Raw genomic sequence first — 72,089 nt, 5'->3', positions numbered from 1 at the left:
AGTTAGGATTTCAGAGACAAAGGGTGGTTACCTCAGCTTCCACTCTATTTTGGAGTGAGCCAGTGGGATTTTTTGGCCCATTCATCCAAAAGAACAGTCATGAGATCAGGAACTGAAGTGGGCGAAACCATAGCTCTCAATCTCTGTCACTTAATCAGAAAGGAGTTAGATGGGTTTGAGGATTCTTTGTGGTCCAGAAAAGTTCCACAGCAAACTCAACTCCCATAGCAAACTTAACCAACCATGTCTTTATGGAATTATTTGTTTTTCTGGAATGTTTCTGAATGCAAACTGGATGTGACAAGCAGTGTTGGGGAAGTTACTTTTAAAAAGTAGTGTTTGCTTGTTACTCGTTACTTCTCAAAAAAGTAACCCGTTACTTTACTTAGTTACCCTCTATAGAAAGTAGGGCTGTAACGATACACCAACCTCACGATTCGGTTTGTATCACGATTTTTGACCCACGGTTCGATAAGAATCTCGATTTTTCTTTTTTTTTCTTTTCTTTTTTTTTTAGGGGGGGGCTAGACATTTTATTAAATAACATTTTAATAGCCTCCCTTAGATCACCAAAGGATTACAATATAATACTATATCTATTATTTTATATCCTGATATAAAAATATTTTTCTGAATGACTGATATTTATGACGGCACACTTTATGCAGATTAGCCTAGGCCTACTATTTTTTATTACAACTCTACCTCTTTAATTCAGCTGTCTGGTTGAAGCCTGGAAATATTGTAAACAAAGTAGCATATAGCTTAGCCTATCATAGTCTACTGATTGGACTGTTCAGTTTTCCCATGTGTGTTTAAGTTTCAAGGTAATACTTATTCTCCTTGGAACAGGCCCTATTGGGAAACGTTGGTATTGAGATGATCAGTCAACTTCAATGCAAGAGTTTTAAACAAATATGTGCAGCATGCTAATGATGCTAAGCGGATTTAATAGTAATTTAGCTAGTCGTCTATGCGTCCTTGCTTTCACGATTGTGAATGTTTTATTTAAGTCGCAGGAGAGGGAGGGAGAGTGAGAGGGAGGGAGCGCGAGAGAGAGCGGGGCAAGGAGAGGGGGTTTCTATACTGTTTGGTAAAGTTCCACATATAGTCTACAATAAAAGCAAGGAGAGGTATGAAATTATTATTTATTTATTTATTTGTTTTTGGACAACGTAGGCTACCGATAAGTAAAGCGGGAGTTGTGGGTTGCTTTTGCTTTTATGGCTCGACTTTGGGCAGACCGTAATAATGCTGCATAAAGTTCACTATGGAGGACATAACAGGTATTTCTTTTGTGCTCTTTATTATAAAAATGAAACACTAGAAAGGGTGTTTTCGATACATCTTGGGTATATAGGTGAACAGTGGCGTCGTTAGACCTGGGATAGCCCCGGATCTATGGGCCAACAACAACAAAAACTCTAATCGTGAATGAAATAAATAGCTTCCTACTAACAAGAAAAGCCTTCAAGCGAAATAAGTGTACAGAAGGACAAATGGATATTAGAAGTTTCTTTAGAGAAAAAAAAGGGCAGAGCAGGGACAAGTGGAAACTCACAGTGTGTCATCATCTCCCGCAACCCAGGAGGACATTTCGATCAGCTCAGTTTCAATATATCGTGATTTACTATTGACTCACATGCGCAGTAAATATGGTAAACCTGACCTCGTTTGAGGGGGCTTCCAAGCAATGCATGTTGGGCTTGATTTTGACAGAATGGAACTTTTTCTTTGGGCAAAAGTTTGTGATGGCCTACACAACCCAAATGCATTGCTTTCAAGGCACCCATAGCCCATTAATTGAAAGGGATGACGTCCAAATGTTTATCCCGAGACCAACGCTCACACCTGTGCACTTGACAGAGGTGCATGACGATGTTTATTCTACAGGCTATTTTAATGTCATATTTTGGGTGTTGTATGTGGTGCACTTTGGCAGAAGAGACGTTCTCCTTACACGGTCTTTAAACATCAAAATATTCAGAATGCCGTGACGTGAGTCATTACAATTGGCCTTCATTTTCATTCTCAAAGTAGGTTAAAATTGCATGTTCATCAGCCCGACTTTCAAAATCTCTCGGGGGAGAAACCCCCGAACAAAAAGGTCTCTAAGTTCTGGGCTCTAGCCCCGAATGTTTTAAATAGCTAGCGACGCCCCTGTAGGTGAACACAAAATATATGAGGGCTTATTTTATAGCCTTATACTCTTAAACAGGCGCTCCTCTGAAATTTGGTGCAAAGCTAGTGCAAATCGTATCAATAAGCTGGCAGTTGAGTTAACGGCAAAATCAGGGCACAGTGTAGGCTACAACTAACACTCACATTCCTCCCCTTAGTTTAGAAAGATGAATAAAGGGGCATTGAATAAACAAGGTTGGGATACTCAAGGAAGCAGTAAAGCAAATTACCAGATATGCACCAGTTCTGCGTGGAAATATTTGTATTAATGTATTTTGGCCAGAGGTGGAAAAAGTACGAAAATATTGTACTCAAGTAAAAGTACCAATACCTTGATGAAATATTACTCAAGTACAAGTTAAAATACCGATCTGAAAATGTACTCAAGTAAATGTAAAAAGTAGTTCATTTAAAATGTACTTTAAGTAAAAGTTACTTAGTTACTTTTTTTTTGGGGGGGGGTACCAGAACAACCAGTTTTACCAAAGAGTTTCTAATGAGGAGATACAGCACTCAAAAAATCCTCCATAGTAATGCATGGGGTTACTTTGTAACGCCAATATGGCAGTTGTCTACACATCATATGTCTCACAGATCTCGCTGCTGGAGCAAGATTGGTGTCATGAAGCCTTACGCACGCGCATTTCTGCTGAAATAGATGCACGATAAGTGCCCAAAAAGTGTTGCAATATGGCCGCCGAGTGGAGGTACTTGCCTGAAAAGGACGTTGAGAAATGGAGATCTATGTGAAAAATCATCGGAGTTCTCCTTTAAGTTTGAGCAGTAGTTGATTTTCAAAGTTAGTTGCACTCATCCTTGGGTCGCTTTGCAGTGAACAGTAATCCAGCACAACTGAAAAGCCCCTCACAGGCAGCTGAGGCAGGCAGGCCAATATTGAGTTGCAGAGAGTTTTTTTTATATTTGGAAACGAGCAGAAGGTTCAGCAGATTAAAGGGCGTCGTACTGTGGAGAAAGTGGGAGACTGGAGAAAGTGGGAAGTATAGGGCCCCAATGGAGGAGAGGGCCCGTGAAAAGTGGAATACAGGGGGCACAACATTTTCACCAGGCATTAGTAATAACTCAGGTAATCCACACAAAAAATCCAAACAACTCCATAAGGAGAGTCATGTAATGAAGTGGAATAACACAGGGGAAAAGTATTAAACACGCTAAAAAAAGCACTAAGGCAAGGAAAGGGAAGGAACGAGCTGGAATCTGTATAGAGAGTAGTTATCCTTTCTATCTGTGCAAATTAATATAAGCTTGGTTAGTAGCCTACATATTGATGGGCTATAAAAAGGTTTTTCATTACCAAGGTGTCACACAAGAAACATTTCATGATGGATAAAAGCAAAAAGCTCTCCCAAGACCTTTGCAACCTTATTGTTGCAAAACATATCAATGAAACTGGTTACAGATGCATTTCAAAACATCCGAATCTTCCAGTAAGCAGCATGGCAGCCATTATCTGCAAGTGGAAGAAACATCACTGCATCATCAACCGGCCATGCACAGGATCTCCTCGTAATATTTCTGACCAGGGAGTCAGAAGGATAGTCAATTCCAAGAGCCAAAGACCACTCGGAGAAAGCTCCAGAAAGACTTGAAGGCAGCCAATTCAATTAAATAGTTCTGGAAGTAACTAAAGATCAGGATTCACAAGAGGGACCCCTGGAATCTGTTTAGAACAATGGGCCAAAATCAGACCTGATACTGCGACCAATAAGTTTTGTCATACAGGAAATGTCTTGAAGCTGTCTTTACAAACAAAGGCTTTTCCACAAAGTATTGAAGAAATTTCAGTAGGCACGTTCAATATTTTTTTCCTGTGTCATTCCACTTTAATACACAAAACTCTTATGTGTGTTAATATAATGTGTGGTGAAAATTTCGAATAGACTCACTGGAAGTTTAGGCTAATTACTGAAGAAAAAAAATAAGCGTTCAATACTTATTTCCACCATATATTTATTTTACCTGAATATTTTAACTTCCAAATTAAATGTCAAAATGAATGTTGAACGAAATTTAAAGTCTGACTGGATTTTGTATACAAAACATAGTGAAAACTGTGTAAGGTCACACTCACTCTCCCTTGCTAAAGAGCTAAATGGTTTAGTCCGCCTGCACGATTCATAAGGTAGTCTATCTTTTGTTTATTTAGTTGAGCATCGCTAGTAGTGGACCGCTAATTGTTTTGCTGCTGGTGCAATGTCTTTCTCCAAGAAAGCCAGGTTACTAAAAACAAAGGCCAAAACAGGAAAAAGAGAGACATCAAAATGAGGGGAAACAACTGCTAATAAACTTCTTTCTAAAGAAAGGTGAGCACAAACGTCAAAACCACGAAATCCCATGGTGTTTGCTTAAATATCTCTCCAATCATTAGTGCTAAAAGCGAACTGAGACAACCGATTGGAATAGCGGAAAATACACTTTCATAAGTTAGGCTAATCTGATGCATTTTCGTGATCCAGTCTCCATCACTTTCAGAAAGACTGCATGGCCGCCAGCTTGATTCATGTCCTGTTATAGGCTGCTGATCATTATCACTAGGCTAGTGGTTTAGGGGAGATTTTTTTCTCCCTTTCGTTTTCGTTAGTCTTTTTTTTTTTTCACTCAAGTAACGGATGGGATTTTTGATGTAGAAGTACAATACTTCACTCAAAATGTAATCAAGTAAAATTTAAAATACCGATTTTATAAACTACTTAAAAAATACAAAATACACAGAAAAACTACTCAATACAGTAACGTGAGTAAATGTATTTCGTTACTTTCCACCAACAAAATTCCCTGATATTCTATGACTTTGCCCCAAAAATGATACAATTCCCTGACTTTCCATTTCTGGAATAGACTTTCCAAAATTCCATGATATTCCAGAAATTTCATGACCAGTGGGAACCCTGGAATTTAGAGCTATTTTTTTATTGAGGGGTAGTTTTTACACACAGACTTTAAAATCTTTGTGTTTCAGCTATACTCAATACATTGATAGAACATCATCTGTGTTGTGGTATCATCACCCTACTCCAATTATAATAATCAATGTGTTGATAATGTCACCATAGTCATTCTGCTATACTCGTCATACTAGTTGTTAGTGATTCCCACCCCTAATACTCACACGGCCGAAGCGGACAGTTCGTTGATCAATCATTCTTAACAGTGCTTGGCAGGACAGTCCTGGTGCTGCCATCTTCAACTCTTCATATGAACAAAAGATATCTGTAGCCTACACCGTGGAGAAGTGAAGGGTTGCAGGCCAGTAGTCATTACGGACCAAGTCATCCACTCCAGCGCTCCAGGTGGCTTAGCATGCCTTGCATTTCATCTCAGGCATACTGTATATGCACAACTCTTCAAGGAAAGACTCTGTTTTTAAATATTATGTAGCTCTGTTTTAACAATTTTCTACACTATCAAAGTGTGCAATATGAATGTTGTCTGTTATTCTGTCACAAACACATGGCATATACATTCTAATTATTAGAATCTATAAACATAATGAACAAATAGAGACAAAATAAAGAACATGCCAACAGTGTCGGGAGGTCAGTAATTGGTTATCTCAACGCTGCTGTCCAACATCCTAGTATGAGCCCCAGTCTTACGACTGTAGCTGTGACTAGCTGTAGCAGAAAATAAAACCCAAATCAACCTTGACAGCATTACAAATCCATACAAAACAAGTTCGTTTTATTCCACACAATGATACAAACTTTTATAAGCCCAATTTCGTTGTCACTTTGGATGAGTACAGTGTTTCCCATACATTGACTAATCTGTGGCGGGGCACCATGAAATAAAAACCGGCCGCCACAGATGAATATTCTATGTTAAATTTAATTTAAATTAAATATAAGGTCAAATCCTTGCATTGAGCTGCGCTTTTTACGCACGCAGCCTTTCCTTGCCCCGCCCCACTCTCTCTCGTAGCCCGCTGCCACTCCTCTGCATGTGCATTTAACAAAATATTCACGATTGTTGAAGGATTGTTGTTGCCACATAGAAGCATTGCATAGAAGGCGTCTGGCTAAATTGCTATTAAATTCGGCTTTTAGCATCATTGACCATGCTATGCAAATTTGTTCAAAACTGCTGCATTGAAGTGAACTCTGCTAAGGTCTTATCACAACATACTGTAGTAGGCTACATTGAAGAGACTAAACTAAGTTAAGTTATGAAATCATACAGTATCTCAAAGCTAACGTTAGAATACTGTTTGGATGTCGAATTTAGCATGCTTAGTCTACTTACAGCTGCTTGTCAATTTTGTTGAAGGGCTCATTTTATTGACTCTGACACTGAATGTTTGCAAAATCCCGATGTAAATGGAAAAGTGTTTTCCAAAATTCAAAAGTGCTTGCTTGTCCCAAGGAGAAGTACGAACCTTTATTTTAACCCCCCCCCCCCCCCGCTGTCAAAGTCAGCTACCGCCACAAATTGAATCCAGTTCTGTGGGAAACACTGGAATATGTAATAAAAACCTCATATCTTATACAGACCGCTGACTGATTCATGTATTCATCTGGTTAAAGATGACAGATAAGCTCACCTTATTGTGTTGATGGCTTTCGATGGGTTTGGGTGATTCCCACGTATCGTCTTCTTCTCTCAGCAGACAGCTTTCCAGAACGAAGGTAACAGATAACAGGAAGTACGTGTGTTCCGGAATAAACATGACGGGCGTGGTAAATAACAGTGTTGGAGCCTGATTTTACACATTTGTCTTATCAATGACTGGAAAGTCCTGTTTTTTAAAGCAAACCGGTAAATAATGTTGGAATCTGGGTGTAAATTTACAGAAACTTTTTACAGTGTAACTAGACAAACGTGGCTCTTAAAAGTGCCTTTGTTTTTGTTTTGTAATGAAGCTGAAGTATTAAAGTAAATTATGAATGGACTAGGGGACCTGTTTAGACTGGGTAAACCCAGCCTGATCTGCCGGCGATTTCTTTTTCGCCCTGCAGCTCAAGCTGCAAACCTGTGCATCTTTCTCTGCTGCTTCTGTTACAATTATGGGGTGGGGGCAAAATTGTATCTAAATTACCTATGTACCAAAAACAACATTTTACCGGGAATCGAAGAGCTGTAAACAGTGTTGTAAGGGTGCGTAGGCCTACACGCTTGGAGCTTCAGTGGAATTCTCACTTGTCACTTTCTCATTGTATCTCATCCTTCCATGAAATATATTAGCGGGAGATTCACATGCTCAAGGAGCATTCCGGAGAAGTTGGATGTCTGCTTGTTTTGCGTAGTTTTAAGTAAAACATCGTAGCGCCGTATTTTGATGTGAAAAAATGCGTGGTTGCTAAATGCGGACAGGTTGGCAGGTCTGCAATATCTCACTAGGTGTGGACTGATCTTGACATTCATGGCTGAAATTGATACCACGTAGGTAGAGGTGGCGTCTGCGCCTTTTGTCTAATCCTTAAGATATGCCCTGTGCGTAACTCCAAGATGAAGTTCAGTCAGGTAGGAAAGTAGAGTCCACACTCAGGTACTGAGTCATATACAAAAACTGTATTCAAAGTGCCTGAAGGATGGAGATGTTAAAATGACTATAGGATTAACCCCTCTATTAGTGCTGTAGACAGGACTGAAGGCTGACCACACTGGCAGATAATTAATAATCTATTACGGCTCCCACACACAGCTGCGTTCCGTCAACGCATTCCAGTGGGTGTTCCCGACGGTAGCTATGCAAATTACTTGAAGTAAAACCGTAATGTGATTGGTTGGTGCCGTCCGTGATTGGCTTGATTGGCGGTGCCGTCTGTCGGTGCAGCAACAGCTGAACTTCGAGCAGTGGGAGAAACGGCAAACGACGCCGACGGACCCACAATTCAGTTCGGCAACGGATCACGTGAGCCCATTTAAAGTGAATGGGATGCGTCTCCAGCAACGCGATGCACGCAGCTGTGTGTGGGAGCCGTTAGTGCTGTAGACAGGACTGAAGGCTGACCACACTGGCAGATAACTAACTATATGTTAGCTAGGAACAGTGCTCTATCACACAACAATAGGCGAGTGTCAGCAAAGATGAGCTTACCTTCAACAAGCACAGGACCCACGCTCGCCCCGTAGAAGTATGACCCACCAAGACAGGAGAAAGAATAACGAGATCTACTGCACTACACTGACATCGCGCTTTGCGCCGTTAAAGGGAATGACAGATGTCATTCTCATTGGTTTAAATTATGTTACGCCCCAAACACACCCATATCACTGATTAAAAAAACCTAGGAACACCTTGTTGCGCCATGCATTCAGCGTTTGATAACGAAACCCCTCCCAATGTGGACTGGACATCCTACTAAATTTGAATAAGCTTTTGACGAGTGACGATGAGCTTTTGACGAGTGACGATGTGCTTTTGACTGTCATGATGGGGCCTCTTTCACTGTTCTTTTCTTTGTAATCCATCAAGAACACCTGTTTTAGTCCTATAAAAAACGGTAAGGGACTGTTTAGGGACTATTTATTTAAGGGGCCACCGAGGAGCGTTAGTCAAAAAAGACGTGACCCTCCCTCACCAGCAAGACATTTTTCTATGACCCTCCAAAGTGATTGAGAAAAAACGCATGACCCTCCCCAACAATTTATTGATGCCTTCCGTACTGGGTCAATTAGGGAGCTTGCATGCTACCACTCCTTCCTTGAAATGCCTTAAAAAAGGCTGTCGTTTGCACAATTTCACAAATAATCACTTCACCGGGACCGAAACATACCTGTCAACTTTTTCCGGGGTCCGTGTAACGCTTTGCAGCGCTATGTTCTATTCGCTGAATTCACATGAAAAAATATAAAAATAAGCTTAAAAATCCATTATCCATTCTTTAGGACGGCACAGTAAATGGGTTATTGTTGCTTATTTTGATTCAATTGAGCACAGTTATGGTTTTCTGTTCAGAAGTTAAAAATTGAAATGATGCGTCAATTTTCTAATTTTCCTTTTTTGCGCTTGTGGCTGGACTGAACCACGAGCACCGGGGGGAGAACACCATCTAGCTGGGCCAGGCTAGATGGTGGAAGAGAGCACTGCCTGAAGTTGTTAGTGATTTTGACTCATTACTTTAGAGATTAATAACTAAAACACATAGGCCTACTCATAAGTGTCAGGACGCAGCAATGTCTCCCTCTGCATCTGAAGTTCTGATCTCGAGCTGACATTATCAATCGCTTGGGACCTTGATGCAAGCTGAACTGTGTTTGATAGCCATCTCTACATCCGCTGATAAAATGTAATCACCAACACCGCGCGCCAATATGTATCAGCCCCCCCCTGCTTGTGGTTCAGCCCACAGCACCTATTGTTTATCACGTATTTGATTTTTTTTCCCGCTATCTTAGGAGGAGCTGCAGGGCCATCGCGAACTTGACAGGTGCGAGGCCCTTTTCACTTGCATGAAATCATGTGATAGCCTATACTACACGTAGCCTACCTGTCGGTGTATTTTATAGGCTACACCAGCTTGTCTAAGAGGGGGAATTGTATAGCATATAACATTAGCTGAGTCACATAGGCTATTTGGCCATAAGCCATTTATCATAGGCTACATCACGAAACCAAACTAGTGTAACAAAGCACTTTAACTGGGGGAATTAATTGGGCAGATCTGGCCCACAGTCAGATACCGTATGTCCGCTACAGGCGGATCTAAAGGCTTTTATGCGGATCCGGCCCAAAGGAAATTGCTATCTGGGTTCTCAGTCGTAACTGAGAGTGGGTCTGGGGAAGGTTCGTTCACAGCCCAAGGGCGTTCCCAAACGGACGCCGATCAAAATGCCTCGGACGCAATAGGAGAGGCCAAAAACCAATCAGAGCAACAAAAGAGACAGAGTGACGGAAACATACAATTTGCAACACTGTCTGGTTGTAGGGAGAAGCAGGAAGAATTAACCACTATTTAATTAAACATAGGCTAATTTACAAAGACATCGTGCCACACTGAAAGCTAATATTTTGTCACTAGCAATTTACATCTGCCCTCTGTCAAACACAATTGCATTTTCAGCTCTGAACAAAACCGTACAAACGAGCATTTTGTTTCATTCGTCCTTTCTGGCTGACCAGGACATATGAAGTAGGAATGGGGGACGAGAGACTGAAACGTTCAAAGCAATTATGCCGGAATTGTTTTAAGGCAAACACTGAAGTGTAGCATTCGAGTTATGCTCGCATAGCAAACCAATTCGAAAGTAGCCTATGTGTTTTCTGTCGGCTACCTACTATAGTCCTATAAATGAACAGAATATCAAACCGTTTTCAGTAGCCTGCCACTGTTGCAGATATCACATATCCCTTACATACATGTTTGTACAATGTTGCATATTCCAACATAAGGAAGCAGTTAAGAAACTTCTAACTCCCTGTCTTAAACCAACGTGATATCAGCTTCAAACAAGCGGCAGCAGCCATGGTTGATGTTTTTTTTGAAAACCCCGGCTTCTTCAACAGGGTGCGCTATCGTCATCGTGTAAAGCCCACCTCAAGGGTTCTGATTGGTGCCTCGATCTAGGAAAATTGGAAACAGGCTAGAATGGGTTCTTGGCCAGACGGACTTTCAGAGCGAATCTCGGATTTGCCGGAAGTACGTCTGGGTTTTTCCCAGGCTACGCCATATCCTGACTAAGAATAAAAAACCTTTTCTTGCTTACTTTGCCGCCGTATTTGTTAAATTGCAGAATTTCAGCACTTGAACAGCTACACACATCCCATAATGCATTTTGCATTGGATGTTTCAACACATTCTGAAACTGCACCCTCTCCTCTTTCCAATGACACCCCACTTGTGAAATTCTATAGTGGAAATTTGACCTTTCCACCCCTTAGAACATATAATATGTATTTGTTAAATTGCAGAATTTCAGCACTTGAACAGCTACACACATCCCATAATGCATTTTGCATCGGATGTTTCAACACATTCTGAAACTACACCCTCTCCTCTTTCCAATGACAAAAGAACAGCGACACACATCCCATAATGAATTTTGACAGACTGCATGCAAAATTTCGTAGTGGAAAAAGGCCATTATTCTTACATTTAAATTATATGAGCTCTATTTCATATTTTACAATTTATGCACTAGATTTGATACCTATTGCCTACACATGATTTGCCGTGAGATATTACACCACATCCTGATATTACAGTCTCTGAGCGTTCATATGACACCCTGCATGCCAAATTTTGTCATGGAAAATGGCCATTTTTCTTGCATTTAAATTACATGAGTTATATTTCATATTTAACAATATGTATGCACTAGAATTGATACCTATGGCCCATACATCATTTGCCGCAAAATATTACACCACATCCCGATAGTACAGTCTCTGTGTTTTCTTATGACACCCTGCATGTCAATTCCAATGGTGGAAAATGTCCATTTTTCATACATTTAATTTACATGAGCTATATTTCATATTCCACAATTTATGCACTACATTTGATACCTATTGTCTACACATCATTTCCTGTTAAGTAATTACACCATATCCTGATACTATAGTCTTCCAGCGTTCATATGACACCCTGCATGTCAAACTTCGTCATGGAAAATGGCCTTTTGTTCTTTGAATGAAATCACATGAGCTATATTCCTATTCCATAATTTATGCGCTAAATTTTATACCTATTGTCTACACATCATGTGCCGTCCGATATTACACCACTTTCCGATTATACAGTCTCTCCTCTTTTATATGACACCACCATTAAAAAAAATCATCATAAAAATTGGCAAAACAGTTGAAAGAAAAAAAACAAGTATTTATTTAAAACTAATAACAAAACACAACAAAGAACCTTCTTGCATTACTTAAACACTTTTGGCAGCACAGATGCTAGCCTACTTGTCGCTAGTCGTCGAACTACTCAAGGTAATCATTGTACTCAAACATGGCGCACACCCTGGCCGTCGTCTCCTCTTTAATTTTGTCCAAAAACAAAAAGTAGTCGGTGGCCAGCACAAACCTGAATGAGAATTTCAGGTCTTCCATGCTGTTTTGGGTATGGAGGATGACCTGTCTCTCCATCTCAGAACAGATTAGCATCGGAGGGAGCCAGTATTGGTTCCTGAACCTCCAGCCATTTGTCTCCAGCCACCCTGCAGCTATTTTTGCGTTCTCAAGTGCCTGTTTAGGAATGTAATTTTAGGGTTACTGTGTTTTCTTACATTGTTGATTTTATATATATATATATATATATATATATATATATATATATATATATATACTGTATATATAAAACCTATACATATACAAAGGTTCTACGCCATATGTTTTCACGGACATTGGGGCAATTTTCCTAAAAAATGACAAATCATGTAGCCTAGCCTACTGAGGTAATTCTAAAATTATTTCATGTGATAGCTTTTGCGCTTCAGCCAAGATATCTGAAAAATATTCAAAGGTCACACCATTAATATCAGCATTTCGTTACACCTTGTTACAGACATAGTATTCATGTGCCAAAAGTGTCTGACCAATCTAGCCAACAATATTATAGCTGTCATGGTATGTACAGTTGCAAAATGCCAAAGGCCAAATGCCATCAGTGATCCTCACTATTTTTTCACAACAGCCACATTGGCAGTAGAAAATCAAAAGGAAAGCCACTTTTACGACAACATACTAAGTCACCTTTGCAAATGTGCACTTCTACATATAAATTGGACATCCCACAAAAAAGAAATAACACAGCCTTTACATTTTCATTTAAGACCAGATTTACTTTAATACTGGGATGAGCGGAAGCTGGCATGCATGTCCTTGACTTTCTTCATTCTGTATTTTTATTAGTAGTAGTAGCAGGTTTGACAAAACCCACTTTAGGAAGCACCATTAAGGCTTAATAATTCTTTTCACCTTCAATACTGTATTTGGGTGAAGGGGGAAGTATAATTCAGATGTGTTTTTGTGGTGCAGTATTGTATGTTTATGAGGCACATTTGAAAAAATGTATTGACTGTAATCCACATACAGTGGGTCCCATTTAGAAGTGGCCACTTCATTTGCGCTTTCCGACAACAGAGAATCGGGTTCAAGGGGTTTATTTCACAAACTGGCAGGGTTTCAATGGAAGGCAGGCAAAGAAGAAAACACTCAGGGGGAAAAACACTACTGAAGCACTGGAGTTACAAGGTACAGGAGGTGACCAACAGCGAAGAGTCCAAACAATACTCACAAAAGGCCCACAGGAATCAACAAGCTCTCGACAAAGTTCGCACATAACACTCAGGAGGGCTTAGAGGTAGGAGTCTGAGTCTCTGGGGGAAACTTCTTCACGCCGAACAGGAATGAGGGGTTGCCAAAGACGAGGGGAGACTGGGCTGATTGGGAACAGGTGCAGGTCATTAAATAGAACGTTCAAGCATTGTTTTTGTTTTTATTGTTGAAAGGGTCTATATCAAGAATCTCATGGAAATAGGCTACCTATTCTGACATTCCCTTAACACACACTCAATATTAAATTAATGTGTCATCAGTTTTAAATGTTGATGGACATGCACAAAATCTACCCAAACTAAAGCTGTTGACTGCTGTACACACCTTAATTTTTACCTGTTAGTCATTATCGTAACACTGGCAAATTAACACGGTGAAGACCTTATTATTACAGAAATAATGCTTTACAATGAAAATGTATGACAAAACACACCCCAGACTACCCTACATTTACACGTCATTTACAGGCTATTATATACTGCCTGTTATCCATAGCTTACCCACAGATTTCTCTCCAAAAAATCTTCAGACATCTTGTCGTTGATAACAATGCTATGAATGAAGGAAAAAGGGTTACTGTCCGCTGTCAACGGAACATGTGATAATTCTTCATAAATGTAATGACAGATCTCAACTTCACGTGTCTATTGGTCCTGAAAAGCCTTTTTGAACTGGACAGTACAATATGCATGATTCTGTTTAAAACGACACTTATAATGGAGATCTTGTGTTTGAGATATTTCTTCGCGTTTTTGGACGCATGTCCATCAAATTGTTATGTGGCCTATAGGCTATTCAATGTAAGCTATGTTGCATGGTAAAATCCGATTAATTACAATTAAATACAGTAAGAACTTGCAATTTAACTTCAGTAATGATATTCCAGGTCTTGGTATAAAGATTACGCAATAACCTCCACCATCATCACACAAATGCCTTCATACAGACAATTTCATACCGCATGGCGTAGGTCTACACCTTACCATGTTCACAGAAAAGGCCTACATATTTCTTACGTTTTCCCACACCTTAAATCTCCACTACACCACTCACTCCCAACAACTTATCAAACATAAACATTTTAAAAATAGATACATATGCAAATTTTCACGATATTTCTCTGGAAGCTACATATCTCTGGAGTATAAAATGGTATGATAGCAAGTTGGATCTTGTTGCTTTGTGGCTGTACAGGCCTTCAAAGTTGACCTCTGGTTTGAAAAAAGGAAATTCCTCCTATTGGCTTTTTTTTTGTTAAACCACTCATAAGAGCCCAGAAAATAATCCAAACCTCATTATTACTGATGCATAAGTGGTGTTTGATGTTGGCATACATCATTTGAATCATTATGTGATTTTGCCCTTCATTTTTGTTGAACATTCAAGATTTATGTGTAATTATGAGCAAATCTACGAATTTCACGTAGGCCTAGATAAAAAAAAAATCGCAAAGCCTCATTCTCTTCCATTCGGGCACAGAAAGTCAAAGTCAGTAGGGGAAGGGCAAGCTCTGTTTTCGTGGCTGCAGTGCTGTATGCGAGCGCAGAAATTGCAGAAATTTCATCTATATAGGCCTAGTGGATGGAATTCAACTTGGTTGCCTAAAGTTGCAATTTCAGACATTTGCATAATTAGCATAAATAGGCAATTAAGGCAAGACAGTACAGGTGAATAGGGTAAAAAAAAATTGACCATGAAACTTTCTCAGTTGGTTACTTATGTTAAGATATATTTTAATGTTTAAATAAAAAATGCCCGAATTTGCATACACACAAAATCAGATTCTTAAACAAATAACAGTGTTTCCCACAGAATTGGATTCAATTTGTGGCGGTAGCAGACTTGGACAACGGAGGGGGGCTGAAAGTAGGCTAAGCATGCTAAATTCGACATCCAAACAGTAGTCTAACGTTAGCTTTGTGATGCTGCTTGATTTCAGAACTTAACTTAGTTTAGTCTCTTCAATGTAGCCTACTATGTTGTGATAAGACCTTAGCAGAGTTCACTTCAATGCAGCAGTTTTGAACAAATTTGCACAGCATGGTCATGATGCTAAGCGGATTTAATAGCAATTTAGCCAGACGTCTTCTATGCAATGCTTCTACGTGGCAACAGTCCTTCAACAATCGTGAATATTTTGTTAAATGCACATGCAGAGGAGTGGCAGCCGGCTACGAGAGAGAGCGGGGCGGGGCAAGGAAAGGCTGCGTGCGTAAAAAGCGCAGCTCAATGGCAATGCAAGGATTTGACCTTATATTTAATTTAAATTAGAATATTAATCTGTGGTGGCAGATTTTTATTTTGTGGCACCCCTCCACAGATTAGTCGATGTATGGGAAACACTGAATAAACTGAAGGGCACATATAACATTCAACACATATCTCAATAAGGCGAATCCGTTGATGGCTGACGGTTAAAACTTGGTTTAGGCTGTAGACAAGGTCTGCATTAAAATAGGCAATATGTGCACTCTGATGGTGCAGTGGGCAGTCCTACGACTTGGCCAGCTTCCCTCGCGGTCCGCGCGCGGGATCACGCAGTATCACGCGACTTTAATTTGTATTTTTCCAGTGACACTGCAACGACGCTGCAACAACCCAAACAACCGGCAGATGTCTCAAGTGAGCAGGGTGTCTCGTAAAAAGAAATGGAGCCTGGAAAACCCTACACAGACTTCACTACAGACTTTAGCAGACTGGTTTAGAAATAATTTAATAGCTAGAAATATGCCTGCTCTGCCCTAATAAAGAAATATTTGGTTAACTGCGAGTGAATCCCGTTTGCAGCCGTAGAAGAAAGGCAGGACAAATTAAACATTCTGCTTTTCTCCGAGTGCAACGATGATAGACAGACATCATTTGGACAAAATATAGAGCATATTAACCTCCATTGCTCAGCCAAATGCCTTCCTGTTACGTCCTGTTATCACAGAGTTACAGGCGATAAACAATTTTTGATGGTCACAAGTTTACTTCATTAGCATTTATTTTTGTGAGTGTTTTTCATTTATAGGGCAACCACTTGTTTCAGATAGCCTGGACAACATGTTACCTGGGTGTTGCCTACGTTATTAATTGATGGTAGCCTATAATAGTTAATTGTATCGCGTAACATATTAGTTGGCTCAAAGAGAAGGGAATCAGGCTGGAGAGAGTCACGCGTGTGTTGCTTTTGCGGGATCGAATCCAGTTTAATGCTAGTTTTCAAAACATATATTTTTTTACATGTCTTTTGTCCAAGTGGCTGTAATGTAGGGTTAGAGCGCTCATGGCGTATGAAAAGCGACTTCAAACCGCCTAAAACAACTTGTTTGTAAATGTCTGACAACTGCTGCAGCGCATGTACGTGCAAGGAAACCAGTAGGTGGAGAAACCAGAAGGCACACAACACCGGAATGATTTTAAGGCTATTTAAACAACTTGTTTGTGAATGTCTGACAACTGCTGCAGCGCATGTACGTGCAAGGAAACCAGTAGGTGGAGAAACCAGAAGGCACACAACACCGGAATGATTTTAAGGCTATTTCGCATAGGCTACTCAATGGTGCTATTTCACAGGCATTATAGCGACCCCCACTCACCGGGGTTAGGTGGAAGGTGTTAATAGACGATTGGCGTAGCCTACAGTGGCCTAGGGCTGTCAAAATTGCTCAAAAATGACATTTGAAAATATCCCCCATAAACACATGTATTCGAATATATTGGAATATCTAGGCTATATTATTTGCGCATTATGTCATCTGTTTTTAACTTTTTTGTATGGTTATTGCTTGACAGGGGGGATCCCAAGCAGCTTTCAACCACAAGGCTACTTTGAGAAAATTTCTTAATTCACCCGACATTGATATTAAAAATGCTGAAACTATTTCGGCATACCCTATAAGCAGTTTAATTAAATGTAATGTTAGTTGTAAACAAACGGGCTACTTGGTGAGGCTTGGCCTCACAGATGCGCTCGTGCCTTAAATGGCAATAAAAATCTTCACGATATAGGCCTATTAACTGACCGCCCAATTCACGTTGGCTGGGGGGCAACAGACATTTGTTCCCAAGGGTCTATGAATTGTTAATCCGGCCCTGCCCCCAACGAACGCAACTTTCCACCTCTGAGACAGCTTAAAAGAAGTCGAGAGGACTCCTGACTCACTAAGACCTTCTTACAGTAGGCTGCGCAAACCACAGGCCTTTTTTTGGGCAAGCCTGCATTCGAGGCAGGCCTTCTGTTGAAGAAATTTTATATAAATCCTGCGCCAGCAGTAATCCTCCTACCCCAGCTACCACAGCTGTGGATAGTGTGGCATGCTCACGCTTTATGTCTCCTTCTTGCAAACTAGGCCTATAGCCCAACCATTTACGTCTTCAAAAAATAACAACTTGCCAGATATGTCTTCATATCTTTGGGCTTCATTCAGCATTTTGTTCTTCCACTGGAAATTACTCTTCTACATTTGCCGCCTGCTGCATCCTTTCTGTTTGAATTGTTTAGAAAACGTTTGACGTCTTGAGTTAATGCATTAAACATTGTTTGCTGGTAACCAGCCACAAATAGCCTACAGATTCTTGCGTGCATACATTCTCTATTCTCGCCAAAATATGCCCGTTCTATAGGCTGGCCAAGTGCGTAATTCTGCGGCATAAAGCAGATGTATTTGTTTATTGTAACCTGTCAAGCAGTCAATTGACTACATTGCAGTCAATAAGTAGGGCAGATTACGAAACCAAAATGTGGGTCATAGTTGTCTAAGCCTCTGCTGTAAGGCCAAACCCATGAACAAAGACGCATTGATATCTGCAATAGAGTTTTTTTTGGCGAAACAAACTCACAGCCGAACGTTGCAATAAATACATAGACCATCTGGACAAAGTCATCAACAGAGTCATAGCACTGAAGGGAGAGGCAACTGGTATGTGATCTCCCCACGGGCCAATGGATGTACAAGTTTTCTCCTGTGCCTACGATATTTAATCCAGTGTTTTGTCAAGTTGCAAAATGCTATTCGTTTTAACAAATTTTTATGATAGTATGAAGTACTTTTTGTATAGGCTACTATCTTAATTGCTTCATACTCAATACTTGACCACTGGCTATTGCATCTGTCTATTGAAAGTGAGAATGTGGCAAGTGATCTACTGTATAGGCTTCATAAATAAAATAAACAGATTGCTAATGGCCTACAAGCTGATCTGGGGTGCGTTTCCCGTACAACTACGGAGGTTAGCTTTTTACTAACAGGATGCATCGTTCAACTAACCAACATGTAAGTTACGACTGTTTCCCAAAACTGTCGTACTTACATAGTACTTTGTAAGTTTGGACCATGATAGTTTCCAAACTTCAGTAGTCTGGACTAAGGTGGTTAATGACGTTTAGTAGCACATGAACGGGCACCTGCACATAATTCTGTGGCGCATTGCATTAAGGCCGGCAGATGACAGCCGCCGTTGCGCAGCAGTTATCAGTCCCCTGTCCAAGAGTTTGAATCTGGGTTAAGATTTTGACAACAATATTCACATCGTTGTTTCACATCAGAATCAGCCTTCTTGGCCTGGTTTGCGTAAACTAACAAGGAAACCCCCCTCCATGAAAATTAAAAGCTACATATTCTCAACTGACTCATCAAAAAGTGCGCACCACCTTATTATTATCTGCAGGTGTGTGACTTTTACTTACGTGCACATGGCTGCAAATTGACTTTTAATTTATGTATTTTCTGCCTTGGGCATTTTAAAATATGGATGTATGGTGGTTAGAAGTGTAAATATCAATTAGAAACCTAAATATATTTATAATTATTAATTTGCAAACAAATAACTGACGTCAGTGACGTCTTTGACATGAAGATCCCCGGAACTATGCTTCTACTAGCATTCTACCACAGGTCGAGAGGTGTAGTTGTAACTACACAACTTTACGATAGTGGTTGCGAACGTTCGTTGCTACTATGGTTTTGGGAAACACTAACGTAGTGTAACGATGCATTGGACTATGTAAGTTCCAAATATGAATGTAATTCTACGGCATAAAGCAGATGTATTTGTTTATTGTACAGAAAAATAAAAATGTAGTCAAGAAGTAGGGCAAATTAATTTCTGAAACCAAAACGTGGGTAATAGTTGTCTAAGCCTCTATAGCGTAGCCTGTTAAAAACGTCGCTAGATAGTATTAAATCGCCAACATTATTTTCTGCAGAAGCCTACCCAAGGCTACAGATTAATTCTGAACAGTTATTTTTCTACTGGCTCAATTATCACACCACTGTTTTGATTTGCGTAGTTGCATTACCCCCAACACTGACAGTAATGTAGGCAAATTTCGATTTTCGTTACGTATAGTCAAGCCTTAAGCCATACCCAAGTAGCCTAAATCAAGGTAATGTTTCATTATGCATGATTTATTTTGTTATTGAATTCGTAGGCTGGGATTCCTCTCGGCAACAATTATGTTTAATGGTAGCCTCCTGCTTTTTCAGAAGGGGCGGCAGGCAGAGCGATGTACAGTGGCAGAGCGACACACAGTGGCTGAAAGTGGTACTAAAGCTTCACGCAGCTTCACGCCGCGTAATGCGTGACTGAAGTGGCCATTTGAAAGCGATGCCCACTGTATATTACAATTTACAAGTTTTGTTTTTATTTATCTAATTTGATTGTTTTTTTGTTTTCCTTTGCCTGAAATTAACCTCCAATTGGCACATACGGCACAGTATTACAGCATGCAATAGTTAACAAAATTATTAAAGTTAATTGTAACGTATTTACTTTATGCTATGATAACTCCATACCCTAATCTGTGTATCTCTATCTATCTATCTATCTATCTACCTATCTATCTATCTAGTTGACAGTGTTTGGGTTTTCACTCAAAAAAAGTAATGCGTTACATGTAGTCGTTACTTCTTTAAATTGTAACAAAATTACTTTACTCTTACGTCTTACTTGTTACTTTCCTTCAGTTGGTCTCTAACTTAACCAGGGTGCAACATTGAAAGAGTTACGCAACATTGTTAAAATCACTGACATTGTTAAAAATGACTTTTCTAAATTTGATTAGCGTATGGGGAGGTGTGGCCTGAAGCCAACCTGCGCAGGGAGGGAGTTTTTTTTAAATAAGCAATCACTGCATGCCAAAATAACTCAATATATTAGACATATTGTGAGGAACGCAGGAATACACGTAACAGGTATTCAGTATGTTAACTGTAATGAATTAAAAGGCCATTTTCCACGATAGAATTTCACAGGTGGGGTGTCGCTGTTCTAGTGCTGAAATACATACCATATATTCAAAGGGCAAAAAAGGCCATTTTCCACGATAGAATTTCACAAGTGGGGTGTCATTGGAAAGAGGAGAGAATGTAGTTTCAGAATGTGGTGAAACATTCGATGCAAAATGCTTTCTGAGATGTTTGTCGCTGTTCTAGTGCTGAAATTCTGCAATTTCACAAATACATACTATATATTCAAAGGGCAAAAAAGGCCATTTTCCACAATAGAATTTCACAAGTGGGGTGTCATTGGAAAGAGGAGAGGGTGTAGTTTCAGAATGTGTTGAAACATCCGATGCAAAATGCATTATGGGATGTGTGTAGCTGTTCAAGTGCTGAAATTCTGCAATTTCACAAATACATATTATATGTTCTAAGGGGTGGAAAGGTCAAATTTCCACGATAGAATTTCACAAGTGGGGTGTCATTGGAAAGAGGAGAGAGTGTAGTTTCAGAATGTGTTGAAACATCCGATGCAAAATGCTTTCTGAGATGTGTGTCGCTGTTCTGGTGTTGAAATTCTGCAATTTCACAAATACATTTTGCATGCAAATTCCACAATATAATTTCACATGGGGGGTGTCATTGGAAAGAGGAGAGAGTGTAGTTTCAGAATGTGTTGAAAAATCCAATGCAAAATGACATATAGGCCGTAGGGAATACATTTACTGTAGAAAAACGTCAAAATCTGCCACCAACTACATAACCCCAGCCCCCCTCCCCCCAGTGCAAAATGAACAAACTTATTGAATAGAAAACATAACACAACATGTAGCAAAAGATTCAGCACAGAAAATAAAGAAAACACTACATAATCTGCCACCCACTACATAACCCCCTCTAAATTACCAAATTATTTAATAGAACACAAAAGACAACATTTATCAAAACATTAGGCAATGGAGTCAACAGAAAAACAATATACAGGCTTTTAAACGTCTGTGAACAATGCCTGTTCATCTGCAACAGGCACATGGCTGTGTTATCGCGGATTTGCGATCATCCCTGCCCCCTTGTGGTAGAAAATTGCAATATTTAAGGTGGAATTGAAAATTAACTCCCCCGCGATCTGAATCTAGTGCTAACTTCAGTGCCGTGATTCGGACGTGCTCCAAAAGACAAAAAAAGCTTCGGGATAGATTTTTATAGATGGTTATGAGGAGAAATATGAGAAAGACATTTGATGATCATTGATCATGTCACGAATAAAGCTTTGTACTCTGATACTGATACTTTTTGCCTCTTTGTGGATTAATACTTAATTTTTACCACACAGTATTCTCTTTAACACTTGTTTACTAATATCTGAAAATTATAGCACTTACCATGTTACTTCAAAGACAAGACTTTGCTGGTGTAAGCTTCTCCATGGAGATTTGTATATCAGAGGGGTATTTCACAAAACCTAGGTAAGATGAGATTTTTGGTTATCCTGGATGAATAAAGCCTTGACTTGGTTTCACGAAAGACATAGTGCATAAGTTACCATGGGGATTTAATTCTGCTCCCTTATTGGCTCAGTGAGCTGTCACTCCAAGCGGTCAGTGAGCTGTCATTCCGTGCAAGGAGATGAGCGCTTTCATAAGTAGTAGGCTTGTTGAGATTTACTTGTAACAGCCTGCATTAAAACATGTTTATACTGTACATCGAAAGTACACAGGAGTTCACTCAGCCTTTGTTTGTTGTGCATGTTTTTCAAGACTTTGTCTCAACTAGGCAGAGCATGTACTTTGTGAAGCTCTCTCCTGCTCTTCTATGTCTCTCATGGTCCTTGGCAGAGACCTGCAAATATATGTCAAAGATGACAAATGTTTGAGTGTTGTAACAGTCCCATGCTAGCTGCCAGATCCTAGACAATGGCCAAACAACGTCATAAATGAGCTGGGATGCATCCACAATGACACCATACTTATCACAACTACAACAGCTAGCTGCAACAGCTTATTTGCATAAAAACATGATCGGACCTCAAGACATGTAGACAACTTTAGGTTATCAACATTCACATCAAAGAGCAAGAACTCTTGTGATTCTAAAGATTGTGTTTACCATGAAAAATGTCCAAATGTAACCCAGTGGGTTTTACCCATTGTAATAATTTGTAAAAATATTTAAATATAGTATGTAATATATTGTAGAATATTCATTTTCCTTAAATATTAACAGATTGTAATTACAATCAGAACAGCAGAAGCAGATAGATACGGAAACAAGTAAATACACATTCAACAACAAAGAAGAAACTTGAAAGAAGTTAATTGTTCAGTCCAAAATTACTACAAAAATATATCTTGAGGGGGCCAAGCAGAAAGGCTGGAGTTGCCATGACAACTTAATGCTGTTACATCAGACATATGGCCGTAAACCAGGGGTGGGCAAACTCCGCCAAGCACTTTCATCCGGCCCGCTGAGCATTTCATTTGGTTATCAGGCTGCTCGCTATTTTTTTCCTGCGATAGAGACGACGTTGGTTAGCTTTACTGCAAACTGCTTTTCACTCTCCTTAGAGAACGTTTACAATGTCAATGTCAAAACATCATGTTAAATAGAGATAACATCATGTTAAACTAAGTTAACTCTTAGTTATCTCCTTTGCAGCAGATCTAACATGAACATGCGATCCATTTAATTGGGAACGTGTCTGCACTCACGAGAGGGAGAGAGAGCCGCAGGTTCCAGCTGGCTTGTCATTGTTGATAATTGATATCTCCTTATAAGAAACTTTTAAAAGGAAATGAAGGCAGCAGTAGTTCCCACTACTGACCATTTAAAAAGTGTAAGAGGGCCATACCGTAGCAGGCAGAACATTATTGAGAAATAAACGTGAATTAAAGCGACAGTGCACAATTTATACATTTGTTAAACAGCATAAAATTAGCAGTATTTTAAGTAATTACTATTTTAAAAGAAATATTTTGTCATACTAAATTATAGGCTATAAAAAATGTATTTTTTTTATGTGAGTGTCGTGGGGGGTGGGGGGTGGTTGTTGTGCGGCCCGCCGGCCAATTTTCAAAACCCAGTGTGGCCCTTGAGCCAAAAAGTTTGCTCACGCCTGCCGTAAACAGTCAAAGCAAGTTTTATGTCTAACAAACCAAGACTGCCTAAGATACACGGTCACTTCCAGTTAAGCGGCTTCACCACCAATTTCAATTGGCTGTGTTGATGATGGACTCTGACGAAGACAGAAGTGTCGATTGCTGTGCACCAGAGTAAAAGAAATTTAAGCCGTCTCTGTGGGCTCCGGTGAACCTTCTCCTTCTCTACGTGATCAGTCCTCTCCCGTGAAGCACCAGACGAAGGGTGGAACAACCCTTTTTTGACAAACGCTGTCTCCCTTATTATTTTCAGATTGTATCCCTTTTCTTGGCAAACACTGCGCTCTCCCGATTGTTCTCTTGTTTCTTGTGGGTGCGTGATCCAGGGAACTCATAGAAAATAACAAATGGTCGCACCTGATGCCTGATGGCCTTCGTCAGTGTGTTACCAGATTGTATCCCTAAAATTTCCAGCTATCGTTTCTATTTAACTTAACAATTGTGTACAGAGTTTTGGGTTTTACTGTTCCTCCAAGCTGCTCATTTAGGTCAGCCCACACTGTGTCTGAGGGACCAGCAATTGACTTTCCCTTCACAACTCTGTCTCGGGCAGTATTGATGGCATGTAGGATTTCATCCTTTTTATATGCAGTTGACCTTTAACCTGACTCTCGCCAGATGAATTTCGTTCTGCCTAGCTCCACTCACATCCATCTGGGATCGCTTCGTTGAGAGTGATTTCGGCACCAGATTTCATGGTAGAGCCAATCAGGACGCAGGGCGGGAGTTTTATAGATGTGACGTAGCGTAGAAGCGACTGTGAGACTGTTCTCAGCGTCACGGGTTGACTTCGATGTGAAGTGGTTGAAGTAGCACGTCAATAGATGACGGACAAGTGGCTTATCCAATCATATGCAAGGATTTTTGATAAGGCCCAGCCTTCTGAAACACCACTCCAATGGATCGATCGATCGAGTTGAGCTAGGCGGAACGAAATTCATCTGGCGAGTCAGGTTAGTTGACCTTGGCATCTGTTGTAAAACAATTGTCTGAGTTTAGTTGCTATTTCACTTTGAATCAGACTTTGAACTCTTTTGGCAAGCTTTTCCCAAGTTCAACTATTTTTTGTGATATCAATGTTATTGTTTGGTTGCCAACTCTTGTGGGTAGCAGGCCTCACATCCACAACCAAATGAACTTTCTCACTAATCCCAAACACACCAAGTGCATGTAATCGAGCACAAATTGGGAGACCATACCTATGTTGATGTCTGTGAGAGCACTTTCACCATCCTTTTGGTGATCACTTTGGCCGTAAAGCTGTCGTCTGCACGTGGTGCTGCCATTGTCTCAGTGAAGTCTGTTATTGCACCAAACACCATCCTGAACACACCGCATACGGTGTTCATTTTAGGACATCCTCAGACTCAGGTGTCAGACTCAGAAAAACATCAGTCATCTTCAGACAAAACAGCCTCAGCGTCAGAAAAACCTCTGTCATCTTCAGACAAAACTGTATCAGCGTCAGAAAAACTTCTGTCATCTTCAGACAAAACTGCCTCAGCGTCAGAAAAACCAGACTCCAGTGTCAGACTCAGAAAAACATCTGTCATTTTCAGACAAAACTGCCTCAGCTTCAGAAAAACTTCTGTCATCTTCAGACAAAACTGCCTCAAGCGCAAAGAAAAACCTCTGTCATCCTCAGATAAAACTGCTTCAAACCAAACTGCCTCAGAAAAAGTGGAGTCAGGTCTCAGAAAAAACGCTGTCAGAAAAAGTGGAGTCAGGTCTCAGAAAATCATGTCTCGGAAAAAACGCTGTCAGAAAAAACAGTCAGACGAAAAAGTCTCAAATGAAAAGTTATTGTGGGGACAGAAGAAGACGGCGGATACAGAACGGTGAGTTTAATATTATGCTTAATACGTTATTCTGTCACTGGCAGGGTAGGAATTTCACGGCGGCGACGACGGCGTGGTAGCCCCCCTTGGCGCTGGCCGTGAAGCCCTTTGAAAATCATAGGTTTACAGGCCACGGTGGCCTTGGTGCCCCCTTCTTTCAATATTCTGCTTTGTGTCCTACTAATAGCGATTTTTATTTAGCCTGCGGCCTGTCAAAATAATCTTAGCATTCACAGCGCAAATTAATTTAGTCTTTACGAGTGGAGAAAGTGACATAGCAAGAAAAAGGTCAAAATTCACCCATTCTTCTCAGTTGAACTACTCTCGCGAAGTAGCCTATTCATCACAGACATCACAAGTGATGTCACATGAAAGAGTTTTTTCTCAGCTTTTAAACGATGTTAGCCGATAATTGCTGTGTTGAACGGTTCTTGAGAAAAGTAAATAATATATTTCAATTTAATCATACATTCTACTGAAGGTTTTGCGTCCATGATCTCCCTACCCATTCATCTCGGTGGAATACTTTACGAACCTTTCTTTTAACACATGACAAACCACATATCAGAATAAACAGCAGACCTTACCGAACATAAAGGTGTAAAGCAGTCCCCTGTACAGTTAGCCGTTGCAGAGTAATCCAGTTTTGAATTTGCAGTAAATTTCGACATGCATTGATGTCTCCAAATTTGGGCTTTAAGTTTTACAATGTGTTTAAATTGTTCCACATGATTTCATAACGGGCCAAATACAAAATAAATGTTACAAATATCGCCTAGATATTGGTAAATCAGAGGACGGCTGACTAAGAGTTTATGAAAGTAGCCTCACAAAATGCTAAGCATGCATCTAGGCTATTTGAGTTTCTTAAAGATGAGCTGTGCTTAAATTTAAATGGTTCAATACATGATTTCATAGCAGGCCAAATATAAAATAAATGTTATATATAGCCTAGATATCTGTTTTTATTAGATGATCAGATGATTTACAGTTATATGTAATATGTCATGTTTCATGTTTTTGTAATGTTTCATACAATGATGCAGGTCTACTGCAGTGAATAGGCTAAATACAACTTTGATCATTTTTATAGCCTACTACTGTATAGATAACTTTGGCCTTGGTGCCCATGTGGCCTTTGTGCCCCCCCACCAAATATGCCCAACTGAAGGCCAAGTGGCCTTGCCCCCAGAATGGTGAAATTCCAAGCCTGGTCACTGGCATGTTATATTTGGTGCTTGGTTAGATGTAGAAATGATAAGTAAAGGTAGAAAGTGATCCAATGGTATACACATTGTAGGAAATCCATGGATGTAACTTAGCTAACCTCACTTCGCTAGTAACATTAGCAGCTGCTGTAAGGCACATACCGGAGTAAGCTACATTACTACATACAGCAAAATAATTTGTTTTTCGTAGGATTACGGTACATTCAATGAGCTAGGGAAAAGTGGGTTAAACATTTTTCCACCACGAAAGTCCAGAACGACACCTGGACCATTATTTCTTACTTTTGCTAACCAGTTCCCAGTTGTACACTACCTACCAGTAAGAAACCTGCATCATTATCATCACATCATTATTCCCAAACCCCCATAAAGACAAATGTGCTATGTCATGATGTACAGTAATACCATATAATACCATTATGATAATACATGAAACAGCAGGTACCAACAACAAGGCACATTTCTCTAAATAATCTCATCTCATATCAAATGAATTCAACAACGCTGCAGTTATTGTCCCCTGGGGATTACATTTCAAGTACCTGTCTATCTTTATGTCTGTCTATTATTGTTGTGCAATGACAATGACAACTGCTAACGTTTTATAATGGTATTATATGGTATTACATCATGGCATAGCACATTTGTCTTTATTTAATACTTAATACTTTTCTGAGACCTGATTTTCTGAGACCTGACTCCACTTTTTTTTTCTGACAGCGTTTTTTTCTGAGACCTGACTCCTTAGAGATGTTTTTCTGAGGCAGTTTGGTTTGAAGCAGTTTTATCTGAGGATGACAGAGGTTTTTCTTACGCTGAGGCAGTTTTGTCTGAAGATGACAGAAGTTTTTCTGAAGCTGAGGCAGTTTTGTCTGAAAATGACAGATGTTTTTCTGAGTCTGACACCTGAGTCTGTTTTTTCTGACGCTGAGGCAGTTTTGTCTGAAGATGACAGAGGTTTTTCTGACGCTGATGCAGTTTTGTCTGAAGATGACAGAGGTTTTTCTGACGCTGAGGCTGTTTTGTCTGAAGATGACCGAAGTTTGTCTGAGTCTGACACCTGAGTCTGAGGATGTCCTAAAATGAACACCGTACTCGCAGCCGTAATAAGAATTGTGATATTTTATATTTTTGAGGAACGCTTTTGCTGGTGCATCGCATACAAAGGCCGAAATGACTATTTTGTGTAATTTTGTTTGGTATGTAACACGACCTGAGGAGATGACTGACATCTCCACAAAATTGGAGAAAAACTCACATTTGATGTCTTTTTTAAACCCAGAGTACAATGCCACAACAAAGGGAATTTGGTCTTCTCACCAATACACCTTTAGTTACTCCAAAATAATGCATGGATCCCCCTGCGTTTTCTTCCACCTCTATGCTTTTAAGAGTGGGCAAAAGTTTATGACCATCTTCTGGGAGACCTGCGTCGGGCAGGTGTTTGTTAAGGACAGTGACTTGAAAGATGGTTGAGTGGTGTTTCCACTGCCCATGCCTTTAAATCATCACGTAAGTTAACATTGACATTGACAGTACGGATGAATATGACAAAGTCCTCATCTTGCATATCATAACTGTAATCGATATTTGGGATTTCCTTCAGACCACAGGTGGCACTTATGTCCTCTAAACCAGAGCTGGTACTAACGTTACACTAGGTTCCTCCTTTATCACAGCTGTCTACTGCCGTATTATTAGGAGAGCATTGGGTTTCTTGTGAAGTCCTGGTCAGTCCATCAACGGGGTTCCTCTTTTCTCTGTGTGGGACTATATTGTAAGTACTGATGACATCACACACAACAGTTTCACTCAGATTCTTTATTTTTCAACAGTGTTTCACATAAAGCGCTGAAGATACACACAGATCAGAAACACATCAGCGAAATTTTAACAACAAAGCATATCTTGATTTTTTATTAAGCAATACACTCTCTTTGTCAGCGTGTGTTTGTGTGTATGTGTGTCTCTCTCACTCTCCCTCTCTCTCTCTGTCTAAGCATGTCTGTGTGGCTTTCTCTCTCTGTAAGCGTGTGTTTGTGGCTGCGTCTCTCTCTCTGTAAGTGTGTGTGTGTGTGTGCGTGTCTACTGGGCGCAGTCTCCCATCTTGATGTCCTGGGTGACGGGTTCCTGGGTGCCCTGGGTGGCCTCACAGGTGACGGCTGGCGCCTTCCTCCACTGCTCCTGGGTGAGGGTGAGGCTGCTGCTCCAGCTGTAGAGGCCGTCCTTCTCCAGGAGCGCAGGGCTCTGGCTCCCCTCCCAGCGGCTGCTGCTCCCGGACACCTTCCAGCTCAGCCTCCAGTCCCAGGGGAAGCCCTTGGTGGCCAGGCACACCAGGGTGGCCTTCCCCTGCTGCAGCTCCACACTGGAGGGGGGAAGCAGCGTCAGGCTGGGACGCGCGTCAGCTGCAGAGGAGAGGAGGGGGAGAGGGGGAGGGAGAGGAGGAGGGAGGGAGGAGGAGGAGAGAGAGGGAGGAGAGAAGGAAGAGAGAGGTTAGTGAGGAGGAGAGAGGGAGAGGAGAGGGAGGAGACGAAAAGAAGAGAGGGAGGGAGGTCAGTGAGGAGAGGGAGGGAGGAGAGGAGGAGAAGAGGAGGGGGGGATTGAGGAGGAAAGAAAAAAAGAGAAGATGACAAGAGGGACAGGATGGCAGAGGGAGGAGAAGAAAAGAGGGGAGGTTAGAGGAGGAGGAGGGGAGGAGAGGGAGGAGGGAGAGAGGAGGAGGAGGAGGAGAAGAGGGAGGTTAGAGAGGAGAGGAGGAGGGAGGGAGGAGGAGAGGGGAGGTTAGAGAGGAGGAGGAGGAGAGGGGGAGGAGAGGGGAGGTTAGAGAGGAGAGGAGGAGGGGAGGGAGGGAGGTTAGAGAGGAGGAGGAGGGGAGGAGGGAGGGAGGGGAGGGGAGGGAGGAGAGGGAGGGCAGAGGGGAGAGGGAGGAGAGGGGATCCCCTCAGGAGGCCTCTTGTCCTCAACACAGTGGAGGAGCAGCAGTGGACTCCCTCTCTTCTCTCTCTCTCTCCCTCCCTCCCTCTCTCTCTCAGGAGAGAGGGCTCTCTCTCTCTCTCTCTCCCTCCTCTCTCTCTCCCTCTCTCTCTTACTCCCTCTCTTCTCTCTCTCTCCCTCTCTCTCCCTCTCTCTCTCCCCCTCTCTCTCTCTCTCTCTCTCTCTGTCTCTCTCCTCTCTCTCTCTCTGGGTTCAGCTGCAGCTCCTCCTCTGGGGGTCTGAACAGGACTCAACACACAGGCCTGCATTTGCATCCCACTCTCACTTCTCTTTACCCACTCAGCACAGCAGTGGAAACGCTTCAGTCATTTACATACTGAAACATAATCTAAAGTTTTATTTATGATATCTAGAAAACATATCTGTCATCTCAGTCAATTACTGATTACTGATACTGATTACTGATTATTGATAAATAATCTCTTGCCATAGAAAAAAAAAATTCTACATCAATCAACTGAATTTTTCAATCAGCCTGAATTAAACACAGCAAGCCCTTGAGCGCTTTATATGCCAATATACCAACTACTATTTTAATCTACTGATATTTTCATTTGCTAAATGTGTTTGTTATTTCACAAGCTATGAACAATAACTTCAAGACAAATATTCATATGTTTAAATAACATAACATCTGTCTGTGGATTTCTAAGACCAGCACAATCAGTTTCAACTTTTAACTTTTAATCCAAATCTGACTTCTAATACCTTAATTTAGACAGGTCTGAAATGTATGGCCACATTTTTCTAACATTATTTGCAGTGAGTGTAATCAAAACTATATGGCAAGAAATATGAACATATTTACTGTAATGAACTCAACATGGTAAGAACAAAATAAGTCTCCTTGCTGGTACACAGAAAGGGAAGTTTTTAACAGGGCATGTATGCCACATATGTATTATATGCAACATACAGTGGCACACTATGACTAACTAAGTATATTGCAAATGCCAGGCGGCCAAATTAGTTGTTAAATCTCAAGAGCCTAACCTGCTGAGATAGCAAAGACAAATATTCTGGATAGTTATGAAACAAAATATTTATTTACAAAATATATATTTTAAACATTTTTTCATATATGTCATAACTCTGTTTTATCAATCTGGATATGCATATTGTTTGGGCTGGGGCTGAGCAAGGCTTTCAAAAATATCCGTTAAATCAGCAGATAGATACAAAATGCTATCATGTCATTGGACATTTTACCCCATAATGTTTTCCTACAATGAAGTAATAAAATTGCTACTTACTTCCAACAGCCAGTCTGGTTCCTCCACCAAAAGTGTACCACAGTGATACAGACTCATTAAGCAGCCGTACAAAAACCTCCTGCACACTCCAGTAGTCTCCAGTACACAGACAAGACATGCTTTACATTTCATTTTGTTTACATGGAAGAATCTTAATTATATAGTTTCTTTATTTTGAAATGTTATTTTGAAAATCAATATACAGTATGTTTATTTAATTTCAATACATGAGTTATATTTTTATATTTTAGTCAGTAAAATATCCCATGTATATTCATAGCTCAACATTATTTTCTAATTATTTAAATACATGTATTGTTCATTCTTTCAAACTCAAATGTGAAGAAAGAAAATTTATTTAAGATATTCACAGTTTTACAATTTAATGCCAAACCTTAAAAAAGGCCTTGTTACGTATATAAAGCTAAAGTAAAGGAAGTAGAATGTAAAGTAAAGAAGAATGTTATTAATTATGTACATTTGATTTATTTTGAAATGCATGATTTTTAAATCAATATACACTAGATGTATTTAATGTCAATGCATAACTAGTATAGTTACAATTTAGTCAGTAATGGATTACATGCTTGTTCATAGCACCACAATATTTGTGTGCTGTTCATTCTTACAAAAACAAACATGACCAATGAAAATTGAAAAAGGAAAGAATAATTTAAGATACATTCACACATTTTTTATGTCTTCTGAAATGAATACAATTTCATTCCAAAGGCTCCATGGGTCAAATCACTTATCAAACTACATTTCTACTCCAGCATGTCAAAACACTGCATATAAATTTAGCTGCTAATCAGGAATCTGCGGTTCCCCCAGAAGCTCCCATGAGCTTCTGTAAATGACCAACCCATATTATGACCAATCAACAGTACCTGTGTGTGTGTGTTTGGGAAAAACCTGAGGGAAAGGAGGTGCTCTCTGTGTGTGTGTGTGTGTGTGTGTGTGTGTGTGTATGTGTGTGTGTGTGAGAGAGAGAGTTTTGCATAGAAACGACACACACCTTGCAGCTCCATCTACTTTAATAGTCGCTGAGGGGATCAGAGCACTTCAGGGCTTCACTGATCAAGATCCACAAAGATGATTTCTCCCACTCTGATGCTGCTAGCTGTGGGACTCATGGCTCAGGGTGAGACACTTATGTTATATGTTGTAATTTCAGATATATGTATTTTTTTTTATTTTGTTGAAATAATTTACTCAACCTTTGTCAACAGTGTCATCGGCTGATATAATTCTGACTCAGACTCCCACTTCAAAGTCTGTCCAGCCTGGAGAAACCGTCTCTATCAGCTGCTCTGCCAGTCAGAGTGTTTACAACAGTCTCCACTGGTACTCCCAGAAACCTGGAGAAGCTCCTAAACTCCTGATCTACACGGCAACAACTCGTCAGTCTGGTGTTCCAGCTCGGTTCAGTGGGAGTGGGTCGGGTGCACCGTACACACAGTACACACTGACCATTACAGGAGTCCAGCCTGAAGATGCAGCAGATTACTACTGTCAGCAGGGTTCTTCAGCTCCGTTCACACAGTGTTAGAGCGCCGTACAAAAACCTCCCTCAGCTGGAGAGGATCAGAGGCCTCAGCAGACTGATCTGAGAACAGGTGCAGAGCTGCTACAGATGACTGAACTCAGCTCATGTAAAAATAGATCTCACACTTCCTCTGATTCACAGACAATGTTACCCTCTTCTCCCATTATATCCACAAATAGGATGAATACATCAGACCCAGTCTTAACTGCAGTCTTAATCTTTATGTCCTGTAGAATAGTCTGAGTTGGTGTCTGGATACAGCCAGATTTACTGAATATCAGGAAATTCAAAAAGTGGTTTGTCTTCAACTCTTTCCATAATTGCATCGTAAAAATCATTGATAAGGTCGACTGTGGACAATTTGATGGTCTTGAGAAACTCTCATTAAGGCAACAATATGAAACCTATATGGTTTATACGGAGCTGATCAATGAGATATGTTCATATCCAACAGACAGTTGCACAAGTTGTATTTTCTGATGACGCACAAACATGCATATCTGTTTTCTGCATCTTGTAGAGAAACTATCCATCATGCCCCTTCATACTGTGTGGGACATGAGTAAGTACTGATGACGTCACACAAACAGTTTCATTTGGATTCTTTATTTTTTAGCAGTTTCTCACATAAAGCACTAAACACACAGACACATCAGAAAGACATGAGTGAAAATGAAAGGACAAAGCATATCTTGCATTTTTTAAAGCAACACTTTTCACTGTATCTGTTTGTATGTTCTACTGGGCGCAGTCTCCCGTCTTGATGTCCTGGGTGACGGGTTCCTGGTTGGCCTCACAGGTGACGGCTGGCGCCTTCCTCCACTGCTCCTGGGTGAGGGTGAGGCTGCTGCTCCAGCTGTAGATGGACACCCAACTCCCCTCACCAAATCCGTTGTAGCTTGGAGAGTATTGGTCTGAAAATACAAAAACATGCAAGGTGTCTCCAGACTAATATGGGCAAACATGGTCATTTGTTGTTTTTTTTTCATTTTGATACCACAGTGCATGGGATTCTGGATACCTGATACCTACACTGTGTCCAATATAAGTACTGCATTATCATATAGATACATCAATAATGGATACAACATTTCACATGGAGGAGATAGACGCTACAGTGAGTCATTCTTTCTATTGAGTAATTAGATTGCTCAGTCTATATGTAGGATCTTTCTGTAGGGCAGAGAGCAGCTCCACTCCAGACTGATGGAGTCTGTTGTATCTTAGGTTCAGCTCTCTCAGACTGGAGGGGTTTGATCTGAGAGCTGAAGCTAGAGATGAACAGCTCCTCATGCTGAGGTCACATTTCCACAGACTGAGGGAATAAAATGTTTAAACAACACAATGAGTGAGTAACCCATGGTACCTGATAAAGATTTGCGTAGGAAGGGCACACACACACGCACACACACACACACACACATTTCTTCTTTTGGCTGACACATTTACTCTTGTATTATTATTTAATTATTGTTTGGACAAAAGCATCTATCAACATAAACACACACACACATCATAGATCTGGAAACAATGGTCAAGTTTTCATTGCAGAGCTTCAGTTTGAGATAGAGGAGTTGTTTATCTCCTTCTGTCTTATTGGGCTTGTGTGTTGAGTTTTGACACAATGAGCCAAATTCTACAAAAAGCATGTAAGCTGTTGAAAAAAGAAAACTGTAATATCCTTACCATGGGCAGGAATTCTATAATGGACGATGAAATATGGTTCACCCCTAACACACACTTCCAGTCACCCACACAGGTACAAAGACACAAACAATGCTTACTGTAGTTCCTCCAGTCTGCAGTTTGGATGCTCCAGACCAGCAGAAAGCGACGATGAAATATGGTTCACCCCTAACACACACTTCCAGTCACCCACACAGGTACAAAGGCACAAACAATGCTTACTGTAGTTCCTCCAGTCTGCAGTTTGATGCTCCAGACCAGCAGAAAGCAGCTCCACTCCACTCCACACTGAATCTCCCAGCTTATTGTCACTCAGGTCCAGATATGTCAGACTGGAAGAGTTTGAGCTTATAACTGAAGATAAAGCAGAACAGCTCTTCACTGTGATGTTAGTGCCCCTCAGCCTGTGGGAAACACACACATGCACGCACGCACGCACACACACACACACACATTTCTTCTTTTGGCTGACACATTTACTCTTGTATTATTATTTAATTATTGTTTGGACAAAAGCATCTATCAACATAAACACACACACACATCATAGATCTGGAAACAATGGTCAAGTTTTCATTGCAGAGCTTCAGTTTGAGATAGAGGAGTTGTTTATCTACTTCTGTCTTATTGGGCTTGTGTGTTGAGTTTTGACACAATGAGCCAAATTCTACAAAAAGCATGTAAGCTGTTGAAAAAGAAAACTGTAATATCCTTACCATGGGCAGGAATTCTATAATGGACGATGAAATATGGTTCACCCCTAACACACACTTCCAGTCACCCACACAGGTACAAAGGCACAAACAATGCTTACTGTAGTTCCTCCAGTCTGCAGTTTGGATGCTCCAGACCAGCAGAAAGCAGCTCCACTCCACTCCACACTGAATCTCCCAGCTTATTGTCACTCAGGTCCAGATATGTCAGACTGGAAGAGTTTGAGCTTATAACTGAAGATAAAGCAGAACAGCTCTTCACTGTGATGTTAGTGCCCCTCAGCCTGTGGGAAACACACACATGCACGCACGCACGCATGCACACTCACACGCACGCACACACACACACACACACATCATAGATCTGGAAACAATGGTCAAGTTTTCATTGCAGAGCTTCAGTTTGAGATAGAGGAGTTGTTTATCTACTTCTGTCTTATTGGGCTTGTGTGTTGAGTTTTGACACAATGAGCCAAATTCTACAAAAAGCATGTAAGCTGTTGAAAAAGAAAACTGTAATATCCTTACCATGGGCAGGAATTCTATAATGGACGATGAAATATGGTTCACCCCTAACACACACTTCCAGTCACCCACACAGGTACAAAGGCACAAACAATGCTTACTGTAGTTCCTCCAGTCTGCAGTTTGATGCTCCAGACCAGCAGAAAGCAGCTCCACTCCACTCCACACTGAATCTCCCAGCTTATTGTCACTCAGGTCCAGATATGTCAGACTGGAAGAGTTTGAGCTTATAACTGAAGATAAAGCAGAACAGCTCTTCACTGTGATGTTAGTGCCCCTCAGCCTGTGGGAAACACACACATGCACGCACGCACGCACACACACACACACATTTCTTCTTTTGGCTGACACATTTACTCTTGTATTATTATTTAATTATTGTTTGGACAAAAGCATCTATCAACATAAACACACACACACACACATTTCTTCTTTTGGCTGACACATTTACTCTTGTATTATTATTTAATTATTGTTTGGACAAAAGCATCTATCAACATAAACACACACACACACATTTCTTCTTTTGGCTGACACATTTACTCTTGTATTATTATTTAATTATTGTTTGGACAAAAGCATCTATCAACATAAACACACACACACATCATAGATCTGGAAACAATGGTCAAGTTTTCATTGCAGAGCTTCAGTTTGAGATAGAGGAGTTGTTTATCTACTTCTGTCTTATTGGGCTTGTGTGTTGAGTTTTGACACAATGAGCCAAATTCTACAAAAAGCATGTAAGCTGTTGAAAAAAGAAAACTGTAATATCCTTACCATGGGCAGGAATTCTATAATGGACGATGAAATATGGTTCACCCCTAACACACACTTCCAGTCACCCACACAGGTACAAAGACACAAACAATGCTTACTGTAGTTCCTCCAGTCTGCAGTTTGGATGCTCCAGACCAGCAGAAAGCAGCTCCACTCCAGACTGATGGAGTCTGTTGTATCTTAGGTTCAGCTCTCTCAGACTGGAGGGTTTGATCTGAGAGCTGAAGCTAGAGATGAACAGCTCCTCATGCTGAGGTCACATTTCCACAGACTGAGGGAATAAAATGTTTAAACAACACAATGAGTGAGTAACCCATGGTACCTGATAAAGATTTGCGTAGGAAGGGCACACACACACACACATCATAGATCTGGAAACAATGGTCAAGTTTTCATTGCAGAGCTTCAGTTTGAGATAGAGGAGTTGTTTATCTACTTCTGTCTTATTGGGCTTGTGTGTTGAGTTTTGACACAATGAGCCAAATTCTACAAAAAGCATGTAAGCTGTTGAAAAAGAAAACTGTAATATCCTTACCATGGGCAGGAATTCTATAATGGACGATGAAATATGGTTCACCCCTAACACACACTTCCAGTCACCCACACAGGTACAAAGGCACAAACAATGCTTACTGTAGTTCCTCCAGTCTGCAGTTTGATGCTCCAGACCAGCAGAAAGCAGCTCCACTCCACTCCACACTGAATCTCCCAGCTTATTGTCACTCAGGTCCAGATATGTCAGACTGGAAGAGTTTGAGCTTATAACTGAAGATAAAGCAGAACAGCTCTTCACTGTGATGTTAGTGCCCCTCAGCCTGTGGGAAACACACACATGCACGCACGCACGCACACACACACACACACGCACGCACGCATGCACACGCACACGCACGCACACACACACACACACACATCATAGATCTGGAAACAATGGTCAAGTTTTCATTGCAGAGCTTCAGTTTGAGATAGAGGAGTTGTTTATCTACTTCTGTCTTATTGGGCTTGTGTGTTGAGTTTTGACACAATGAGCCAAATTCTACAAAAAGCATGTAAGCTGTTGAAAAAGAAAACTGTAATATCCTTACCATGGGCAGGAATTCTATAATGGACGATGAAATATGGTTCACCCCTAACACACACTTCCAGTCACCCACACAGGTACAAAGACACAAACAATGCTTACTGTAGTTCCTCCAGTCTGCAGTTTGATGCTCCAGACCAGCAGAAAGCAGCTCCACTCCACTCCACACTGAATCTCCCAGCTTATTGTCACTCAGGTCCAGATATGTCAGACTGGAAGAGTTTGAGCTTATAACTGAAGATAAAGCAGAACAGCTCTTCACTGTGATGTTAGTGCCCCTCAGCCTGTGGGAAACACACACACACATCATAGATCTGGAAACAATGGTCAAGTTTTCATTGCAGAGCTTCAGTTTGAGATAGAGGAGTTGTTTATCTACTTCTGTCTTATTGGGCTTGTGTGTTGAGTTTTGACACAATGAGCCAAATTCTACAAAAAGCATGTAAGCTGTTGAAAAAGAAAACTGTAATATCCTTACCATGGGCAGGAATTCTATAATGGACGATGAAATATGGTTCACCCCTAACACACACTTCCAGTCACCCACACAGGTACAAAGGCACAAACAATGCTTACTGTAGTTCCTCCAGTCTGCAGTTTGATGCTCCAGACCAGCAGAAAGCAGCTCCACTCCACTCCACACTGAATCTCCCAGCTTATTGTCACCAGGTCCAGATATGTCAGACTGGAAGAGTTTGAGCTTATAACTGAAGATAAAGCAGAACAGCTCTTCACTGTGATGTTAGTGCCCCTCAGCCTGTGGGAAACACACACATGCACGCACGCACGCACACACACACACACACATCATAGATCTGGAAACAATGGTCAAGTTTTCATTGCAGAGCTTCAGTTTGAGATAGAGGAGTTGTTTATCTACTTCTGTCTTATTGGGCTTGTGTGTTGAGTTTTGACACAATGAGCCAAATTCTACAAAAAGCATGTAAGCTGTTGAAAAAGAAAACTGTAATATCCTTACCATGGGCAGGAATTCTATAATGGACGATGAAATATGGTTCACCCCTAACACACACTTCCAGTCACCCACACAGGTACAAAGACACAAACAATGCTTACTGTAGTTCCTCCAGTCTGCAGTTTGATGCTCCAGACCAGCAGAAAGCAGCTCCACTCCAGACTGATGGAGTCTGTTGTATCTTAGGTTCAGCTCTCTCAGACTGGAGGGTTTGATCTGAGAGCTGAAGCTAGAGATGAACAGCTCCTCATGCTGAGGTCACATTTCCACAGACTGAGGGAATAAAATGTTTAAACAACACAATGAGTGAGTAACCCATGGTACCTGATAAAGATTTGCGTAGGAAGGGCACACACACACACGCACGCACGCATGCACACGCACACGCACGCACACACACACACACATCATAGATCTGGAAACAATGGTCAAGTTTTCATTGCAGAGCTTCAGTTTGAGATAGAGGAGTTGTTTATCTACTTCTGTCTTATTGGGCTTGTGTGTTGAGTTTTGACACAATGAGCCAAATTCTACAAAAAGCATGTAAGCTGTTGAAAAAGAAAACTGTAATATCCTTACCATGGGCAGGAATTCTATAATGGACGATGAAATATGGTTCACCCCTAACACACACTTCCAGTCACCCACACAGGTACAAAGGCACAAACAATGCTTACTGTAGTTCCTCCAGTCTGCAGTTTGGATGCTCCAGACCAGCAGAAAGCAGCTCCACTCCACTCCACACTGAATCTCCCAGCTTATTGTCACTCAGGTCCAGATATGTCAGACTGGAAGAGTTTGAGCTTATAACTGAAGATAAAGCAGAACAGCTCTTCACTGTGATGTTAGTGCCCCTCAGCCTGTGGGAAACACACACACACACATTTCTTCTTTTGGCTGACACATTTACTCTTGTATTATTATTTAATTATTGTTTGGACAAAAGCATCTATCAACATAAACACACACACACACATTTCTTCTTTTGGCTGACACATTTACTCTTGTATTATTATTTAATTATTGTTTGGACAAAAGCATCTATCAACATAAACACACACACACATCATAGATCTGGAAACAATGGTCAAGTTTTCATTGCAGAGCTTCAGTTTGAGATAGAGGAGTTGTTTATCTACTTCTGTCTTATTGGGCTTGTGTGTTGAGTTTTGACACAATGAGCCAAATTCTACAAAAAGCATGTAAGCTGTTGAAAAAAGAAAACTGTAATATCCTTACCATGGGCAGGAATTCTATAATGGACGATGAAATATGGTTCACCCCTAACACACACTTCCAGTCACCCACACAGGTACAAAGGCACAAACAATGCTTACTGTAGTTCCTCCAGTCTGCAGTTTGGATGCTCCAGACCAGCAGAAAGCAGCTCCACTCCAGACTGATGGAGTCTGTTGTATCTTAGGTTCAGCTCTCTCAGACTGGAGGGTTTGATCTGAGAGCTGAAGCTAGAGATGAACAGCTCCTCATGCTGAGGTCACATTTCCACAGACTGAGGGAATAAAATGTTTAAACAACACAATGAGTGAGTAACCCATGGTACCTGAACACAATTAGACTTGCACACAACAAATGTGATGATATTGAAGACAAGTGTAGACTAATAATTTAAATATCAATATGATGTATTCAATTTACCAAATATGTTTAGCTATTAGTAATTATGCAGATCATAAAATGTTTTAAATAATTAACAATTTACAGTATATAAAGTTTATATGAATTCCAAAATATGAAATGAAACCTATGACAACCATCACTTTCTGTGTGTGTGTGTGTGTGTGTGTGTGTGTGTGTGTGTGTGTGGAGGGTCAATCAAATTCTATGATTGACACTGATGTGAATGATCACACAATATTCAATATTTCTGATGGCGTCAAGGTGTTGGGGGCCTCCAAACCAAATCAAATTTTTAAAAAATCCCAAAGGTATCGAAATCGAGATTCTTTACTTGGTATTGGTATTGAAACAATACTGTTGGTATCGTGACAGCAGGAGTTGGGAATGTATCTCCACCAAAGCTGAGACCAAACCTACGCCCTTGATAGGCTGCATAGGTCTGGAAATTTAGTGATTTAGTGACCTGTTCAAACTCACTGGCCAAAATGACTGCATAAACTGAATAGATTTGTAACATACAAACAATGGGAAAAACTTAACAAAATCAACTACAGAACTGTGAACAGTTGAAGGTTTCCACCCCCTATGCACATCTCAGTACATACCAACATGAACCCGGTTATTTTTAAATATGAGAAAGTCTTTTGAACTTTCATTCACATGCAAACTCAATTTCTGGGTCACTGAAAACAGTTATTGTTAAATTACTGAATAACCGGCCAAAGTGAAGGTATTCAGCCATTTCCGTGTTCGTATGACAGGAAAAACTGAGTTTTGGGCTTCTTTTTTTTTTTTTTTAAATGTCCAGGGCTCAGATCAGGTCTTGGCCAATGTTGCCATCTGTTTGATTGACAGGTTCTTGACAGCCTTTCCGAAGTGTTTTTACATATTCGGAAAAATGAGGAAAAATATCCAGAATTAAAAATACCTGGGTTCGTGGGAACAAGGCCCCAAATGTCCTTTTATGCATTGCACCCTGCAACCAGCTCTGAACTTACCCCAGCTCCCTCAGTTTAGAGTTTGGACATTTAAGGCCAGTAGAAAAGACCTCCACTCCTAAATCTCCGAGGGGATTATAACTCAGGTCCAGCTCTGTCAAACTGGAAGACTTTGAGCTAAGAGCTGAAGATAAAGCTGGACAGCTCTTCTCTGTGAGGTGGCTCCATCTTAGGCTATGAAACACACACACACACACACACACACACACACACACACACACACACACACACACACACACACACACACACACACTTACATTTATTATTTTGGCTGGCACATTTACTCATGTATTATTATTGAATTATTGTTTGGACAAAAGCATCTATCAAGTAGTATAAATATCAACACATACACACACACACACACACACACACACACACACACACACACACACACACACACACACACACACACACACACACACACACACACACAAATAAACTGGCAGACTCACTCTAGTTTCTCCATTCTACAGTTTGGATGCTTCAGACCAGTAGAAAGCAGCTCCACTCCTGAATCTCCCAGATTGTTTTCACTCAGGCCCAGCTGCCTCAGACTGGAAGAGTTTGAGCTTATAACTGAAGATAAAGCTGCACAGCTCTTCATTGTGAGATGACTATGTCTCAGCCTGTGTGAAACACATACCCAAAGTAAAATAAACAATAAACGGTTATATTTCAACAATAAACTCGAATCTGTAGGTTCCAGTGATTTTAGAACAGCTAAGAGGCGTTTACTTTTCTAAAAAGAGTCAAGTCACTTTCATTTATATAGCGCATTTTTGGATAAAATCACATTTCTTTTTGTTAACATGGAAGAATCTTAATTATGTACATAAGATTTATTTTCAAATGTTATTTTGAAAATCAATATACACTATGTTTATTTAATTTCAATACGTGAGTCATATATTTATATTTTAGTCAGTAAAATACCCCATGTATATAGCTCAACATTATTTTCTAATTATTTAAATACATGTATTGTTCATTCTTTCAAATACAAATGTGAAGAAAGAAAATTAATTTAAGATATTCATAGTTTTACCATTTAATGCCAAACCTTAAAAAGGGCCTTGTTATGTATGTAAAGCTAAACTAAAGAAAGTAGAATGTAAAGTAAAGAAAAATATGATTAATTATGCACATTTGATTTATTTTGAAATGCATGATTTTTAAATCAATATACACTAGATGTACAGTATTTAATGTCAATGCATAACTAGTATAGTTACAATTTAGTCAGTAATGGATTACATGCTTGTTCATAGAACCACAATATTTGTGTTCTGCTCATTCTTACAAAAACAAACATGACCAATGAAAATTAAAAAAGGAAAGAATAATTTAAGATACATTCACACATTTTTTTTGTCTTCTGAAATGAATACAATTTCATTCCAAAGGCCCCATGGGTCAAATCACTTATCAAACTACATTACTACTCCAGCATGTCAAAACACTGCATATAAATTTAGCTGGTAATCAGGAATCTGCGGTTCCCCCAGAAGCTCCCATGAGCTTCTGTAAATGACCAACCCATATTATGACCAATCAACAGTACCTGTGTGTGTGTGTTTGGGAAAAACCTGAGGGAAAGGAGGTGCTCTGTGTGTGTGTGTGTCTGTGTGAGAGAGAGTTTTGCATAGAAACGACACACACCTTGCAGCTCCATCTACTTTAATAGTTGCTGAGGGAATCAGAGCACTTCAGGGCTTCACTGATCAAGATCCACAAAGATGATTTCTCCCACTCTGATGCTGCTAGCTATGGGACTCATGGCTCAGGGTGAGACACTTATGTTATATGTTGTCATTTCAGAAATATGTTTTTTTTTTTTTTTTTCTGTTCAAATAATTTACTCAACCTTTGTCAACAGTGTCATCGGCTGATATAATTCTGACTCAGACTCCCACTTCAAAATCTGTTCATCCTGGAGAAACCGTCTCTATCAGCTGCTCAGCCAGTCAGAGTGTTGGTAGCTACCTCCACTGGTACTCCCAGAAACCTGCAGAAGCTCCTAAACTCCTGATCACCTATACAACTCTTCAGTCTGGTGTTCCAGCTCGGTTCAGTGGGAGTGGGAGTGCATCGTACACATATAACACACTGACCATTACAGGAGTCCAGCCTGAAGATGCAGCAGATTACTACTGTCAGCAGTGTTAGAGCGCCGTACAAAAACCTCCCTCAGCTGGAGAGGATCAGAGGCCTCAGCAGACTGATCTGAGAACAGGTGCAGAACTGCTACAGATGACTGAACTCAGCTCATGCGAGCAGCTGTCAGATTATATGCACATGACCTCAGTCTCAAAAGCACAGCATCTACAAATAGATCTCACACTTTTTGACTGACAGGTGTCCATCGCATGAGTCATTCAGAAACACAAATTATCTTTACTTAATTGCTTAAAAAAGGTTCAGTTTGGCTTTAATCATGTGCAACAATTACACACACACACACACACACACACACACACAGGCGTAGTTTTATTCCAGGTGAATTGATATAAAAGCTACATTCAGTCCTTTCCCTTAGTGACACTAATTGTGTTTCCACTAAAGTCTCCTGTAGCTCCTGATGTGTTCTTCCCTCCTTATTGCTTGTGTGGTTTATCTATCACTTGTTGAAACTAGCAGCAAATATAGATTACATTATCTATTAATCTGACTTAATTTCATCCCATACACAGTTCAACCATGATCACACTCATTCATAATGTGCATAATCACTCATTACTCATATCTCTGAACTCGCACCATAATGTGGAGTTCTGACCATCTTCACATCACCACATGTGGTTATCATATAGCCAAGGCCTCACACTAGAGTGCACACAGTGGTTATCATATAGCCAAGGCCCCACACTAGAGTGCACACAGTGGTTATCATATAGCCAAAGCCTCACACTAGAGTGCACACAGTGGTTATCATATAGCCAAGGCCCCACACTAGAGTGCACACAGTGGTTATCATATAGCCAAGGCCCCACACTAGAGTGCACACAGTGGTTATCATATAGCCAAGGCCCCACACTAGAGTGCAGTGGTTATCATATAGCCAAAGAGTGCACACAGTGACTGGCACAGTAGAGACGGAGTAACTCTGTCCAGTGTCATTTTCAACACTGTAGAGATTTGCCTCCAGACAGTGGGGCACCTCTCCTCTTATGGACACACTTTAAGACCAGCAGATGTCTGGAGATCTCGTGGATTTGGTTTTTAAATGATCTATTTGTTGTGCCCTTAAGCAACGTAGTGTAGTTATTTGACCATTAAATAACAGCTTCATGCTCTCTTTGATGCCACACTCACTGGCATTGCCGTTGTGCACCCGGAACTCCTGGTATTGCTCAATGTAACGCTGTTGTTGGAGGTAGGAGCATGACCCTTTTTGTCATTTGTTGACACAATGGGTAGCCTCTTACCCCTTAGCATGTATGCAGTACTCAAATTGAGTGACCCCTTACCCCTTAGCATGTATGCGGTACTCAAGCATGTTGTCGCGGTACTCAAATTGGGTAGACCCCTTACCCCTTAGCATGTATGCGGTACTCAAATTGAGTGACCCCTTACCCCTTAGCATGTCAAATGACCCCTTACCCCTTAGCATGTATGCGGTACTCAAATTGGGTGACCCCTTAACCCTTATGCAGTACTTAAATTGGGTGACCCCTTAACCCTTATGCAGTACTCAAATTGAGTGACCCCTTACCCCTTAGCATGTATGCGGTACTCAAATTGAGTGACCCCTTACCCCTTAGCATGTATGCAGTACTCAAATTGAGTGGCCCCTTACCCCTTAGCATGTATGCAGTACTCAAATTGAGTGGCCCCCTTACCCCTTAGCATGTATGCGGTACTCAAATTGGGTGACCCCTTACCCCTTAGCATGTATGCGGTACTCAAATTGGGTGACCCCTTAACCCTTATGCAGTACTTAAATTGGGTGACCCCTTAACCCTTATGCAGTACTCAAATTGAGTGACCCCTTACCCCTTAGCATGTATGCGGTACTCAAATTGGGTGGCCCCTTACCCCTTAGCATGTATGCGGTACTCAAATTGGGTGACCCCTTACCCCTTAGCATGTATGCGGTACTCAAATTGGGTGACCCCTTACCCCTTAGCATGTATGCGGTACTCAAATTGGGTGACCCCTTAACCCTTATGCAGTACTCAAATTGGGTGACCCCTTAACCCTTATGCAGTACTCAAATTGGGTGACCCTCTTACCCCTTAGCATGTAATGGACACGCAGCACTCTGATGAAAAGGGAAATTCCTACCGTGCTGCTTCACTACAAGTTCAGGGAACACAAAGGTGTAACTCCACGTCAACCACCAGCCACCAGCCGCCCCCACCACCCCCATGGTCATAGTGGATGATTGTGCAGTGTTTTCATTTTCTGTTTTCAGGTGTGTTTTCATGTTTTATATTTTCAGACAGGAAGTACAGGGCACTTTGCATTGCCAAGACAAGCCTGAATGCACACAGACTCTTTAAAGCAAACTGGAGCCCTAACTGAACACGCTAACATGAGTGAAGGAGAAACCATGACTTTAGCTAATGTCGTCATCATTGCTCTCGCTTGCTGCATCAAAGGTGAGATCAGTTGAAGTGATACTGTTGAAATGTTCCGTTGGATGTCAATATAATATTCACGTAGACGTTACAAATCTGTATCTCATATTTCTGTACATGTTTTTCAGCATCGGCAGGACAGGTGACCGTCACTCAAAGTCCAAATCTATCCATTTTACCAGGAAAAACTGTCTCAATAAACTGCAATTTTGACAAAGCCGTCTATCATGACTGTGGACCCAGTGGTGTGTCTTATGACTGTCTAGCCTGGTACTTACAGAAGCCTGGAGAAACTCCTAAGCTACTGATCCGTTGGGTTAGTCATCGCGCTTCTGGTACCTCAGATCGCTTCAGTGGTGCTGGATCCAAGACTGGCTTCACTCTGACGATCAGTAATGTCCAACCTGAAGATGCAGGAGATTACTACTGCCAGAGTTATCATAGTGGTGGGGTGTTCAAACAGTGATACAGGGCCGTACAAAAACCTCCTTCATGCCACACTGATCAGCCACAGCAGGGATAGCAGAGGTGGGGGGAGGGGCTACAGTATCAGAAGTCACTGTAGTCTTCATCATAACACTAAAGTCCACATAATCAGACACAGGAAACTAACTGTATTCAGATTCTCAATCAATTGAATTCCTCTCCAGTTTTATACAAATCACTTTTACATTGCTATCTATAGTTATTTTGTCCTAATTGCTCTTGAATATTCTATCCAATCTGTTATTGCCTAAGTGAGTCAAAGTTTGAAGTAAGAAGTAAGTAAGATGAAGTATATGAAGGAAGAAGTATAAATATTATGATATTTGCTTCACTGAACAAAGTCACAGCAGGATGACACAGGAGTAGCTCAACTTTGAGTTTGTCATGTGTGATGGCAGAGTTCATGAGTTCATCAACCTCAAACCATTTTTTGTAATTATGTCATAAGGACTGAATCCTTTGAAATTATTTGAAGAATAGAAAACACGAACACATTTTAAAAATTCATAAAAATAATGTTAAATCCATTCAAATAGTTTATAAGTTAAACAAAGGAATATTCCAAACAATAATAAAATGATGATCAAGTGTCTTTATTTTCTTTCTGTATTTCACAAACACAATATAAGAGAAAATATAAAAAATATGAAGCATATCACTATAACATATAATGTGTGTGTGTGTGTGTGTGTATGATTTTCTCTCTGTTTGTAAGCGTGTGTCTGTGTGCACACATGTTTCTTTCTCTCTCTCAGTAAGTGTGTGTTTCTGGCTGTCTCTCTCTCTCTGTAAGCATGTGCGTAAGCGTGTGTGTGTGTGTGCGTCTCTACTGGGCGCAGTCTCCCGTCTTGATGTCCTGGGTGACGGGTTCCTGGGTGCTCTGGGTGGCCTCACAGGTGACGGCTGGCGCCTTCCTCCACTGCTCCTGGGTGAGGGTGAGGCTGCTGCTCCAGCTGTAGAGGCCGTCCTTCTCCAGGAGCGCAGGGCTCTGGCTCCCCTCCCAGCGGCTGCTGCTCCCGGACACCTTCCAGCTCAGCCTCCAGTCCCAGGGGAAGCCCTTGGTGGCCAGGCACACCAGGGTGGCCTTCCCCTGCTGCAGCTCCACACTGGAGGGGGGAAGCAGCGTCAGGCTGGGACGCGCGTCAGCTGCAGAGGAGGAGAGAGGTGGAGGAGGGAGGGAGAGAGGAGAGAGAGGGAGGAGAGAGGAGGAGAGAGGGAGGAGAGAAGGAAGAGAGAGGTTAGTGAGGAGGATTAAAGAGAGGAGGGAGGAGAAGAAGAGAGGGAGGGGAGGTCAGTGAGGGGAGGGAGGGAGGGAGGAGGAGAGAAGAGGAGGGGGATTGAGGGAGAAAAGAAAAAAAAGGGATGACAAGAGGGACAGGATGGCAGAGGGAGGAGAAGAAAAGAAGGGAGGTTAGAGAGGAGGAGGAGGGAGAGGGGAGGTTAGAGAGGAGGAGGGGAGGAGGAGGGAGGGGGAGGTTAGAGAGGAGGAGGAGGAGGAGGAGAGGAGGAGAGAGGAGGAGGAGGGAGGGAGGAGGAGGAGGAGGGAGGAGGAGGAGGGAGGAGGAGGGAGGAGGAGGAGGAGAGGGGAGGTTAGAGAGGAGGAGGAGAGGGGAGGTTAGAGAGGAGGGCAGAGGGAGGTGCAGGTGGATCCCCTCAGGAGGCCTCTTGTCCTCAACACAGTGGAGCAGCAGCAGCTCTCTCCCTCTCTCTCTCTCTCTCTCTCTCTCCCTCTCTCTCTCTCTCTCCCTCTCTCTCCCCTCTTCTCTCTCTCTCTCTCTCTCTCTCTGGGTTCAGCTGCAGCTCCTCCTCTGGGGGTCTGAACAGGACTCAACACACAGGCCTGCATTTGCATCCCACTCTCACTTCTCTTTACCCACTCAGCACAGCAGTGGAAACGCTTCAGTCATTTACATACTGAAACATACTCTAAAGTTTTATTTATGCTATCTAGAAAACATATCTGTCATCTCAGTCATTAAATTCAAACACTGCTGATAAATAGTCTCTTGGCATTGGAAAAAACTCTGTAAATCAATTGTAAGAGTTGCCTTTGCTGAACCTTTTAATCAGCCTAATTTCAACATGTCTGTCATTTTAGATGTTGAAAGCTATTAACAACAAATTAAAGAAGAATATCCATATGTTTAAATAGCATAACTTAAATCAGTTTTCAGACCAGCAGAATCTGTTTCCATTTTTAACTTCTTCAACCAAAATCTGACTTCTAATACCTTAATTTAGACAGGTCTGAAATGTGTGGCCACGTTTTTATATCATTAACTGCAGTGTAATCAAAACTATATGGCAAGAAGAGAGTACACATGTGTACCGTAATAAAGACAAAAGTAAGTCGCCTTACTGACACACAGAATGAGAGTTATCATGGCATGTATGCCATATCTGTATTACTGTATATGCAACATACCGGGGTACCCTATGACTAGCAGACGTACAAAAACCTCCTGCACACTCCAGTAGTCTCCAGTACACAGACAAGACATGCTTTACATTTCATTTTGTTTACATGGAAGAATGTTATTAATTATGTGCATCTGATTTATTTTGAATTGTTATTTTGAAAATCAATATACACTATGTTTATTTAATTTCAATATATGAGTCATATATTTATATTTTAGTCAGTAAAATACCCCATGTATATTCATAGCTCAACGTTTTTTTCTAATTATTTAAATAAATGTATTGTTTATTCTTTCAAATACAAATGTGAAGAAAGAAAATTAATTTAAGATATTCACAATTCAATTTGATGCCAAACCTTAAAAAAGGCTTTGTTAAGTGAGAAAATTATTGGATTCATTCATTTGAGAATATTTAATTTTGCACTTACTTCGAAATCTTTCTATATTATACTTCACGTTAAATACAGCGGAGCGTTTTTGATTTATCAAATCAATGTACTTAAAAGTTCACACTGTTGGCTTTAGTAAAGGTGAAGGGAAAAGGCCTTTGATGTCTGCACTGCCTATGATTGAGGAGCGCCCTCTACAGGCTGATTTGAATACGATCATTTTTTTAAATCTCTTTTAGAATTCTGAAGAACCATCTTACTTGGGTTTGTTAACTTCCATCCTTTTTGATGTTGTGGAATTTGGGGAAGAGGCTATGTTCAGGGGTTTTATTACATTAGTGTGTGTGTGTGTGTCAGTTTTGCATAGTGCTACACCCCTTGCAGCTCCATCTACTTTAATAGTCGCTGAGGGGATCAGAGCACTTCAGGGCTTCATTGATCAAGATCCTACTATGCAACAACTCGTCAGTCTGGTGTTCCAGCTCGGTTCAGTGGGAGTGGGTCTGGTACACAGTTCACACTGACCATTACAGGAGTCCAGCCTGAAGATGCAGCAGATTACTACTGCCAGCAGTGTAGTCAGTATCCGTTCACACAGTGTTAGAGCGCCGTACAAAAACCTCCCTCAGCTGGAGAGGATCAGAGGTCTCAGCAGACTGATCTGAGAACAGGTGCAGAGCTGCTACAGATGACTGAACCCAGCTCATGTAAAAATAGATCTCACACTTCCCCGGTTTGACTGACAGGTGTCAGTCCTTAACATTAGTCACTGAGTCATTTCCCTCAGTGACAACTGATTCATTTCTATTAGAGTCCCTGTGGCCCCTGATGTCTGCCCTCCACTCATCAGGTTATTATGGTCTGTCCAGTCTGCCCTCCACTCATCAGGTTATTATGGTCTGTCCAGTCTGCCCTCCACTCATCAGGTTATTATGGTCTGTCCAGTCAGGCCACCATGCTTGTGTTGATTGATGCCTCCTGTAGTACCATAAAGCACCATAGACATACTGCATTACATTACCTGTTCTTTTGGTTCCAGTTAATCCCATACACAGTTTGATCTCAGTGGTGACGCTTTGAGTTAAACATTAGGGGGGGTTGAACCCCCTTCATCACGCTCATCACGCTTCATCAGACCACATGATTGGCTCAATGTATTCACATTGAGCCAATCTTGAATTTCCCCTGGGGATCAATAAAGTATCTATCCATCTATCCATCTATCTATCCATCTATCTATCCATCTATCTATCCATCTATCTATCTATCCATCTATCTATCTACATGTCGACGTTTGCCGCGGAAGGGGTGGGATATGTGTAGACAAACTAACCCTATGCATTTCTATGGAGAATTTTTTGAGTGCTGTGTCTCCTCATTAGAAAGTCTCTGCTAACATTACACTAGGTTCCTCCTTTATCACAGCTGTCTACTTCCGTCCCTGACAGAGTAATCTTGATGATCTTTCTTATTATTAAGAGAGCATTGGGTTTCTTGTGAAGTCCTGGTCAGTCCATCAGCGAGGTTCTTCTCTTCTCTGTGTGGGACTGTATTGGAAGTACTGATGACATCACACACAACAGTTTCACTCAGATTCCTCCACCAAAAGTGAGCCACAAGACATGGTTTACTATTCATTTTGTTTACATGGAAGACTGTTATTAATGTGCAATTGATTTATTTTTAAACAAATCAGTCTATACAAAATAAGAAAACAATGGAAACTGAAGGGAAAAAATAAGATATATTATGCCTTCTGAAATGAATACTGTTTTATTCCAAAGGCCCTAGATAAGGGCAAAGTCTTGTAAAAATTAACATTTAGTGAATTAAGAATATTTTGTACATTTACTTACTATAACATTTTGTTTATTCCCCTCACCTTAAATCGATCAGAGCACTTTAGATTTACTGAATCAATGTACTTTTAAATCACTCTTACTAAAACCACAAACACAGATTTGACTTTTGTGAAAGGCAAGGGCCTCTGTCTGCATTGTTGAAGAACACAATCCACAGGCACATATGTATAACATATTAAATATTTATCATTTCTAATCTGTGCCGGTCTTCTGCAGAACCAATTTATTTGGGTTTGTTTACTGTCACCTTATTGTTGTAATGGGATTTGGGGTAGGGGGCTAAAGTACTAAAGTAGGGTTTCAGGGGTTTCTATGTCTACTCTGGCTCATCTAAACACCACATTTAAATTAGCTGGTGATCTGGAAACTCCCGTTCCCCCAGAAGCTCCTGTGAGCGCATGGACATAGACCTCTGAAGTTCGCCTACAAAGTAGCTATCATCTTTGCCCATATAAGAAGATCCGGTATCTTGAGATTTTTCCTATGGGAAAATAACATGGGGATTTTGAATTGCAAAGATTCCAGCTGTGGTTCCTTTTTGTAGGCAAACTTCAGACGTCTATCAACAATCAACAGTACCTGTGTGTGTGTGTGTGTGTGTGTGTGTGTGTGTGTGTGTGTGTGTGTGTGTGTGTTTGAGTGTGTGTGTGTGGGTCTTTTTGCATAGTGACACACACCTTACAATTCCATCTACTTAAACAGTCCCTGTGGGGATCACTCAGAAGACTTGAGTGCAGGACTTGAAGAAGCACAGAGATGATTTCTCCCACTCTCATATTGCTAGTGCTAGCTATGGGACTCCTGGCTCAGGGTGAGAGAGACTTCTGTTCTACACCATATGTTGTAATACCAGATCATTTCTCATATCTGTTTAATAATTAACCCTGCCTTTTTCAACAGTGTCATCGGCTGATATAATTCTGACTCAGACTCCCACCTCAAAGTCTTTCCAGCCTGGAGAAACGGCCTCCATTAGTTGCACGGCAAGTCAAAGTATTTCTCAGTATATCATCTGGTACTCCCAGAAACCTGGAGAAGCTCCTAAACTCCTGATCTACGATGCAACAAATCGTCAGTCTGGTGTTCCAGCTCGGTTCAGTGGGAGTGGGTCTGGTACACAGTTCACACTGACCATTACAGGAGTCCAGCCTGAAGATGCAGCAGATTACTACTGTCAGCAGCGTAATTCCCTCCCATTCACACAGTGTTAGAGCACCGTACAAAAACCTCCCTCAGCTGGAGAGGATCAGAGGCCTCAGCAGACTGTTCTGAGAACAGGTGCAGAGCTGCTACAGATGACTGAACTCAGCTCATGTAAAAATAGATCTCACACTTGCCCGGTTTGACTGACAGGTGTCAGTCCTTCACATTAGTCACTGAGTCATTTCCCTCAGTGACAACCAGGCTCGGACTGGTAATCTGTACAACCGGGCAAATGCCCGGTGGGCCGGTCCACATGTGGGCCGGTGACCTCCGGGAATTGTTTTTTTTTTTTAAAGTTATTTAGCCTATTTGCGGCCTAGGCCTAGCCTATAAATGCAGTTGCATCCATTTGGCTTGGGGAGTGACAGGTCAATCATTTTGGCCTCTTCATGACAGGTTCAGTGTGTGTTACGATCGCGCCCCCTTGCCCCACCCCTCAAGTGGATTTGTCAAAGGCTCCGCTAGTTCCAGTGCATGCTGGCTGGTGTTCACATTATCGCAGTTTAACCGTAAACAGCAATCAGAGGTCTAGTTTTATTCCATAAATATATTGTTTTTATAGACGTTAGTTGCACGCGCTACCAAGAGCTTCCATTTACGGCACCATGTAGGCTAATGTAGTGCTTTTCTGTCAACATAAAAAAAACTACGGGTAGCCTACAATTTTCGCACAACTTGGTGGAAAAGTGTAGCACAGGTTAAAGAAAACCCATTCATTTTTGGAGCTGATCCTACTCAAAAGGAAGTTCCCATATAGTAGGCCTAGCCTTTTAGCTCACAACGACAGTGAAAGTGAAACTTGGAAAGTGGTCTCTGAGTGTTAGATGCACAATCAATCGCGAGTCGATGCAGGTAAAAAGTAGGCTATCAACTGGTAGGTTAGTAGCCTAACGAAGGTAGCCTAATTTTAAAAAATGTGATGACGGCACACAAACTAGGGCAAAAACGTTTAGTATAGCCTACACTTGTGGTAATAGCCTAGACAGTTAATGTGAATCGCGGACTATAACAAAAGGAAAGGAGAATATTTGTACCAAATAAAGGCTGTGTTTGTGTTTCTACAACATGTTGGCACAAAACGTAATTTCTGTCAACTATGACGATGTCCATGTTCAGTAACCTATATTTTTCATTTAGTCAAGCAGTGACATGTGGTTTAATGCATGGGGTAACATGACATGAGACAGACAGAAGATGAGCCTGTCAGTAGCCTATCCCTGAATCCTGTCCCTCTCAATTTCAAATCACTTTAAAATGGTGTAGCAACCATATATTTTTTTAACCTCCTGAGAACCAATCCATAGACCTATGTCCTCTGTAGTGGACATAAGTTCTAGAAGCATACCCCTTTACCCCTTTGAGCTATTCTATCAATTCCTGTGGAGGACATCCTGAGCTTTCTAATGATATATCATGTGATTGGCTGGGTTGCTGGGAACCTCCTCTTCCTGGTTCTCAAAAATGGTTGACATCAAAACAAGCACATTTTATGGAAGGAGGAGAGATAAGTCAAATAGTGTCTTCTTATTAAGCATTCATTATGATGGCAATATATGGTCTTGTTAATGAAAATGTCAGGAATCATATGATTCATTTTGAAAGAAGTTAAGTTATTTACATTTTGAAATAATAGTGACTTTATGAATGTCCATTATAATGGACACCAGGACCAAAATATTTTGATTTTTTGGGAAATTTAGGAGATCATTTGTATAGGATGAATGAGGGGCGGTCAGATTTGGAGCTCTCAGGTGATGAGTGAGTGAAACAGAGATGAGAACTATGAACCTGTGCCTCAAGAAGATAGCGAGGAAGAGTAAGACTAAAAAATGAATTATCGCAGATGAAAGAAAAACATGAAAATGTAGTGAACAATCCAGAAAAAAGAAATACAACTGTCCAAAAAGGCAAATAAAGTAGTCTAGAAGGATAAATAACAGTTTCCCCTTATATTTGGTTAAGTTTACCCTTAATTTAATACCACTAAAAGCATAATTTGTCCATTTTTGTCTATTTTCATGGCTACCTTTTCATAGTACATGCTATAAAATTTAAAATAAAAATACATTTTAAAAATAAAAATTGTAAGATGTTTTAATAATCCTAAATAGAAAGGAAATCACACAAAAAAAGAAATTGTTGGACACTTTTTTTTCTTGGTTCCCAGGAGTATAAAACAGAGAGACACCCCCGGACCCCTGTGTTATTGTGATTAGGCTATAGGTCCAAATCTAAATGTTTGGGTTCAGTTTATGAAGTGTTGCTAAAGTATAATACTGTGTGTTTGTTATTTATGGGAGGAATCAGGTTTTTGTGTGTGTGTGTGTGTGTGTGTGTGTGTTGTGGTGGGCCGGTCCAGGAGAAAATTGCCAGGGCCGAATTTTGCTCCCAGTCCGACCCTGGTGACAACTGATTCATTTCCATTAGAGTCTCCTGTGGCCCCTGATGTCTGCCCTCCATTCCCCTCCACTCATCAGGTTATTATGGTCTGGAGAGGATCAGAGGCCTCAGCAGACTGATCTGAGAACAGGTGCAGAGCTGCTACAGATGACTGAACACAGCTCATGCGAGCAGCTCTGTCAGATTATATGCACATAACCTCAGTCTCAAAAGCACAGCATCTACAAATAGATGTCACACTTCCTCTGTTTGACTGACAGGTGTCCATCGCATGAGTCATTCAGAAACACAAAGTGGTGCTCAGCAAAGGTTCTGTTTGGCTTTAATGTGCAATTACACCCTACACTCTCTATCTCTCTCTCTCTCACACACACACACACACAGACACACACACACACACACAGTTAATTGTTGATCCATCTATGTATGTGTAGTTTTATTCTGAATATGTGAATTGATGTGTTCCCGTGGTGACTCTACTTGTGTTTCAACTAAAGTCTCCTGTAGCTCCTGATGTGTTCTTCCCTCCTTATTGCTTGTGTGGTTTTTCCATCACTTGTTGAAACTAGCAGCAAATATAGATTACATTATCTATTAATCTGACTTCATTTAATCCCATACACAGTTCAACTATGATCACACTCAGATTCATAATGTGCATAATCACTCATTACTCATATCTCTGAACTCACATCATGATGTGGAGTTCTGACCCTCATAGCCAAGGCCCCACACTAGAGTGCACACAGTGGTTATCATATAGCCAAGGCCCCACACTAGAGTGCAGTGGTTATCATATAGCCAAGGCCGCACACTAGAGTGCAGTGGTTATCATATAGCCAAGGCCCCACACTAGAGTGCACACAGTGGTTATCATATAGCCAAGGCCCCACACTAGAGTGCACACAGTGGTTATCATATAGCCAAGGCCCCACACTAGAGTGCAGTGGTTATCATATAGCCAAGGTCCCACACTAGAGTGCACACAGTGGTTATCATATAGCCAAGGTCCCACACTAGAGTACTGTACACACAGTCGTTATCATATTGCGAGAAAAAACAAAACGTATGAACTGTCCGCTTTGCGGCGGTCATAATAAATAAATGTTAATTACGAATAATAATAAGAAGGTTCTACCTAATGCGACTATTTTTTCCCATAGAAAAACACATTTTTCCCGCTGTATTATCCATAAACAATAAAGTATATAGACCTCTGAAGTTCGCCTACAAAAAAGCTGCCATTTTTGAGATCTGGTATCTTGTGATTTTTCCTATGGGAAAATAACATGGCGATTTTGAATTATCGCACCTGTTAAACTGTCGTGGGCACAAAGACGTCTGAAATGCAGATGTCTTGAGCCAGCAGCCAGACCAACGGATACCTTGTCTAGCTGAATTACTGAAGCTAAGCAGGTGTGGGCCTGGTTCAGTACTTGGACGGGAGACCTCCTTGGAAAATTAGGTTGCTGCTTGAAGTGGTGTTGGTGGGTGGTCAGTACTCTTCCCTCTGGCCAAAAAAGATTGATCCCAATAGTGCAGTGACTGGGACACTGTACTGTAGGAGATGCCGTCCTTCGGATGAGACGTTTAACCGAGGTCCTGACTCACTGTGGTCATTAAAGATCCCATGGCATTTATTGCAAAGAGTAGGGGAGCCACTGTAATTGGTTCATTCACTCCCTCACTCTCCACCTCAAGCTGGTATGTGGTGAGCGTTCTGGCGCATAATGGCTGCCATGCATCACCCAGGTGGGTGCTACATTGGTGGTGGTTAGTGAGGTCCCCCCTTTCATGTGAAGCGCTTTGAGTGTTGAGAAAGGCGCTATATAAATGTAGCGTGTTGTTGTTTTGCTCAACACACTTTTGTCCTCTGTCTTTGAGTGGGTACTGTGATCTTCGGTACGTTAAGACGGCAAACTTTTGCTACCCCAGAGCTAACTTGCAATGCAACTTGCCCTAGGTAGTTAGATTCAATTAACACCTGGATCTTCTTATATGGGCGTTTTGGTTCATTGTTGTAGGCGAACTTCAGAGGTCTATTATGCAGGCCCGGGGTGGGTAATCGGGAGAATTCTGACATTTGTCACGTTAGTCCATACCTGTCAACATTTAGCTTTCCAAAAACGGGAGATTTTTTTCGGGGCGCAGTGTTTATACCGGATCTGTGTTTGCATATTTAATACGTTTCATACACGTGTTTCAACACTGCATTTCGGCCGTTGCTTTTACCTTACCTTACGCATGCCAGTTATGTATCCACCAGCTGCCTGCATGCAGCCTACTTCCAAAACTCCAAAGCTGCTGTCAGATTTGGTTCCGAGGGCACAAGTTCAGTGTATCAACAACACTCAAAAACAGTTTATGTGATGTGTTAATCAATTAAATTCCCAACAATTTCACAACAGCTAGTTCTGGAGTAGGCCATTCAACTAGCCTGCTTGCTTACGACGAGACAGGCTGCGCAGTCGGCACCCGCTTCCTTATTTGGGTTTTGGGTTGCCTGGTTTTAGCCTATGACAAAACGGTTGAAATTGAAACTAAGTGATCGTGTATGTGTAGGGTGTATTTCATACACAATCTGGCAACCTGAATGGATCAATGATTTTAAAATGAAGTTTGATGGCCATGCAAATTACGGGAGTTTTCCGGGAGAAATAACAAAACGGGAGGGTGCTGGGAGATGACCTTGAAATACGAGAGAAACCCGGGAAAAACGGGAGTGTTGACAGGTATGGGTTAGTCTATGTTCTCATAAAGTAGGCTATACACATTCCGCATTCTGTGCATGACACCGTTGCCTCTGCATGGGTTGTAGCCTATGTGAGGGAGTTCTCCCCTCCCAAAAAGAGTTGGTTGGGTCCATATAGCCCGTCTTTTCCAAAAAATTCTCAGATAGCCTATACAGATAGCCGGGCCGGCCCTACAGTAGCCATAAGCGTGGCAGGATGGATGGCAGAAAGAGGCCAGGAGGGACTGAAAGGCCAGGTAGAATGCTGCTAAATGTGCCAAGCTTCCAGATTATAGACAAAAGTGGCAACTAGCAAAGAGAGATAGCCTAATGATTATTAGCAATGTAATCATTGGGCTAATATTGGATGTTGTAGTGTTGTCAAGCTATTCGCAAGCAACATAGCGTATTAAATGACTTAAAATATTACCCTTTTGTATCCGATTCATAGACTTTGCAGTATGCAAATATTAATAACAAAACTGAAGCTTGGTCTGTGTACAAATTGTAGCCTCTGAGCAGCAGATCAACCAGTCGATCACTGAAAATGATGGGCCCGAAATTAGTGATGAGGAGGCCATGAGCAGGAACAAGTAGAGAGGATAAATTAAAGTTATTTAATGTAAGAAAGAGCAATTATGCTACATGATAAACCTATATCCTTGTTTGCACAGAAGAGGGAAGTAAAGGAAAGGAGTAGGCCAAATCACCAAACAACAATATAGCCTATGCAAAAAACATGTAGCCTAAACATTAGTTCAATATGCCTCTTTGTGGAAGCGTGGGATAGGCTTCATTTTAAAGGCTTTCTTTCTTACTTTCTTTTTGTTTTTGTTAACTTGTGGAATAGTGGAATATTTTTTGTTAACTTCTCAATTGAAGTGAATTATTATAGCCTATAACCTTTACACATTTGTTGAACCATGGTTCTAATAGAAACTACAGGGTAGTAAGAGCTGAAATGTTGCTTCATTTATCCAACTTCCACCACTATGGAAAACGTGGGCCAGTCTTGGGCCTGAAACTCCCGGGCTGAAAATTGGCCCCACTCCGGCCCTTCTATTATGTAAATCCTTCCAGTTTGACGTCACTTCCTGGACTCGTCTGTCTCGTCTCTAAATGACTTAACTCCTACTGCAACCTTCCTCCAGCGGCGAGATCACAACACATGATTGGCACGATGGCTTCACAACAGACCACATGATTGGCTCAATGTATTCACATGTCGACGTTTCCCGCGGAAGGGGTGGGATATGTGTAGACAACTGCCATATTGGCGTTACAAACTAACTCCATGCATTTCTATGGAGGATTTTTTGAGTGCTGTCTCTCCTCATTAGAAAGTCTCTGCTAACGTTACACTAGGTTCCTCCTTTATCACAGCTGTCTACTTCCGTCCCTGACAGAGTAATCTTGATGATCTTTCTGTGTGGGACTGTATTGTATCACACACAACAGTTTCACTCAGATTCTTTATTTTTCAACTGTTTTTCACATAAAGCGCTGAAGATACACACAGATCAGAAACACATGAGCGAAACTTTAACAACAAAGCATATCTCTCTCTGTAAGCGTGTGTTTGTGTGTGGCTGCGTCTCGCTCTCTGTGTGTGTATGATTTTCTCTCTCTGTCTCTCTCTCTCTATAAGCGTATGTGTGTGTGCTGTGTCTCTCTCTCTCTGTAAGCGTGTGTGTGTTGTGTATCTCTCTCTGTAAGCGTGTGTGTGTGTGTGTGTGTGTGTGTGTGCTGCGTCTCTACTGGGCGCAGTCTCCCGTCTTGATGTCCTGGGTGACGGGTTCCTGGGTGCCCTGGGTGGCCTCACAGGTGACGGCTGGCGCCTTCCTCCACTGCTCCTGGGTGAGGGTGAGGCTGCTGCTCCAGCTGTAGAGGCCGTCCTTCTCCAGGAGCGCAGGGCTCTGGCTCCCCTCCCAGCGGCTGCTGCTCCCGGACACCTTCCAGCTCAGCCTCCAGTCCCAGGGGAAGCCCTTGGTGGCCAGGCACACCAGGGTGGCCTTCCCCTGCTGCAGCTCCACACTGGAGGGGGGAAGCAGCGTCAGGCTGGGACGCGTGTCAGCTGCAGAGGAGAGGAGGAGAGGGGAGGAGGAGGAGAGGAGAGGAGGAGGGAGGGAGAGGAGAGAGGAGGGAGGGAGGAGAGAAGGAGGAGAGGGGGAAGAGAAGAGGACAGAAGATGAAAGGGAGAGGAGGAGAGGAAAAGGGGAGATGGCAGGGAGGGAGGGGGGTTAGTGGGATCCGAGGAGTGATGATGATGATGATGAAGAACACCAAGTGGAGGGAGGTGCAGGTGGATCCCCTCAGGAGGCCCTCTGTCCTCAACACAGTGGAGCAGCAGCTCTCTCTCTCTCTCTCTCTCTCTCTCTCTCTCTCTCTCTCTCTCTCTCTGGGTTCAGCTGCAGCTCCTCCTCTGGGGGTCTGAACAGGACTCAACACACAGGCCTGCATTTGCATCCCACTCTCACTTCTCTTTACCCACTCAGCACAGCAGTGGAAACACTTCAGTCATTTACATACTGAAACATAAGCTAAAGTTTTATTAATGATATCTAGAAAACATATCTGTCATCTCAGTCAATTACTGATTACTGATACTGATTATTGATAAATAATCTCTTGCCATAAAAAAAAAACTACATCAATCAACTGAATTTTTCAATCCACCTGAATTAAACACAGCAAGCCCTTGAGAGCTTTATATGCCAATATACCAAGCAATATTTTAATCTACTGGTATTTTCATTTGCTAAATGAGTTTGTTATTTCACAAGCTATGAACAATAACTTCAAGATAAATATTCATATTTTTAAATAACATAACATCTGTCTGGATTTTTGAGACCGGCAGAATCAGTTTCAACTTTTAACTTTTAAACCAAATCTGACTTCTAATACCTTAATTTAGACAGGTCTGAAATGTATGGCCACATTTTTCTATCATTATTTGCAGTGAGTGTAATCAAAACTATATGGCAAGAAATGAGAACACATGTTTACTGTAATGAACTCGACATGGTAAGAAAAAAATAAGTCTCCTTGCTGGTACACAGAATAAAAGTGAAGTTTTTAACAGGGCATGTATGCCACATATGTATTATATGCAACATACAGTGGCACACTATGAATAACTAAGTACATTGCAAATGCCAGGCGGCCAAATTAGTTGTTAAATCTCAAGAGCCTAACCTGCTGAGATAGCAGAGACAAATATTCTGGATAGTTTTGAAACAAAATTAAATATTTTTTTTTTTTTTTTCCATATATGTGATAACCTTTCTGTTTTATCAATCTGGATATGCATATTGTTTCAAAAGAGCACTTGGGCTGAGCAAGGCTTTCAAAAATATCCATTAAATCAGCAGATAGATATAAGCAAATACAAAATGCTATCATGTCATTGGACATTTTACCCCACAATGTGTTCCTACATTGAAATAATACAATTGCTACTTACTTCCAACAGCCAGTCTGGTTCCTCCACCAAAAGTGTACCACAGTGATACAGACTCATTAAGCAGCCGTACAAAAACCTCCTGCACACTCCAGTAGTCTCCAGTACACAGACAAGACATGCTTTACATTTCTTTTTGCTTACATGGAAGAATGTTATTAATTATATACATTTAATTTATTTTGAAATGTTATTTTGAAAATCAATATACACTATGTTTATTTAATTTCAATACATGAGTCATATATTTATATTTTAGTCAGTAAAATACGCCAGGTATATTCATAGCTCAACATTATTTTCTAATGATTTAAATACATGTATTGTTCATTCTTTCAAATACAGTGAAGAAAGAAAATTAATTTAAGATATTCATAGTTTTACAATTTAATGCCAAACCTTAAAAAGGCCTTGTTATGTATGTAAAGCTAAACTAAAGAAAGTCGAATGTAGAATGTAAAGTAAAGAAGATTGTTATTAATTATGTACATTTGATTCATTTTAAAATGCAGGATTTTTAAATCAATATACACTAGATGTACAGTATTTAATGTCAATGCATAACTAGTATAGTTACAATTTAGTCAGTAATGGATTACATGCTTGTTCATAGAACCACAATATTTGTGTTCTGTTCATTCTTACAAAAACAAACATGACCAATGAAAATTGAAAAAGGAAAGAATAATTTAAGATACATTCACACATTTTGTTACTGTATGTCTTCTGAAATGAATACAATTTCATACCAAAGGCCCCATGGGTCAAATCACTTATCAAACTACATTTCTACTCCAGCACATCAAAACACTGCATATAAATTTAGCTGCTTCCCCCAGAAGCTCCCATGAGCTTCTGTAAATGACCGACCCATATTATGACCAATCAACAGTACCTGTGTGTGTGTGTTTGGGAAAAACCTGAGGGAAAGGAGGTGCTCTGTGTGTGTGTGACAGAGAGAGTTTTGCATAGAAACGACACACACCTTGCAGCTCCATGTACTTTAATAGTCGCTGAGGGGATCAGAGCACTTCAGGGCTTCACTGATCAAGGTCCACAAAGATGATTTCTCCCACTCTGATGCTGCTAGCTGTGGGACTCATGGTCCAAGGTGAGACACGTATTCTGTGATTATGTTACATCTCACTGATAATATATCTTATAAGGAAGTATCAACTGCAACAATGTCTCCTCTTTCATGTCAACAGAATCATCAGGAGACAAAATTCTGACCCAGTCTCCTACTTCAAAGTCTGTCCAGCCTGGAGAAACGGTTTCTATTAGATGCACAGCAAGTGAGAGTATCAGTAACTATCTCAACTGGTACTCCCAGAAACCTGGAGAAGCTCCTAAACTCCTGATCTCCTATGCAACATCTCGCCAGTCTGGTGTTCCAGGTCGTTTCAGTGGGAGTGGGTCTGATACACAGTTCACTTTGACCATTAGCAGAATCCAGCCTGAAGATGCTGCAGATTACTACTGTGGTCAGAGTGCTTACATTCCGTTCACACAGTGTTAGAGCGCCGTACAAAAACCTCCCTCGGCTGGAGAGGATCAGAGGCCTCAGCAGACTGATCTGAGAACAGGTACAGAGCTGCTACAGATGACTGAACTCAACTCATGCGAGCAGCTCTGTCAGATTATATGCACATGACCTCAGTCTCAAAAGCACAGCATCTACAAATAGATCTCACACTTCCTCTGTTTGACTGACAGGTGTCCATCGCATGAGTCATTCAGAAACAAAGTGGTGCTCAGCAAAGGTTGTATTTGGTTTTAATCTTGAGTGCAATTACACCCCCCTCTCTCACACACACACACACACACACACACACACACACACACACACACACACACACAGTTAATTGTTGATCCATCTATGTGTAGTTTTATTCCAAGTGAATTGATATGTGTTCCCGTGGTGACTACTTGTGTTTCCACTAAAGTCTCCTGTAGCTCCTGATGTGTTCTTCCCTCCTTATTGCTTGTGTGGTTTTTCTATCATTTATTGAAACAAGCAGCATATAGATTACATTATCTATTAATCTGACTTCATTTAATCCCATACACAGTTCAATCGTGATCACACACCATGATTCATAATGTGCATAATCACTCATTACTCATATCTCTGAACTCACATCATGATGTGGAGTTCTGACCCTCTTCACATCAACCACATGTAGTTATCATATAGCCAAGGCCGCACACTAGAGTGCAGTGGTTATCATATAGCCAAGGCCCCACACTAGAGTGCACACAGTGGTTATCATATAGCCAAGGCCCCACACTAGAGTGCACACAGTGGTTATCATATAGCCAAGGCCCCACACTAGAGTGCAGTGGTTATCACATAGCACAGTAGAGACGGAGTAACTCTGTCCAGTGTCATTTTCAACACTGTAGAGATTTGCCTCCAGACAGTGGGGCGTCTCTCCTCTTATGGACACACTTTTAGACCAGCAGATGTCTGGAGATCTCGTGGATTTGGTTTTTAAATGATCTATTTGTTGTGCCCTTAAGCAACGTAGTGTAGTTGTTTGACCATTAAATAACAGCTTCATGCTCTCTTTGATGCCACACTCACTGGCATTGCCGTTGTGCACCCGGAACTCCTGGTATTGCTCAATGTAACGCTGTTGTTGCAGGTAGGAGCGTGACCCTTTTTGTCATTTGTTGACACAATGGGTAGCCCCTTACCCCATAGAATGTATGCAGTACTCAAATTGAGTGGCCCCCTTACCCCTTAGCATGTATGCGGTACTCAAATTGGGTGACCCCTTAACCCTTATGCAGTACTCAAATTGGGTGACCCCTTAACCCTTATGCAGTACTCAAATTGGGTGACCCCTTAACCCTTATGCAGTACTCAAATTGGGTGACCCCTTAACCCTTATGCAGTACTCAAATTGGGTGACCCCTTAGCATGTATGCGGTACTCAAATTGGGTGACCCCTTAACCCTTATGTAGTACTCAAATTGGGTGACCCCTTAACCCTTATGCAGTACTCAAATTGGGTGAACCCCTTAGCATGTATGCAGTACTCAAATTGGGTGACCCCTTAGCATGTATGCGGTACTCAAATTGGGTGACCCCTTACCCATGTATGCGGTACTCAAATTGGGTGACCCCTTACCCCTTAGCATGTAATGGATACACAGCACTCTGATGAAAAGGGAAATTCCTACTGTGCTGCTTCACTACAAGTTCAGGGAACACAAAGGTGTAACTCCACGTCAACCACCAGCCACCAGCTGCCCCCACCACCCCCATGGTCATAGTGGATGATTGTGCAGTGTTTTCATTTTCTGTTTTCAGGTGTGTTTTCATGTTTTATATTTTCAGACAGGAAGTACAGGGCACTTTGCATTGCCAAGACAAGCCTGAATGCACACAGACTCTTTAAAGCAAACTGGAGCCCTAACTGAACACGCTAACATGAGTGAAGGAGAAACCATGACTTTAGCTAATGTCGTCATCATTGCTCTCGCTTGCTGCATCAAAGGTGAGATCATTTGAAGTGATGCTGTTGAAATGTTCCGTTGGATGTCAATATAATATTCACGTAGACGTTACAAATCTGTATCTCATATTTCTGTACATGTTTTTCAGCATCGGCAGGACAGGTGACCGTCACTCAAAGTCCAAATCTATCCATTTTACCAGGAAAAGCTGTCTCAATAAACTGCAATTTTGACAAAGCCGTCTATCATGACTGTGGACCCAGTGATGTGTCTTATGACTGTCTAGCCTGGTACTTACAGAAGCCTGGAGAAACTCCTAAGCTACTGATCCGTTGGGTTAGTCATCGCGCTTCTGGTACCTCAGATCGCTTCAGTGGTGCTGGATCCAAGACTGGCTTCACTCTGACTATCAGTAATGTCCAACCTGAAGATGCAGGAGATTACTACTGCCAGAGTTATCATAGTGGTGGGGTGTTCACACAGTGATACAGGGCCGTACAAAAACCTCCTTCATGCCACACTGATCAGCCACAGCAGGGATAGCAGAGGTGGGGGGAGGGGCAACAGTATCAGAAGTCACTGTAGTCTTCATCATAACACTAAACTCCACCCAATCAGACACAGGAAGTAACTGTATTCGAGATTCTCAATATTGAATTCCTCTCCAGTTTTATACAAATCACTATTACATTGCTATCTATAGTTATTTTGTCCTAATTGCTCTTGAATATTCTATCCAATCTGTTATTGCCTAAGTGAGTTAAAGTTTGAAGTAAGAAGTAAGTAAGATGAAGTATATGAAGTAAGAAGTATAAATATTATGATATTTGCTTCACTGAACAAAGTCACAGCAGGATGACACAGGAGTAGCTCAACTTTGAGTTTGTCATGTGTGATGGTGCAGAGTTCATGAGTTCATCAACCTCAAACCATTTTTTGTAATTATGTCATAAGGACTGAATCCTTTGAAATTATTTGAAGAATAGAGAACACGAACACATTTTAAAAATTCATAAAAATAATGTTAAATCCATTCAAATAGTTTATAAGTTAAACAAAGGAATATTCCAAACAATAATAAAATGATGATCAAGTGTCTTTATTTTCTTTCTATATTTCACAAACACAATATAAGAGAAAATATAAAAAATATGAAGCATATCACTATAACATATAATGTGTGTGTGTGTGTGTGTGTGTATGATTTTCTCTCTGTTTGTAAGCGTGTGTCTGTGTGCACACATGTTTCTTTCTCTCTCTCTGTAAGTGTGTGTTTCTGGCTGTCTCTCTCTCTCTTTAAGCATGTGCGTAAGCGTGTGTGTGTGTGTGCGTCTCTACTGGGCGCAGTCTCCCGTCTTGATGTCCTGGGTGACGGGTTCCTGGGTGCCCTGGGTGGCCTCACAGGTGACGACTGGCGCCTTCCTCCACTGCTCCTGGGTGAGGGTGAGGCTGCTGCTCCAGCTGTAGAGGCCGTCCTTCTCCAGGAGCGCAGGGCTCTGGCTCCCCTCCCAGCGGCTGCTGCTCCCGGACACCTTCCAGCTCAGCCTCCAGTCCCAGGGGAAGCCCTTGGTGGCCAGGCACACCAGGGTGGCCTTCCCCTGCTGCAGCTCCACACTGGAGGGGGGAAGCAGCGTCAGGCTGGGACGCATGTCAGCTGCAGAGGAGAGGGGGAGAGGGGGAGGAGGAGGAGAGAAGGAGAGGAGAGGGAGGAGAGAGGAAGAGAGGAGGGGGAGGAGAGGAGGAGGAGAGAGGAGGGGGGAGAGAAGGAGTGAGGGGGGGGAGGGGAGAGGAGAGAAGATGGGAGGGGAGAGGAGGAGAGGAAAAAGGGGAGATGGCAGGAAGGGAGGGAGGTTAGTGGGATCCAAGGAGTGATGATGATGATGAAGGATACCAAGTGGAGGGAGGTGCAGGTGGATCCCCTCAGGAGGCCTCTGTCCTCAACACGGTGGGGCAGCAGCTCTCTCTCTCTCTCTCTCTCCCTCTCTCTCTCTCTATCCCTCCCTCTTTCTCTCTCTCTCTCTCTCTCTCTCTCTCTGGGTTCAGCTGCAGCTCCTCCTCTGGGGGTCTGAACAGGACTCAACACACAGGCCTGCATTTGCATCCCACTCTCATTTCTCTTTACCCACTCAGCACAGCAGTGGAAACGCTTCAGTCATTTACATACTGAAACATAATCTAAAGTTTTATTTCTGTTTCTAGAAAACATATCTGTCATCTCAGTCAATTCAAAGATTACTGATAAATAATCTCTTGCCATTAGAAAAAAAAATTCTACATCAATCAACTGAATTTTTTCAATCAGCCTGAATTAAAGACAGCAAGCCCTTGAATGCTTTATATGCCAATATACCAAACAATATTTGAATCTACTGGTATTTTCGCAAGCTATTAACAATAACTTCAAGACAAATATTAATTTAATTAACATAAAATCTGTCTGTGGATTTTGGAGACCAGCAGAATCAGTTTCAACGTTTAACTTTTAATCCATATCTGACTTCTAACTTAATTTAGACAGGTCTGAAATGTATGGCCACATTTTTCTATCATTAATTCCAGTGAGTGTAATCAAAACTATATGGCAAGAAATGAGAGCACATGTTTACTGTAATAAACTCGACATTGTAAGAAAAAAATAAGTCTCCTTGCTGGTACACAGAATAAAAAAAGTTTTTAACAGGGCATGTATGCCACATATGTATTACATGCAACATACAGTGGCACACTATGACTAACTAAGTATATTGCAAATGCCAGGCGGCCAAATTAGTTGTTAAATCTCAAGAGCCTAACCTGCTGCAAAGACAAATATTCTGGATAGTTATGAAACAAAATTAAATATTTTAAACTTTTTTTCATCCATGTCATAACCTTTTTGTTTTATCAATCTGGATATGCATTTTGTTTCTAAAGAGCACTTGGGCTGAGCAAGGCTTTCAAAAATATCAGTTAAATCAGCAGATAGACATAACCAAATATAAAATGCTATCATGTCAACTTCCAACAGCCAGTCTGGTTCCTCTACCAAAAGTGTACCACAGTGATACAGACTCCTTAAGCAGCCGTACAAAAACCTCCTGCACAGTCTAGTAGTCTCCAGTACACAGACAACACATGCTTTACATTTCATTTAATTTACATGGAAGAATCTTAATTATGTACATTTGATTTATTTTGAAATGTTATTTTGAAAAATCAATATACAGTATGTTTATTTAATTTCAATACATGAGTTATATTTTTATATTTTAGTCAGTAAAATATGTATAGTCATAGCTCAACATAATTTTCTAATTATTTAAATACATGTATTGTTCATTATTTCAAATTCAAATGTGAAGAAAGAAAATGAATTTAAGATATTCACAGTTTTACAATTTAATGCCAAACCTTAAAAAAGGCCTTGTTACATATGTAAAGATAAAGTAAAGGAAGTAGAATGTAGAATGTAAAGTAAAGAAGAATGTTATTAATTATGTACATTTGATTTATTTTGAAATGCATGATCTTTAAATCAATATACACTAGATGTATTTGATGTCATAGGCCTACATGAGCCATATATTTATATTTTAGTCAGTAAAATACCCCATGTATATTCATAGCTCAACATTATTATGACCGCCGCGCAGCGAAGCGGCGGTCATATAGGTTTAGTCAGGCATGTAACCCCACATGGATAGCATGGAACCGTCGTTTTTCGTTTTGATCTGTAGCCCCCCCGCTGGACTGGACCCCCCGAAAGGAGGGTAGGGCAGACCCAGTTCTCTGTGAATATCTTGAGAACTGTAGGGACTAGGATGACCATTTTTTTCTGTATGTTTGCCTCCAGGGGTCATGTTAACCCATTTCATGTGCACACATGTGCACAAACAGATACACACACACACACACACATACATTCACAGTAATCATACGTATGACACATACTCACACAGTAGACATATGTACGCTTGCATGCACAGGCACATACGCAGGCACACACACAAGCACACACACACACACACACACACACACACACACACACACACATAACATAAACATGTACATGCACACATGCACACAATTCAAGAATTTCTCAGAATTATAAACAGGCAAGATGGAGCAGGCGCGCTGGAACCTGTTTCAAGCGAGGGGGGCTGATGGCTGGGTTGGAAAACACGTGACGTAATTATGCTGTGGGCTGTGGCTGACGTTTTCAACATAATATTGTAGGCCTACATTGTCGCCAACAACTGCCATTTAAAATGGAAAATCGGAACAAAGCATGAAAAATTCAAACTTTATTTCATATCTTTCAATCATTCAAAACAACAGCTCCCAATCAACAGGATCAGGAATAGGCTACTTATGATACATGGCCTAAATATAGCCTAAACTAAGCATTGAACGTCTTGAAAGTCCATTCGACTATGAATATAGACTATGGATATGGATATTTATGAAATAAATAACACTAAAATGCTCGGCGGTAGTATAGGGAATTTAAAACCATTTCTTACCTCGATTTAAAGTGCACCAAATGTGGCCTTGCGTTCTGGTGAGTTGCCGATGAAGCTCCGAACAAGAGATGGCGTATCCAGCCTGTCCAGAATGTCACTATGTGCATTAGCGCCAGATGTGTCAAACCTCTTCTGGCTTGTGGTAGGCTACTTCGGTCCAGGTTTTCAGTCATCTGAGTGCTGAGAATGATCTTTCTAATGGAGCAGCTGACACAGGTAGACATAAACAAAGCTCAACGAATGCCTCAACTTCTTTAAATAGCGCTCTAGTTTGGGGATGCAAGGATGAAATGAATTCAGCAACCTCTTTCACTGCAACAAACCTGTCACCCAGTAGAGTTAGTTGCATTTGTAGGCGTGATCGATTGAACTTTTCCGGGAGTTTCCATAACTATGTTTACTTTTCTTAACCGTGTTACTCGAAAAAAAGTCAGAAATCCGTTTCTGCTGCCTATTGCTAGCCATGTCCAAACAAATGTGAGGTGATGGAAGCACTTCCTGAGGAGTAGCCTAGTCTTTTATCAACGAAATATTACAATAATTAATCATTAGTTGATATCTTATAGGCCTACAAAGCCCACCATTTTAATCCCATATCAAACACAGTCTTTAAAAAACTGATAATAATAATAATTTCACGTTTTTAAGTACAATATTATGTTACTCCACAGCCCCCCACCATGGGGGGCTGATGCTATGACGAGGGAGGCTGCAGCCCCCGCAGCACCCCCCTTCCCGCGTCTATGAGATGGAGGTGGGGTTGTATAAAATTAATTTTACATGTGAAATCTATGAACTAATCATGTTATGGTACTTGTTGTCTAGCAGATACCAGTGAGAATTGAGTGTGGATAATGCAATTTAGTGAGACAGTTAGAATCATATAGGCCTTTCAGCGTGATTTATTTTTGTGGAAAAAATGTGCTGGACTGGGCGGCGGTCATATTTTGTACCGCTCTGCGGTACATCTAGTTTTCTAATTATTTAAATACATGTATTGTTTATTCTTTCATATTCAAATGTGAAGAAAGAAAATTAATTTAAGATATTCACAATTTAATGCCAAACCTTAAAAAAGGCCTTGTTACGTATGTAAAGATAAAGTAAAGGAAGGAGAATGTAGAATGTAAAGTAAAGAAGAATGTTACTAAAGAATGTTACTGTACATTTGATTTATTTTGAAATGCATGATTTTGAAATCAATATACACTAGTGACTATTTAATGTCAATGCATTACTAGTATAGTTACAATTTAGTCAGTAATGGATTACATGCTTGTTCATAGCACCACAATATTTGTGTTCTGTTCATTCTTACAAAAACAAACATGACCAATGAAAAATGAAAAAGGAAAGAATAATTTAAGATACATTCACACATTTTTTTATGTCTTCTGAAATGAATACAATTTCATCCCAAAGGCCCCATGGGTCAAATCACTTATCAAACTACATTTCTACTCCAGCACGTCAAAACACTGCATATAAATTTAGCTGCTAATCAGGAATCTGCGGTTCCCCCAGAAGCTCCCATGAGCTTCTGTAAATGACCAACCCATATTATGACCAATCATAGAAGTTTTGCATAGAAACGACACACACCTTGCAGCTCCATCTACTTTAATAGTCGCTGAGGGGATCAGAGCACTTCAGGGCTTCACTGATCAAGATCCACAAAGATGATTTCTCCTACTTTGATGCTGCTAGCTGTGGGACTCATGGCTCAGGGTGAGACACTTATATTACATGTTGTAATTTCAAATATATGTATTTTTTTATTTCAGTTCAAATAATTTACTCAACCTTTGTCAACAGTGTCATTGGCTGATATAATTCTGACTCAGACTCCCACTTCAAAGTCTGTTCAGCCTGGAGAAACCGTCTCTATCAGCTGCTCTGCCAGTCAGAGTGTTAGTAACTACCTCCACTGGTACTCCCAGAAACCTGGAGAAGCTCCTAAACTCCTGATCTACTATGCAACATCTCGTCAGTCTGGTGTTCCAGGTCGGTTCAGTGGGAGTGGGTCTGGTACACAGTACACATTGATCATTACAGGAGTCCAGCCTGAAGATGCAGCAGATTACTACTGTGGTCAGAGTGGTTATACAACTCCGTTCACACAGTGTTAGAGCGCCGTACAAAAACCTCCCTCAGCTGGAGAGGATCAGAGGCCTCAGCAGACTGATCTGAGAACAGGTGCAGAGCTGCTACAGATGACTGAACTCAGCTCATGCGAGCAGCTCTGTCAGATTATATGCACATGACCTCAGTCTCAAAAGCACAGTATCTACAAATAGATCTCACACTTCCTCTGTTTGACTGACAGGTGTCCATGGCACGAGTCATTCAGAAACACAAAGTGGTGCTCAGCAAAGGTTCTATTTGGTTTTAATCTTGAGTGCAATTACACCCCCCCTCCCTCTCTCTCTCACACACACACACAAACACACATAAGCTCACACACACAGTTAATTGTTGATCCATCTACAGCAGGGAAAATAAGTATTGAGCACGTCAACATTTTTTTCAGTAAGTATACTTCCAGTGAGGCTATTCGCATGAAATGAAACTGGACATTAGTATTAACTTAGGAAATCCACACATTTATAAAAATCCAAACATTAATGTCTAAAAGTAGTTTTATGAGTAAAAAGGTGGAATGACACAGGGAAAAAGTATTGAACACGCTAAGAAAAAGCAGTACACAAAGGCAAGGAATGGCAAGGAACAAACTGGAATCTATAAGTAGATAGAGAAATTATCCCTCCTATGTGTGCAAATTGATATAAGCTGGGTTAGTACATACTGGTGGGCTATAAAAAGGTTTTTTGTTACCAAGGTGTCACACAAGAAACATTTCATGATGAGTAAAAGCAAAGAGCTCTCCCAAGACCTTTGCAACCTTATTGTTGCAAAACATATCAATGGAACTGGTTACAGATGCACTTCAAAACTTCAGAATCATCCAGCAAGCAGTATTGGAGCCATTTTCTGCAAGTGGAAGGAACATCACTACATCATCAACTGGCCATGCACAGGATCTCCTTGCAAGATTTCTGACCAGGAAGAATAGTCAGAAGAGTAGCCCAAGAGTCAAGGACCACTCTGAGAAAGCTCCAGAAAGATTTGGAGGCAGCAGGTACAATTGTTACAGAGAAAATCATTGGTAATGCACTCCACCGCCATGGCCTCTATGCGCGCTCATCCCACATGACAGAAAAATATGTCAAAGCTCGTTGAAAGTTTGCTACACAACATTTGAACAATCCTTTGAAATACTGAGAGAATGTATTCTGGTCAGGCATGAGCAAAATTGAACTTTTCGGATGTCATACTACACACCATATGTGGAGAAGAAATGGCAGGTTGCATCACCCTAAAAATACCCTACCAACAGTGAGGTTTGGAGGTGGTGGCATCATGGTGTGGGCTGTTTTTCATCTCATGGTACTAGCAGACTTCAAACAGTTGAAGGAATGACGAATGGAGTCATTTTGTTCTGGGAGAATCTTTACATCCACCAGGATGATGAGGATGAGACA

At 41.1% G+C, this 72,089-nt stretch overlaps 6 gene segments (V, D, J or C); 3 read left to right on the top strand and 3 right to left on the bottom strand.

Annotated features, from left to right (window-relative positions):
• Positions 1 to 28,873: 28,873 nt before the first annotated feature.
• Positions 28,874 to 48,640, bottom strand: LOC125296864. The segment is given in 3 exon segments: positions 28,874 to 29,252; positions 31,095 to 31,170; positions 48,569 to 48,640. Coding segments are annotated over 3 exon segments (438 nt in total).
• LOC125296873 lies at positions 32,118 to 32,707 on the top strand. The segment is given in 2 exon segments: positions 32,118 to 32,238; positions 32,327 to 32,707. Coding segments are annotated over 2 exon segments (369 nt in total).
• A 10,155-nt stretch (positions 48,641 to 58,795) lies between the features above and the next one.
• LOC125302693 lies at positions 58,796 to 60,701 on the bottom strand. The segment is given in 2 exon segments: positions 58,796 to 59,191; positions 60,584 to 60,701. Coding segments are annotated over 2 exon segments (438 nt in total).
• Positions 60,702 to 61,633: 932 nt separating this feature from the next.
• LOC125296881 lies at positions 61,634 to 62,099 on the top strand. The segment is given in 2 exon segments: positions 61,634 to 61,691; positions 61,789 to 62,099. Coding segments are annotated over 2 exon segments (360 nt in total).
• Positions 62,100 to 65,326: 3,227 nt separating this feature from the next.
• On the bottom strand, positions 65,327 to 67,606 carry LOC125302587. The segment is given in 3 exon segments: positions 65,327 to 65,699; positions 67,044 to 67,131; positions 67,598 to 67,606. Coding segments are annotated over 3 exon segments (417 nt in total).
• Positions 67,607 to 70,521: 2,915 nt separating this feature from the next.
• LOC125302578 overlaps positions 70,522 to 72,089 on the top strand; it is a 7,928-nt gene continuing 6,360 nt past the window's right edge. The window contains 1 exon segment of the V gene segment in view: positions 70,522 to 70,575. Within this exon segment, the coding sequence occupies positions 70,522 to 70,575 (54 nt within the window).

The sequence above is a fragment of the Alosa alosa genome, chromosome 1 (assembly GCF_017589495.1).
Source record: "Alosa alosa isolate M-15738 ecotype Scorff River chromosome 1, AALO_Geno_1.1, whole genome shotgun sequence".
Taxonomy (NCBI): domain Eukaryota; kingdom Metazoa; phylum Chordata; class Actinopteri; order Clupeiformes; family Clupeidae; genus Alosa; species Alosa alosa.
Note: the sequence above shows the minus strand (reverse complement) of the source record. Positions and strands in the feature narration are given on the sequence as shown.